Source organism: Miniopterus natalensis, chromosome 13 (genome assembly GCF_054644295.1).
Source record: "Miniopterus natalensis isolate mMinNat1 chromosome 13, mMinNat1.hap1, whole genome shotgun sequence".
Classification (NCBI taxonomy): domain Eukaryota; kingdom Metazoa; phylum Chordata; class Mammalia; order Chiroptera; family Miniopteridae; genus Miniopterus; species Miniopterus natalensis.
Genome location: NC_142093.1, coordinates 35,100,516 through 35,172,604, shown reverse-complemented (window position 1 = coordinate 35,172,604; position 72,089 = coordinate 35,100,516). Strand labels below are relative to the sequence as shown.

At 43.9% G+C, this 72,089-nt stretch overlaps 1 protein-coding gene and 2 pseudogenes across 1 annotated transcript; 1 reads left to right on the top strand and 2 right to left on the bottom strand.

Moving 5' to 3' along the window:
* Positions 1–15,746: 15,746 nt before the first annotated feature.
* SLC1A4 (solute carrier family 1 member 4) lies at positions 15,747–43,752 on the bottom strand. The gene is made up of 8 exons (XM_087823601.1): positions 42,975–43,752; positions 32,003–32,045; positions 29,835–29,897; positions 27,809–27,975; positions 22,856–23,089; positions 21,452–21,646; positions 21,019–21,153; positions 15,747–18,676 (listed from the first exon to the last, which is right to left on the bottom strand). The coding sequence occupies exons 1-8, from the start codon at positions 43,499–43,501 to the stop codon at positions 18,439–18,441; spliced, it is 1,602 nt and encodes a 533-aa protein (XP_087679727.1). The 5' UTR covers positions 43,502–43,752; the 3' UTR covers positions 15,747–18,438.
* LOC107545988 (large ribosomal subunit protein eL30 pseudogene) lies at positions 37,351–37,698 on the top strand (annotated as a pseudogene).
* A 10,236-nt stretch (positions 43,753–53,988) lies between the features above and the next one.
* On the bottom strand, positions 53,989–54,989 carry LOC148091648 (small ribosomal subunit protein eS24 pseudogene; annotated as a pseudogene).
* Positions 54,990–72,089: the final 17,100 nt, after the last annotated feature.

Here is a 72,089-nt window from a genome sequence, read left to right as displayed (position 1 = left end):
CTAGGGAGCATCTCTTCTGTGCTGGACTCTGCCTTCCAGAAGCTCCCTAACTTGAGTGACGGGGGCTGTAGTTTATGGAGGGCAGTTTCTCTTTCCCAGCATAGGGATTTAGGCTTTGACCTGGCCAGGGAAGTTTTCCTTCCAGGATGGTCACTGATGTATCTGACCAGATACAGAGTCAACTGCACACTGGGTTTCCAAAGAGCTAGAAATACTTTCCTATTTCTGAAAGTGGACTTAGAAAAAGGAACATTTAACAGAATTCAAGAGATTTCTTGGGGATGTATTATAAAACCTCTTCTCCACCCCACCCCACCCCCACTTAAACAAAAATGAGGACATTGTAACAGTTGAAAAGGGAATATCTGACCAAAAGCACAGGTCTTCCCTGCAGAGTGTGTTGGGGCATAATAAATCTCTCTTATTTAGAGAAAACAAAATTTCTTATTAACAGGAATTACACTGTTATCAGCATTACACTGGTATAAACTGAATGCATGTGTGTCCCCCTCCCCAAATACGTATGCTGAGACCCTAACCCCCAGTTTGGTTGTCTTTGGAGTAAGAAAGTAGTGATGGTTTTAAATGAGGTCACAGTCTTTTAAAAAAAGGTGAAAATAAGCATACAAGTAACTAGAATGCAAAATACTATAAGGCCTGGGATAGATATCATTTGGGGTGTCATCCCAGCCCACTAGCCATTCATTCCCCTTTCTCTAGAACCTGCCCCACCTGCCCTGGGATAGGGGCAAGCAGCAGCTGATGGCAGAAAGAGACTCTTATGAGAAAAACAAAGAGCAACAACACAACAAAATGGAGAGAGAGATGGAGCATGTCAGTGGACACATCCCTGCTTTTGTGTCCAAAGAATTTATAATCCCCAAAGGACTTTTGGGAAGTTACACCTACTTGGATTTCTCACTGATTCTAAATTACCATTTCTGTCATTTATATAGTTAGTCTAAACTGTGTATTTTTTTTCACATGCTAGAACAGCTTTTAGAAAAGGGTTTCAAGTTACTTTATGTGTGTATTTTAATTTTCTGCCTGCTTAATAAGCTCTCTGCATCATGGAGACTTCTCCACGAATCCTTGTTTACAAACCGGACAGGGATTCTGCGTATTCTGGGATACTGATGTCTACTAATAAACTGGTATAAATGGTTTCTCTAGTTCTATGTCTAGCTGGAGATAAAGAAATATATGGGTAATGCAGATATAAAATGTACCCATTCCTTCTTTCTATCTCCAAAGATTATTCACTGCTTTTCAGCTGTGTGAACTTGGACAAATTACCTAACCTTCGCTTCTCATTTGTAAGATGGCAATTACAATAATGCCAACCTCACTGGGTTGTTCTGAGGATTAAAGGGGATTATCTGTGTAAAGCGCTTAGCACAGTGCCTGGCACATCAGTAAACCCAATACTCAATCACAGTCGGCAGCCACCCAGGTAAAAGGAATGAAGAGTGTCTCTAAATGCTGCCATAGAGTGATCTCTAGTATGTTCTATGGAGTGAGAAAAGCAAGGTAGAGAAAGGTATCTAGAGTATGCAACCATACTAAATATAAATATTTAATTTATACATTTATAAATATAAATATTTACAATGAGGACAGGGATGGAAGCCAGACTTCTTTGAACATAACTTCATTTGTAGATTTGACCATGGAAGTAATTTACATAACTATAAAATAACAGAAAATTTTAAGGCCATCCCTAAAAATAAAATAAAACAAACCAGTTTTGGGGATAACCACCCAGAGAAGGAGCTCTTATAAGTGACTATAAAACAGAGTCACTTAAGTATACATTCCTGGTGGTTACACTATGGCCCTGGCCAGTGTGGTTTAGTGATTAGAGCATTGGACCATGCATCAAAAGGTCTCAGGTTCAATTCCCGGTCAAGAGCACATATCCGGGTTACAGGTTCAATCCCCGGCCCCTGTTGGGGCCTATGTGGGAGGCAGCCAATCGATGTGTCTCTCTCACTCCCTCCCTTCCTTCCACTCTCTCTTCACATCTCCCTCCCTCCCTCCCTCCCTCCCTCTCTCTCTAAAAATCAATGGAAAAACTATTCTTGGGTGAGGATTAACGAAATAATAAAGTATTACAGTGTGTAAAATCATAATTGTGCTAGTAGAATTGATATTCTGGCATTGTTGTGTGTCATGATATGATAAAGCAATACAATATGTGACGTTATAATTTTGTCATTCCCAGAGTAAAGGAGAACCAGGATTCTCAGTGTGGGAGAAAGGAGATATGGAAGTAAGATAGAAGAGGTCAAGTAAAATTCCCATAGTCCTGATTTTGAATGTGAGCTTTCAGTTTGAATTCAGAATGTACTTCTTGGCTCTGCCCATGGAAAAGACCTAGAAATAATGACTAACCCTGTAGCAATGAGCACTCCTAACCTCCAGATTGTGGCCTCGTGTATTAAAGTGTACCCACGGGATATTAATTATGGAAGTGACTGAGTGATGACATGGAGAGATAATGCCATAGAAAGAAGACTTATTACCTACATTTCCTACGAGAAGGAGAATGCCACACCATGCAGGGCCATGTGGGGAAGCACCAGATTTAGTCAGGATGCAAAAAGAGTGGAGAGAAAGCCTGGTGCAGAGATTTTTAATGTGTTTTCTGTGAGAAAGACATGGCTGGGCAGGGTGAACAGTTCAGGACTGGATGGTCTGAATAATGTCTGTGGGCTCTAGAAGTAGGTTCTAGTTGTCTGGTATCTGGCCCTGGGTTGATTTAGGGCAGGGGGAATATTGGCTTGATGTGTGAGAGTTAGATAAAGGAGATGGTTGGGAGTACGAACTCAGGATTGGTTAGTTTGTATCTGAAAGGCGTATTGGCAGGTAAATTATTACTTTAGGAATTAGCTAACCCAGTGAGGGACAGTCTCATCCCAGTCAGCAAGGCTCTGAAAGATGTCAAAACATAAAATTACAACATGATTAATACATCTCAAAATACCATTTCCCACTAAAAGGAGTCAGTAGTCCTTAGAAATATTGTTGGCTCCAGGAAATATATGAGATGAGCTTAGATCTTGTCCTATTAGAGATTAAGGAAGCTTTCAGAGATGGCTTGGGTGATACCAAGAGGGCTCAGGAGCCAACTTGAGGAGCCAAAAATGGGATCATTTCAGCATCAATAAGAATAAAAACTGCAGTGGATTAAACCACATAAAATATATTTAAAGTCAACTCGGTGTTTTGAAAACTAGTAAACAAAGAAAAAGAATCAAGTACTTATCCTATTTTTCCATAAAAACTGTACCACCTAGTAACCAAATAGTAAATGAAAGGCATCTTCTTTGTTTAATGCTGTATGAGGAATGTGAAATTAGACTATCACCATTTGATAAGCCCTAATGTATTAAAGGATCTAGGTATGGGATATCAACACCTGTTGTCATAGCAAAAAGAGAAACAACCAGACATGAAAAGCCTCCTGCTAAAAGAACATACCACTCCCCAGGAAGTACTCTTGCAAAGACATTGGACCCAAATCTGAATGAGCCTCTTGTTCCAACAACCAAATTATAAGAAATTCAAAGGAGAGGGCAGCACATGAAGTGATGCCACCATAGAGTTTTGTGTTTTTGTGTTTTTTTTAAATATATATCTTTATTGATTTCAGAGAGAGGAAAGGAGAGGGGGAGAGAGATAGATAGAAACATCAGTGATGAGAGAGCCATTGATTGAGCCCACAACCTGGGCATGTGCCCTGACCGGGAATCGAACCCCGATTGCCTGGATCCTAGGTCGACACTCAACCACTGAGCCATGCCTAGCCAGGCACCATAGAGTTTTAATCATCAAAATCCAGACTGGGAAACTCTCCAGGCCAAATGTTCTGCTGTTTTCAACAAATCAATTTCAATGAAAAAATTTTAAATGGGGCAGGGTATAGGGGTGGGGGACATAGGGACTAAGAGACATGTCAGTCAATTGCAGTGTCGACTTGATATAGATCCTAATTCAGATAAGCCTTTTAAAAGTTATAACTTTGAGCCCTTATCTGTTAGATATATACTAAAATATTTATGGATAAAATCCTATGCTGTCTGGGGTATGCTTCAGAGTAATACAGGAGTGGGATGTGGGTGGGTATAGAAGAAATGGGATTGGTCAGTGTGTGATGAACACATAAAGGTTCTTTATGCTATTCTGTTTAGTGTGTATTTAAGGTTTTCCATAATTAAAAGGTTAAAAAGGAATGTGAAGTTGATAGAGTATGCAATTAGACAGGCATGAGCAGAGCAGAAACAATGGGCCAGGTATGGAATGTCACCAGGACGGAAATTCCCAGGTGCCTGCAATGAGCAAAACTAGAGAAAACAACTATTTTCTCACCCCCACAGTGACCTTTCCTCTCCTAGCATGTTGCTAGTCCTGCAATATAGACCCCATTAGAGGAGAATAGCCTCATACAACTCCCATACAAACCCTTGCACGACCACTCCCTTAATTAAGCATTAAGCCAATAAGGTTCTGATCAGCATTAAATAATCTTAGGAACAATGTCTCAGGTCTGTTGACCACAGAGACAGAGTTTTTGTCAAACTAGAGATAATATCTAGGCCTCAGTTGTGTTTAAACTACATTCCCAGACACTATAGCTGACATTAGGACCAGAAGCAATGACTAATGACCACCCTGAAAGGACACTCTTGAAAAGCTGATGAATATTCTATTGCGATCCTCTCCTGAGACCTCCCCTAAAAATCCCTGCCTTTGGAAAACAGATAAAAACCCTTAAGACAAAGGACCCAGTGCATACTCTCTCTGGAGCACACTGTGCCTTTCTTCCCTTAGATGTGTTATCTTTGCTTGCTTTCTCCTAATCTCCAAGGGCCCTTCCTTTGCCTCTGTAACTTATTTCCTGAGTCCACACAACCCAGCTGGCTCACTTCTACCTATGTGATTTTGTAAATAAACATCTTATGCCAGAGTTCTTGGCTGTGAATTATTTCTTAACCAAACTGAAGAACTAAGGTCTAACTCTGCCATTAACAAAGTAACAACAATAACATTTCAGCAATTATTCCCTCTCTGCCCAGCCCCACATCTCCAGCATAGCCCATTAATATAAAAAGACCAAAGACTAGCAGTCTACTTGGGTGGTCATGACTCAGTTTTCAAATTCTTTATTAATAGAGCTTTCCAGGCACATTTATAATAATAGATTAATTCTTATGGAAATTAGGTAGCCTAGATTAATTCATTCAGAAAACCAAAAATGACCCTTTTAAGTTAAATGCTAATGATTTTGATTAAGCTTTTTCTAAATGTCTTATATCATTCCCTGTCATCGGAAATTGTTACAGTTTAATTTTTTTAATTTTAATTTTTGTAATTTTATGACTTCAAGTCATTGTTGAGAAACCTCAGGCATTGTGTTGGCTGTAATCCAGCCTGGGGGGGGGCAATTTAATTATCTGGTGTTATTAGTGTAATTCACAGCTCTGAGACTTTAATTCTTTTATTTTATTTGGTGGCCTACCTATTTCCTCCTTTTTGCCATCCAAATATCAGCTCCTCCTACAAAATATATGTAATTGTAATGTGCTCATCACTATCCCTTTTTTAATCTTCGTTACAATCTAACAGGGTACCCTGTACACAGTAAGCACTCAATAACCAGTTAGTGAATTGGATTAAACCTGGGAAGAATGGAAGGTAGCCAGAGGAAATAAAATAATTAAGCCTATTAAATCATTAGCCTTAATTTTAGACACATCACTTAAGCTTCTGAGTATAGTTTGGTAATTCATACCTGAGTTCCAAATGGTTGAGGTTGCCAGGAGTCTGGCTGCTAAATTAAATGGGGGTTGTGACTCTATTATATATTAAAAGGTATGTTTGCAGGCACACATAATTACTGCTAATTATACCACAGGAAGAACAAAAGTAGCAAATTGATAAAGGAGTTCTATTACTACTTCTAATATGAAGAATAGCCCTTGATTACCTTAAGTACAACCCTTACCTTCATTGTAGATATCAGTATATGAAAGTATTATTTACAAAATTCCAAGGTACTTGTTGAAATTAAAACACTTTTTAAAAAGTCCTCACCTGAGGATATGTTCACTGATTTTCTTTAGAGAAAGGAAGAGTCAGTTGCCTCCCATACATGCCCTACTGGGCACTGAACCTGCAACCTAGGCATCTGCCGGAACTGTAAATCAAACCCACAACCTTTTTGGTGTACAGGATGATGCTCCAAGCTGAGCTACCTGGCAAGGCTAAAACACATTTTTTAGGGGAAAAAAAAAGTTTTGGTTTCAGAGAGAGGAAGGGAGAGGGAGAGAGAAACATCAATGAGAGAGACAGAAATATCAATTGCTGAGCCACTCTGTCCTAGCTAAAATACATATTTATAAAAGCAGATAAAATATTTTTACTAGGCCTGGCCGTTGTGGCTCAGCAGTTGAGCATCAACCTATGATCTAGGAGATTGAGGTTCAATTCCTGGTTGGGGCACATGCCTGGGTTGTGGCCTCAACCCCCTGTAGGAGGCATGTAGGAGGCAGCCAGTCAGTTGACTCTCTCATCATTGATATTTCTATCTCTCTCTCTCCCTCTCCTTTCCTCTCTCTGAAATCAGTAAAGACATATTTAAAGATATATCATTTTACTAAAACAAAGAAGGAAAAAAGAATCTATAATCTTCATTTAATTGGTCTTTCCCACTAAAACATTTGCTCTTTACCTATGAGATAACATCTTAAGTGTATCTTTGGTAGGCACTCAATTATTTCTCACTAACTATAGTTTTGCTCAGGCATTAAAAACTTGGAGTCAACCTAGATTCTTCTTGGTATCCAATCTCATCCATCTCATTTTGTGGCATTCAATCCATTCATAAATCCCACTGATTACCTTTGAATTACCTTCAAAATCCATCTGGGATCCAGCCATCTCAGCACATCCACTGCTACACCCAATCCAAATCACCGTGCTCCCTCTTCTGAGCTTTGTTTTAGCTTTTTATCTGGTCTCCTACTTCCACCACTGTTTGTTCTCTATCAATTAGCTGTCGTGATTGTAGGAAGACAGTCTTATCATATCTCTTCCCTCAGTACCCTCCAGTAGCTCCCAGGACACACCAATCCTCATCACTGTCTACTTGTCTACACAACCTGGCCCCTGCCTGCCTCTTGGAACTCATTTCATCCACTCTCCCCCACAGCTACTTTGCTCAAATCACATGTTTTCTTGCTGCTCTTTAAACACACACTAAATATTTGTTGAATAAATGAAATACAATAGTTTCTGAATGAATGAGTTCTATAATAATTATAATCAATAACAATTAGTATAAACTATTATATTATCCCAGCCCAGGGAGATGTTATTTTACCCAATTGGTCTAAACTGGTGGTTCTCAGCCTTTACCTGTGATCAGAACCACTTGGAGGGCTGGTTAAAACTCAGGTGGTTAATCCCATTGTTAGAGTTTCTGATCCAGTAGGTCAGAAATGGGCCTAAATATTTTCATTTTTGGCCTAAATATTCCAGCCTTAAAGGCCAATTGACCATTCTGAGCAGAAATTCAGCAAATTTTGTCCTGTTGTTCCTATCTGCTCTTTGGATGAAAAAGATTAAGTGCAGAAATGTATAGGGAAAACATCCTGGACCTCATTTTTGGACACTTAGCCACAGGGTGGCCCCCTAGTTCCAGTAATGACTCCCTTGGTCCCCAATTAGAACAGCTTTTGTTGTTTGGAGAAGTTCTACCCCCCCCCCCCCCCTTAAGTGAATTTAGCTGCAGGACCAGTAGTTTGCTGTTCACAAGAGGCTGTCATGGGACATGTGGGTGGCTTTGTTAGCAATGTAAAATTCTATGCTCTATTGGAAGTCACTGCAGTCAGTCAGATGGAAATGACACAGGGAAAGGAAGTTTGAAAGTTGAAAGTTGAAAGATGAAAGGAGATTTTGTTAGGGCCAAGAAGGAAGAATGTACCCAGGACAAACATCCATATCTGTCCGTCATGCCATCCTGCATACACCACTCACACCCCTTCACAGCCCCCAAAGCCATCACTACTGTGTGAAGAGAAGGGGGCCTTTCATTCAGTTGCTAGTTGCCCTTCCCTGGCCTCTTCACCTCTCTCCCAAGCAGGCAAGGGGAGTCCTGGCCCAGCAAGTGTGGGAGAAAATGATAGGACTGAGGGCCTGGGCACTCCACCTTCCTGGGCATGCCACCTTCCTGGGCATACCACCTTCCTGGGCATGCCACCTTCCTGGGCATGATGCTGGAACCTGAGGAGGAGCTGGGCTAGCAGCTGATGGGCCAAAAGCATGAGCCCTGAGGAACTGGGAGGCAGGGAGGCAACATGTGTGGACTCTATGTAGGGCTCTTCCCTCTTCTCCCCTGCACACCTGTTCTCTTCCTTCTCTTTCTTTGTAGAGTGAACCCCAATTTTATACATTAATGGAGTTTGGAAAATGCATCCAAGTGAGACTGTGCAAAAGTTAAATGTAGCCTTCCATATTATAAGGGGGTTTCCACTCCCAGAAAGGTAAACAAGGCTTTAAAATTCCTAATGACACTTTGTCCATTAGACATATGTTTCAGTTAATATAGTTTTAGCAGTTTAAGTGTGTTCCTTACATGGGAACAGGCAGTTGTTCCTTTCCCCCCAATAAGGGTCTTGTTGAGGTGATAGATTGACTGCTTTGGGTACTACTGGTGATCTTTAATCTTTGTTTCATTTTTTATTAAATTTATGAGATGTATGCATCTCATCACAAATATCATTACTCTCATTTCTCTGTTTTCTTCTTATTTGAGAGGGAAAAAAGAACAAGGGTAAGTGCAATAAAATAAATAGCCATAAAACAAATATTGCTGAACTAAGATGCCGACACCACAGTAATGGATCCACTGGCTGGAGGGCAGCATTGTGAGAGGGTTTGAAGTACTCATTTATTCATGAAAGTCTGCATTTGTCACATGACAGGCATTTAGGGAAATCCAGCCCTTGTCTGGAATAGGGGGATGTGTCCTGTAAATGGGAGTTATGGCCCATCCTGCCTGTTGGCCCCTCATGGCCCATTCTAATTCCTCTACCTACCTGAGCTATTTGAAGCCTGAGCAACTAGAAACCACTTTCCTGGACTTCCTTGAAGCTCTGCCAAACAGAGGCACCTGTGTGAAACTCAGAAGGTGAGGCTGGGAAGGTGGAAGTGAGAAATATAGGATGGAGTTACACTGGGAGATCAGGTTGCAGTAGCTTGGCGGTGGGTTCCCACGGCCTGGTTCCTAGTGTCCCAGATGTGGGGTGGTGGGCAGTAGCAACAAAGGAACTTCTCTTAGTGCACTTTTAGAACTCAGAACTCCTAGCTGTGTTGTTCATGGCCACTAGCAGCCCACCTCTTCCCTTATCCCCAGAAATTCTGTATGCTCCTTACTAAATACCCTGTAATCAACACTTCTGCTCTTCATAACTTGAGTGGGTTCTGTTGTCTCCAACTTGCAATTCTTACCAATAGATTATCCAAATCAAAGCTCTTCAGCCTGGGCTCAAGGAGATCTGGCATAACATTATTGTCTTTAAATCCCCTGAAGTTGTGACCTGTCTCCCATTATACTCTCTTCTGGTTACCGTTCACAGGTTTGATCACTTTTTCCCATGTGCTCTGATGTTTATCAGTCAGAAGGGTTCCAGCACTCCCTACCTGATGGCTGATCTTTGCCCTGTTCCCTCATCAGGTTCCTTGAAGGTGTTCATTTGGATGTCCAGCCTCACATTCTTCCTTGGTACTTTTGTAGGGCCAGCAGTTCCTATTTACAAAAGGCTGCCTTAAGGCACTGTCACTTGGACGTTTTTTGACAGCTATCACCATGAGAACACAAACACCATGAGGAAGTAAACACATTTACTTGCATAACTCAAAACAGAAAAACAAAGCACAAGTACTCATTGATCCAGAGCTTACAGCATGGCATGCCATGAGAACTCCCATTGGCCAGGGGCATACAGTGATATTCCATCTACTGGCTAATGGGTATTGTAGAAAAAAACCCAACTATGTCAACTCTATTCTTTAATACTGTAACCCCTCATGTGAATGGCACTCTCAGCTTTAAATATAACAATACCAGGGGAGAATACTTCTATTGTACAATAAGGCAGATGGCAGGGAAGTTGAATGTAGGCACTGAAAGCCACCTAGAGGTTTATCCACTAGACAGTGACAGAAGGCACCTGTGCTAAGAAAGGACATAAAATGGCTGTGAGTCTAATACCAAATTCCAGTGTGTAGGGGAAACTTCCCACATGACTGAGCAATTCTTCAACACCAGCTGGGTGTCCTACAATTCAACTAAATTCTGACTCTATCTGGAGACAGCATCAGGTCCCACAGGTTAAGGGCTCAGTCCTACAACACTGCCTCCGCTTCAGATGCCAATTACAAACCCAGGTAGGTTAGCAGCTGTGCTTGTGACTAACTGGCTCTATATCAGGGGCTCTCATGACCCTCTCCTTAGGTTTGATTAATTTGCTGGAGTGGCTCACAGAACTCAGGAGACCTGTTTACGCACTAGATTACCAGTTTATTATAAGAGGATATATCTTAGGAACAGCCAGGTGGAAGGGATGCATAGGGCAAGGGCAAAGAGCTTTCATTCTCTCTCTGAAAGTGTCAGTCTCCCCACACCTCCACATGTTCACCAACCTGGTAACTCTCTGAGCCTCATCCTTTTGGGTTTCTATGGAGGCTTCATTACATAGCCATGATTGATTAGATTATGGCAATCAATTCAACCTCCAGCCCCTCTCCCAGGAGGTTAGGCAGTGAGACTGAAAGTTCCAACCTTCCAATCACATTGTTAGTTCTCCTGACAACAGCAAGCCCCTTCCTTAGCCACTTTCCACAAGTCATCTCATTAGCATAAACTCAGCTGTGGTTGAAAGGGTCTGGTTATAAATAACAAGACACCATCTTACCTTTATGGCTCTGAAGCAATTTTAGGAACTGAGAGGACAAGAGACAAAATATTGTAACAAAAGATGCTTCCACTGCTCTTATTGCTCAGGAAATTCCAAGGATTTGGGGACATGTGAGCCAGGAACTGTGGACAAAGACCAAACATATATGAGAAATATATTTTGGTCACCTGAATGACCAAATATATATTTCTTATAAATCACAATATTGTACTAGTTTAGTGGTTCACAGTCTTGGCTGCACCTTAAAAACACCTGGGCCTTTTTAAGGCTGATGGAATCAGAATCTCTGTGGGTAGGGCTCAGGCATTTTATTTAAGTTCCAGTGATTCTGATGAGCCCTTAAGGTTGAGAACTACTGGATGGGGCTTTCTACTTTGCCCTATTTATTCTTGTGAATATGGCTTTTTCTTCCTACAGGTGTTTCTAACAAGTAGCTTTTGAGGTTGGAGGCCAGCTTCCTGTTCAAAGGCTCTCTCCTACCCAGATCAGAACAAACACCTACTTGATGTTTGTTCCTCATTATGGAAAGAGGTTACCAACCCCTGCTCTAAGGAAAGTATGTCCCCATCCTCCTGCCCCATTTGCCACTGATATTGTTTGATGGAATTGGAAAGCCAGGTAAACTGTGCTGTAATGTTCAGCCCAGGAAAGAGGGTTTAGCCATCCCAACCCTAGGACAATGGCCTGAGGTTGGCTGGTTGGCTGGTTGGGATTTTTACCAGCTGGAAGACAAACTAAGATCATATCTGATGGACACTCACTCCAAGATGGCCCTCAGTGATCCTTGACTGCTAGTGTTTGTGGGGGTTCAAAACAAGCCACCCCAAGATGTGCTTCAGTGATAAGCAGATTACTTGGAAATAAAGGCAATTTTCACTTCAGGCTTAAAAAAAGATTTGGTTCCTCCCTTTAACTACTATTGACCGGACAGGGCAAATTCCTACTTACTAAAATCATCCTATGAGGATCCTTTGAAGCCCTCAAGGCACCTTACCTCCCCGCTAGCTCAGGGTGTCTTATATACCTCAATCCCCCTTTCTATCTCTGAACCTCTCCTGCTTGTGGGGTCTCTGACTCTCTCATGTATGCAGGGTTCCCATACATATTAAATACGGTTATTAAATGTGGTTAGTACCTAAAGAAGGGGCTTTTTGTTGACCTGTGGGCCATGGTTGGCCGACCACTGCTTTAGATGATCAAGATGAGATTAGCTGAGAGAAATTCCAATGGGGAATAGGAAACCTAAGAAAAGACATGGCCACCCAAAGTCACTGGTAACCACTACAGAGAGTTAGATCTCCTGCCAGGTCCTGTCCCCCAACCCCCACTTTTCTTCCTAAGAAAGTATTACTCACTTATGGAAAAGTACATAAAATATGTATTCACAACTTAATGAACTATCACAAAGCAAACACTCATCCAGATGAAGAAATAGAACTTGCCAGCACTTCTAGAGGTCCCTCTTGTCCCCCTCACCAACCACTGCCCCTGCTCTCTACTTGAAGAAGGCTACTAAACTGACTTCTAACCCTGTAGACCACTTTTATTGGTATAAATGAAATAATAGCATATAGAGTATTACACTCTGGTGTCTAGACTCTTTCGGTCATGGCCATTGTTGCTCTTGTGTTTCTAGAAGGATTGAATGTAGTGAACCACTACTCACAGATCCCAGGGCTGCCTTTTTGGCATGAGATTGGTTCTCTTAGAGGGCCTTGGCTGGAGGTGAGGAGGGCCTGTGAGCCATCCAACCACCCAGCCCAGGCTGCTCTGCGGACTAGAGAGACTGATGCTACAAAGTGCCTAGCAACAAACCCGGATATCTTGTGACAGACACGCTAACACTCAGAAAAACTACCTGAGCAGTGAAGTTGATTAAGGAGGTTCCTCTTGACCTCAGATCAGCCCTATTCCCTCTGAGACTCATTAGCCTCCATCTATTAAAAAGGAAAAATAATGCATAGGGCAGACATACGTGAGTGTGAGTCAAGCCTTTTAACTGCAGCCCGCCTCCAGAGTTCAGGGCTGGGTGTGTAGTGGTGGAGGCTGTGCACTGCACAGCTCCGGGAGCATTGCTTACACAGGACACAGCGTGGATGGTGCCACGTGGAAGTGCACAGGGCAGTTAGCAGGATGTGAGCAGAATCAGTTGCCTGGATCCAGACTACATTTCAACTTAACATGTGGTCTAGATACACAGACCGTCATTAGTTATACATGTTTGGGAGGAGGCTCTTCAAATTATTTAAGTGTTCTAATTAACCCTTCAATCAGAAATTCTTTTTTTTTTCTCCCCTCAACAGGCTAAAGTGATTGAGTCTGTATTTGAATGATTAAGATCTTATAGGATCTCCTTTGGGTGTGTGTGGGCAGAATGTGTAGTGAAGGTGGGTGGTGGTTGTTTTTTGAACATCAATTCTCTTTAGTTAGGATGTACCTATAAAAGGAAACAAATATACATATATATATATATATACACACATATACATACACACACACACATATAAAAGATGTCTAGAATAGGCAAGTCCGTAGAGACAGAGCATAGATTAGTGGTTGCTGGAGATCCTGAGATTCTTTCTGGGATGATGAAGCTCTTCTGGAATTAGATGGTGGTGGTGGTTGCACAACTCTGAATATACTAAAAACTACTGAATTATACATTTTAAAAGGGTGAATTTTATGGTGAGTGGATTACATATCAATAAAATTATTATCTAAAAAAAAAAAGTGAAGAGAATCTGAATCTTTACTGACCCCAGGACACCCCTGAAACTATCTTCTCAAAGAAGGAACACTTCTGAGCTTTAGGCACGATTGTCCTTCTCCCTAAAGGCAGAGCCTGGGGACAGTTGTGCCCTAGGACTTGAGGCAAGTTAGCCTGTTACAAACCACCCTAAGAATCCTGAAGCTATCATCTCAGTCTTGGCCCAAGTAATCCTAAAGCTGCTAAAACCCTGCCCAACACTGATCTATTGTTTCTAAAACAAAAATCAGATTTCAGACCCTGATTTGATAAATTTTAGGATACTCAGTTCCAACTCTCTGAAAAGATGAAAAACTAGTGAGGGCTCAGGGCTCTCACTCACTGAGAGCCCCAAGTAAAGGCGCCTGCAGGTGGAGGACCCTGAGGTTGGGAGTCACACCAGAGCCCCGGCACCCCAGCCTGCCTTTGCCTCCTGAGTACAATAAATAGGGGTTGAACGTGGGCCGGGAGAGCAATTCCTCTCCAGAAGGCAAGAGTGTTATTGCTGGGAGCTGCCTGCTTCCTGAGCTGCGACTTGGGAGGATACTGCTGGAGAGAGGAACGCTAGAGCGGTGGGCTTCTTTTGCAAGTAAGGGTGTTCAAGCGCATCTGACAATTGTTTATAAGGCTCGGTTCCATTCCTACTAAGCAGTTGTCCAAATAGATTTAGAACAAGTGTTCAGAATGGGCCCACTCCCACACTACATAGGCAAGGATCAGCAGAGGGGCCCAGGAGCTGAAGTACAAGTCTGTCTGTCTCTTCAAGGGGAAAAGGGATCAAGCACGAGCAGCCACTTGCAGGGCCCGAACGCAAAGGGACGCAGGCTGGCTGGGAAACTTTCCCGCCATCCTGTGTCTGATTCGAAAGCCAATGCTGACAGGGCATGCTCCACATACCGGGCCCCTTTCTGAGCCATTTTACATATATTATCTCCTCTACTCTTCACAATTGCCTATGCCATTGGTATGATTAGTATCCCCACTTTAAAGATGAGGAGACTGAGGCACAGAGAGGTTATTGTGCCCAGGTTCACAAGCAAGCAAGTGGCAAAGCTGGGACTGGACCCCAGACAGTGCATGCTCCTCCTTACTCCATGGTTTATCCCATTCAGAGATGTCATTGGAAGTTTCCCTGCACAGGCTCAGGTGACCCCACAGATCTGTTCTCTTACTGCGCATCTGGAAGAGGAGGCTTACAGAATTGCTCCTCTGGATATGGCTACGTGAAAGCGGAACCACTGAGCACTAATCTCAGCCTCCAAACACTCTCCATCCATAACAGAGAATCAGGGCAGCTGCACTCCAAGGTGGGAACCTAAATTTTGTTAGTAACAGGCCCCATCTGGCCCTTGATCTGGACAAACTCCCTCCCCATCCCTTTGGGCCTTGCCCAGAAATTAAAAGCAGTTTCTGTATAATATGAAGAGCTGGAAATGTCCAGGTCAGAACAGGGACTTGTTTCTTCAGAAGCCCCAGGGAGTGGAAACTACACCGCCAGTGTGAGCTTGTAGGGTAATATTATAAGAGGCTTCTAAATTCCCTGATCGTGCTGGAATGTGGTGTCGCTGAAAAGGAGATTATATAAAAGAATGGGCTGGGTGTGGTGGTGAGGATGGCAGAGGCTCGGGCAACTCCCTAATGCTGGGACTTTCTGAGCAATTCTATGGAGCTTAGTTCTTGGTTTACCGAAGGTACTCAATTAAGGCCTATTGACCTAGTTGTCCTAAAAAAACTTAACTTTATGGAGGTATGTGGCAAGACTGCTCACTTTTTGCAAGAGCCCTGCTAGTGTTGAATGGGACGCACCCAGAAGCAGCTGGTTACCATCAGCCGCAAGCCAAATCAGTGATGGCTCCACAGCAGCTTTGCTCACCCGAGCGGGGCCTACCCTGCCTCAGGGGTCATGCTGGCTAAAAGCTGGGGGGGGGGGGGAATCAATTCAGTCACCCACGGGCCATTTTCTAGTAAGAGCTCCATCAGCATGTGCCACTTCAAAACACAAGGAATAAAGGAACATGTAGATCCTAGTAGAAACACTGTATTCATTTTTTGAAGACTGCTATGTTTAAGGCAAATGTCAGGCATACAAAACAGTCACAGATGTACAGCACTTGAACAGTATTTACAACGTGTTACAAGAGAACGGTGGGGAAACATCTTCAGACTACGAGAAAGTAGGATTTCCCCAGCTGGGTCCCTCCTGGTCTGGTTCCTCTTGTGGACTGAGAAACAGGGAGAAAAACAGTACCTTCTCCCTCCCAGGGGAAGGTGAATTATCACCATAGGGAAGAACCCCCTTCAGGCCCTGGCACTGTCTGTACTGCATTTCCAGGTCCAGCATGAACGATGTGCAGTCACTGGGTCTTACTGTCCAGCTCCAATTCCCATGTTTTGTGAAATTCACCACTAGAAACAGGAAAATCAGGATGCCAAAGCCATGCAACCTGCAGTTAATTCACCTCTATCCAAACTCAAACTTGCTTGGATTGGAGCTCAAAGAACACACACACACACGTGTGCACATATGTATATGCACATATAGCCATATATATGTGGAAGAGGGAAAGATGAAATAGCCTGAAAAACAGTGAATGTTCATTTGTAGTTTGGAATCAATGTGATTGTCTCCCCCTTTGAAAACAGAAGGGTATCAGCAAACTCTTGCCAGTGGGTAAAGGTTTCCAGATACCTCTCAGCTCAGTTCCTGGTTTGGTCATTCCAGACTTTGCATGAGAGGCAAGTGGTTTAAAGATTTGGAGGGAGCTGGGTCAGCTCTGTGCCCTATGGCTCCTGCCCACCCCACCCCTTCTGTTCAGGCAAGGCCCTCTGATTTTATAACGGAGGAGCTTGACCGTCTCTGTCCTATCCACCCATACTCATTGCAGTGGGACGCACATCATAATGGTGTGTTCCCCTTCTGCAGGGCCTGGGTGACAGCAAAACCATAGCAACAGGGAAAACAAAGGAATGAATGAGGGTGAAAGTTGGGGAGCTTTGATGGTCTGTTGAGGTGTGGTAGAAACAGTGCCTGGGTCTGGGAGTCACGGGGAAGTTGGGTACCAGGAAATGCAATGAAAGGTGAGGTGGTTAATTCAGGAACACTTGGAGGACATTGGGAAGAGGCTGCCTTTGATGCCATCAAGGAACTACAAAGAGAATGAGCGGCGTGATAAACGGGGCTATGCACACAGAGAACAAAGCCCTGCTTGGAAAAGTTATCTTCACCCGAGACAGAGGTCTCCGTGGAAAGAGGTATCACTTAGGTGAAAAAAACATGAGTAGGGGTGTTAGCACTTGATATCCAAGAAGTGAAATGGTCGTTTTCACCGATTCACTCAGTTTACCTCACCAAATCCCATAGAGGTAGGTAAGAGGCAGGTGACATCAGCCCCATTTTACAAATGGGGTAAAGTGAGGCCCAGCACTCACTGCAGGTCACACCATGGATCCACACTAACAGCCACAGTACCATAGCAGTCTTGCACCTTTTAGGTCTTCCCTGTCACTGGCCATGCTGATCTTCTCTATAAAGGCCCTTCACCTGGATTCAAACCAAGTCAGTAGGTATCTGGAGGAACATGGAATCTGGCTTATACTTTAAACTCTGATGTACTGGCAGGAAAGGAAACCAAGTCTACGGAAATCAGCCAAAGCCAGGGGGTCTGGGGACCTGGGAATGGGGGTAGTCTACCCCAGTTAGTGAATAGGTTTGTATTGTTTAATTTTAACTTTATTTATTTATTTTTTTTGCAAGAATGTATTATTTTAGGGATGGTCTAGTTGAACTGAAATAATAGATTGATAAACCAATCAGGGTCCTGAATGTGATGACCACATCACACCTCCCTAGAAGAAGAGACATCTCTCTGTCCCATTGCCACATCAGAGTGGATGGGGATAGTGTTGTGAGGCCCAGGTGATAGAAGCTGAAAACTACCCCAAGGCTGGGAGGAGAATGGGGACATTTGTGTGTGCGCGTGCATGTGTGTGTTTGTGTCCCCTATCCTAGTTAGGTTGCTTCCCTTCCCTCTGTAGGCTGCATTCCCCCACCTTTCTTTGACCTCAGAATTTACACTGTTTACTCAGTGCCACTGACCAGAGAACACAGCAGTGCTAACACCATCTGGAGTATTCCTAACTTGACAATGTGCAGCACTACCAGCCCCCCAGCAACCCTTGAACCAGAAGCCAGCTGCACCCAGTTGTAGCACAGACTTTAACACCCAAAGTCCCAGCTCAGCGAATTCCAGCCAAGGCTAAGAATTTGGGAATATTTCCAACCACTGTGGCTCGCAAGGTAATATGACAGATGATTGCAAGCCCCCCTCGGTTTGCCCAGAAAGTACCCAATGCAGAGGGACTAGGTGCAATAAAGGGCACATCCGCATTTCCCCAAGCTTTGACCATCAGGTCCCTGCAAGCCTGTTATTTCCCTGAGCCTGGCAGCTCGAGGGCATGTTTCAAACAGAAGCTGGTGCTCACACAGTTGCATCTAGACAGGGATCAAGCTGAAGTCAGAGTGTCCTAGTCGTCAGGAACCAGCTCTGGCAGGGAAGCCCAACACCTGTGCTGAGAAGTGACCCTCAAACCGGTGATTGGGCCAACTCATTGCCCGGAGGCTAAAGTCAGTGAGGGCAGTGCCTGGTGTCCGGTGGCTGGACTGACAGGTCAGGCACTACCGCTGGCAGGCAAGCTGGAAGCCCAGCCCCATCACAGAACCGACTCCTTGGATTCCAGTTCTGTGGCACCGGCAGCGGGGCCGCCAGCGGGGTTCTGGTGCGTCACCAAAGGTGACGTCTCCTCCACTGACTTGCAGTTGGGGACGGCTTCCACTTTCACCTCGCTCAGTTCCTGCTCCCCTTTCTTCATCGCCCTCTGATTCAGGTGGTGGAGAATGCCCGCGCCCAGGGCGTCCCCTTCCACGTTCACCACGGTGGTGGTACGGTCCCTGGTGGGAAAAGAAAGGCAGGTGTTACAGCCAGTGCCACCTGGAGCTACTGAGGGTGGCCCCGTCACAGGAGGCTAAGGCCACAGAGAAGCCAAGATAGTGAGGGGTCCCGCTGTTTCCTGGACAGTACGCTACTAGGGCATACGACCTCACTCTACTCTCAATTGACTTTCTTTTAATGTGTTTTTTTCTTATGAAAGTACTCACTGTAGAAAACTTGGGGGGAAAAAGTATAAAGAAGAAAACAAAAGTCACTGGCCCACACTTCACAGTCCTGAGTGAGCCAGTACTACCATTTTGATCGTTTCCTTCCAGTTTTCTTTCTGTGCAGGTATTTCAGGTATAACAGAAACCATTATCTAAAAATCACACTCGGCCGGGTGTGGCTCAGCGGTTGAGCATCGGCCTAGGATCCAGGAGATCGCGGTTCAATTCCTGGTCAGGGCACATGCCTGGGTTGGGGGTTTGATCCCCGGTTGGGGGCGCTGCAGGAGGCAGCTGATCAATGACTCTCTCTCATCAACAATGTTTCTATCTCTCTCTCTCCCTCTCCCTTCCTCTCTCTGAAGTCAATAAAGATATAAGAAAGAAAGAAATAAAATAAAAACACAGAGCTGGTACGTGTGATAGTGTAGATACAGTTTTGTGTCCAACTTTTCTTCTATTCATTTTGACACTGCATCTCTGCTGAATATCAATCTTTTTTTTTTTTTTTTTAATATATCTTTATTGATTTCAGAGAGAGGAAAAGACAGGGAGAGATAGAAACATCATTGATGAGAGAGTCTTTGATCGGCTGCCTCAAGCCCACAACCTGGGCATGTGCTCTGACCGCGAATTGAACCCCGATCGCCTGGATCCTAGGTTAACGCTCAACCGCTGAGCCACGCCCGGCCGGGCGAACATCAATCTTCAGATGCATTCCATGTCCATTGGAACACCCCCTCACAGAAAACAGCACTGTCCTTTCCAGAAGCTTGTCTTCCCATGGATTAGCCCAGTAACCATCCTCTCTCCCTGGAGCTCAGAGGAAGTACTGCACCCATTTTTGAAGAGGTGGAAAAAAATATGAACTTGCCTGAGGGCACTGCTGTGGAATCAGAGGCCACAGGGAGGTGGAAGGCTCATGTGACTTCAGCTCTCTAGGGCGCAGCCCATCTGGTGCCCTATTTCCCTATTCCTGGCTGAGTGCATCTTAGATGCCTGCCTTTCCCATGCAGACAAGCAAGGAGATGGACTCTGACCCCTGACCCTCGGCTCTGATGCTGTCCAACTCACCAACTCAGGGACTGAGTTCCCCGTGATGAGCTGTCTGGACAATGCAGGTCTCTGCTGCACAGTTCACCCTTATCACTCTGAGGAGCCATAAGGATTGGGAGAAGCCTCTTCAGATTTCCAAGGCTTAAGAGAAAAAGTTGAAAGCCAACATTCCCAGCTGCAGTGGGCAGAGCGGCGCCCAGCACCGGCCTGTGTTTAGGTTTTCTCATGCGGAGCTCTGGCTAGCCTGGTCAGCAGTATCTTTCTTCACTGATGCTTTCTGAATGCTTTCCCACATGCCTGGGACTCTTCTATGTGCTGTGCATATGCGAACTCAATCTCCACAACTCTGGTATAGGTTCTATTATTCCCATTTCACAGGTGAGCAGACAAAGCACAGAACAGTCCTGCCACACAACTAGTAAACGGCAAAGCTGGGATATAAACCCAGGTCCCTGGGCTCTAGGGCTCATTTTCTTATCTACATGCTCTACTATCTAACACTAGTACCTCAGCCAACCTTCCCTGTAAAATAGGTATTGTTCATACCTGAAAAACGCATCACGCAACTCAATGAATCAGCACTCAGAAACTGTTCTGTGTCTTCACAGGAGCCCTGCAGTCTGAATCACGCCTCCTTCCTAACATCTCCTTCCCTGAGTCTAAGCCAGGGCACTCCCATCAGCTGGGTTCCTTTTCCCTCTCCTAACAGAAATCACTCTTTGGGCATTTCAGGCCAAGAACTATCATTCTCAAAGGCTCACTGCACCACTGGATATGACTCGTATGTAGCAAACAACTTCCCCAGATTTTAGTGCCCCCATGGGACTGCAACCCACACTTTCCTGGACACGCTAACCAAGTTCTTGGTAATATTTCGTGGTCATTCATGGGCCTCTGACTCATGTTGTTTAATTTTTCCTAGCTCTATATTTTGTCTTGCCAGTTCAACTGTGGGCTCCTTCACAAGGCAGGGAGCATGTCTGAAGTTTCTCCACATGCCTCAGGTCCAGCAGAGGGCCAAGCTCCTAAGGAGCTCAGTACAGACTTTCTTTTGTTTGATGCCCTTAGGACTTGCTACTTACACAATCCAGTCCACAGCCAGGATCAGAGAGAGATCATGAGTGGGCAGCCCAATGGCCTCCAGGATAATGGCGATGGTGAGGACCCCTCCAGCCGGCACGCCTGCTGCTCCAACACTGGACGCCGTAGCTGTCACTCTAGGGGATGGCACAGCAAGGTCAGCCATTGACACAGAGAATAGAGGGGGCACAGAGAAATGCAGAACATGGCAGCCATGGCTCAGAAACTGAAAATCACATAACCCCAGATTCTGCCAGATGAGCTTGTGAGAGACAATCCACTCTCTGCAAGTAATGAATTCATGCTGTGCTCATTTCATAAATTAGACACCCAAGTCCTGGCAAGATTGGTTTATGAGGTTGTTCAAAGGAAATCACAAGAAATATCTCAAGTTCTGGCCCAGGCCTAAAGAGGAAGGAAAGAATACAAACTTACAGAATCGTGAAAATCTGTCCTGCCTTCAGCTCTACGTTGTTGAGCTGGGCAATGAACACGGCGGCCACACACTGGAAGATGGCTGCTCCGTCCATGTTCACAGTGGCCCCGATGGGGAGAATGAACCTGCTGATCCTCTTGTCTACGCCATTGTTCTCTTCAATACACTTCATCATGGAGGGAAGGGTTGCTGAGCTAGGAATGGAAAAACAACCAGCCATGAGAACAGTCCTTCCCGGGGTAACACTTCACTCAGCTCAGACCTCCAAACAGAACCATGAGCACCACCCAAGTTTCTGACTTTCTCTCCATGAAATAAAAGGAAAATCAAACTTGTTTCAAAGTTTGTCACAACGTGGGGTTTTGTCAACTCCCAAAGTATTAAAAATCTGACTTCCTACATTTATCTGTTGTTATTTACCTGGATACACCTGTTCCAAATTTCTCTAGAACCACACACTGCCTTGTGGTACAAAATGTTCTCAAGAGAACAAAGAACTACTGACTCCATCTGTGCATCTCCTCTCTGTAACTCCTCCCTCCCCCGAAAAAAAGCACAAGGCAAACTATGATTTTTTTTTTTTCTTTTAGGCTAAGAAGCAGAAATTGCTCTGAGAATTTGGAAAGAGTAACTGTTCACAGATAACGGGATAAACAAGACCTGTTCTCTCCAGTGGCCTCTGTGGGCTTCGCAGAGAGTGGCTGGAGCAGCTGAGAAGTAGGTTTGTTCTGTTTACGCCAGAGAAACTGACCTCCCCAATCCTTTTAACCACCACTCCCTTGTCATATGAACAGTCCTTCTGGATGGGAGGAAACATGGGGTAGAAAGGCCAAATCTAAATGTGAGAATGAAACAATGTGCTGCCATCCTTTGAAAGTTTTCTTTAATGTATTTGGAAAGCCCATTTTTTGGGAAAGATTTCGCATAATGACAAAGTGCATCTTTTGTGCTAAATTAGATAATCCTAGAAAACTGAGCATGCATCCCTCACCATGATGCCTTGGTCTTATTTTCTAAGTCATGCATCCAGAGGGAGAATTGGACAAGTATTCTAGAAACTTCCGTACAATGCATTTTGAGTTTAGTGGTTGCTTTCTTTTACTCAGGCAAAGGCCTTACTAATTAGGGTGAGGATCCACAGTTCCTATGACTTATACAATGATCAGGTTGACCACCAAGGAGCCAGAAGAAGGAGAAGAAATGAGGTAATTCCTCATTCTGGCAATCCCAGGAATCCGTTTCCATAAGAGTTGTGAGGCTGATAATACAAAAAATGATAAGACCAATTTAGAGTTTTTGAAGAATTAAATATGTTAAGATGCCAGTTGTGCATCTACCACTGGGCTCACCTGGTTTCATATTAACATGGCTCAGAGCCATCAGGGCACCCGAAACCCACTCACCTGGAGCAGGTGGCAAATGCTGTTGCAAATGGTGTGAGGAGGCCCAGGAGGAACCTGAATGGGTTTTTTCGTGTGAAAACAAAATAAATAAGTGGCAGAACAATTCCTCCATGAATCAGATGGCCTAATATAGACGTAAAGATATATTTCCCAAGGCTGGTCACCAGCGTGATGATGTCCTTCATTTCTACAATCTTGCTTCCAACCAGGAACGTGATGCCCACAGGTACATACCTAGGGCATGAGCACAGGGCACTTGTCAGAAAAAGTGATGTGATGAAGGGGCTGGGAGATGCAGACCTTTCCTGACACAACACAGGGACTTTCAACTAGGCGGTCTTCATCTCCCTCAAGGAGGACCCTGAGGAATAGAAAGGGATGGGCCCATTTTACAGGCTGTGAAACAGTTAACATGATACAGCACCACCATGGGTAATGGAATTAGGACCACAACCCAGTCTTCTTTCCCCTTGGATATAGTATATTCCTTTTTTAAAAAAAATCCTCAGCAGAGGATATTTTTTCCATTGCTTTTCAGAGAGAGTGGGAGAGGAGAGAAAGAGAAACATCAATGTGAGAGAAACGCATTGATTGGTTGCTCCCACGCTCAGCCCAGGTGCTGGGGACGAAGCCTGCAACCAAGGTGCATGCCCTTAACTGGAATTGAACCCGAGACCCTCTAGTCCGCAGGCCGATGCTCTAACCACTGAGCCAAACCAGCTTGGGCGGATTTTCATGTTCTTAACAGATGGGTGCCACCAACCACATGGGCTCCCAAGTGAAAGGACACGGAACTGTTCAAGATCAAAGCCCCTGGGAATGTAGTTTGACTTTCAGCTCTGCCCAGGCTTGTTCTGAAAACTTCGAACCACATAGAACTGAGACAAAGCTGGGACTTTTGTGAGGTTTAAAAATCTTTTTTGATTTGGAAAACATGATTCCGTGGGAAAAAGGCATTAACAATGACCCTCTGGGAACACCCCTGGAGCGTGAAGGTTTTTTAAATTGCAGGATGAGAAGGAAGGAAGGGAGTAATTTAGGGGAGCTACGAAGAACAGAAGTCAGTTGTTTTGAATTGAATATAAATTGAGGAAGAATTTTATACTCATTGACTTTTTTGGTAAATTTTAATTATATAGATAATAACGTCATATAATTCAAATTTCAAAGGGTACACAGGGCGAGTAGTGTCAAGTCTCCCTTCCACCTCTGTCCCCCAAGCACTGGAGAAAGCCAGTATCACTGGTTCTTGAGCTTTCTTTCCAGAGATATTTTAAGCAGTATTATTAATTTTAAATTCCATTGTAACACATGAACATATTCTTTCAAAAAATTAAAACATTATAGATTAGGCCAAAATCCTCTGTAGGCACCATCCTCAGCCAGACCCCTCCTCAGATAACCAGCCACTCCTATTTCCTATGTATTTAGATACACAGGCGTGTATTTAAATCTGTATGTCTAGTTTTAATCCCACATTCTGTCTTTTGAGACCTTTTCATACTAATACATAGACATCTACATCAGTATGTTTCTTTTTATCGTGGTAAAATAGGTATAGCGTAACATTTACCATTTTGATCATTTTAAGTGTACAGCTTCGTGGCATTAAGCACACTCATTTTGTTGTGCAATATCACCACTCTCCACCTCCAGGGCTTTTTCATCAGCCCAAACTGAAACTTTGTACTCAGTAAACAATAATCCCGGATCCCCTCCTCACTCTGTCCTGTAACCACTGTCCCACTTTCTGTCTCTATGAATTTGACTATTGTAGGTACCTCTTATAAATGAGATCATACAATACGTGTCCTTTTGTGTCTGGCATATTTCATTCAGCCAGTCTTTAAGGTTCATCCCCGTGGTAGCATGTGCCAAAGTCATTCCTCCTTATAGCTGAGTAAGATTCCATTGTATGGATACACCGCATTTTGTTTCTCCATTAGTCAATGGACACTTGGCTGTTTCTACCTTTACCTCATTATTTAAAATATTATCCCCAGAACCTGAACACTGTAGAGTATTTTGCTGTTGCCTTGCTGATGGACATTTAAAATGATTCCAGATTTTCATCATTAAAAACAACACTGCAGACAGGCCTCTTCGTGCCCTACAGGCCTGTGTGCTCTAGGTAGAGACACCGAAAAGTGGAAGTAATGAGTTATGAGGGGTGCATATTTTAAATTTTAGCAGATACCAACAAATGGTTCTCCAAAGTGGCTGTTCCAATTCACGTGCCACTTAGCCTCCAGAAGAATAATCCTTCCCTACACCAGTGGTTCCCACCCTGGCATGATTTTGCCCCAGGGGATATGTGGCAAAGTCTGGAGACAGTTTTGATTGTCACAATTTTGGGGAGCGCGTGCTACTGGCATCTAGTGATTTGGAGGTCAGGGATGCTGCTAAATATTCTACAGGGACCAAGACAGCCCTCTTCCCAACAAAGAATGATCCATCCCAAAATGTCAGTAGTGTTGTGGTTGAGAAACTCTATCTTCACCTTTCCCAATGCCGGATAAAACCTAACTGTTCATGTCCCTGATTTCTAATGTTTACTGGTCATTCAGGTTTCCTCTTCTATAAATTGCCTGCTCAAATACTTTTTTCATTTTCTAACAGTTCATTCAGTCTTTGACCTTTTTCAGTAATCAGAACTCTATATTAGTGTTTCCCAAACTATCTTTGGTGAAAGACTGGTTAATTTCTATCCAGTCGGTCATGGACCAAGATCCTTATACAAGACAATAAAAATAAAATGTTAGAAAAATGAAAACATGCTTGGGTGTTGCAGCAATATAAAATTGCTATAAAAGTTTCTGAATTGAGAATTCTTATTCTCAGTTTCCCTATAAATCTCATCACAGATGGAAAAACAGTTTGTGAACTAGTACTTGTCCTTTGGATACTAACGCTTTGAGATTGTGTATATGTGTATATACACATACAAACAATATGCAGATACATATCAATTTTTTTCAAGTGTCTTGTCTTTTAACTATGTTCAAGGTATCTTTTGCATGCAAATATTTTATATTTTGATGTAGTCAAATTTAGCCGTTTTCTATGTCTTTCATGTTTTGCATTTTGGTTAGGAAGACTTTCCCTACCCATATAATTTCTTTTTTAAAATATATTTTTATTGATTTCAGAGAGAGGAAAGGAAAGGGGGAGAGAGAGATAGAAACATCAATGATGAGAGAGTCATTGATCGGCTGCCTCCTACATGCCCAACTGGGGATTGAGCCTATAACCCAGGCATGTGCCCTGACAGGGAATCGAACTGCAATCTCCTGGATCTTAGGTCAATGCTCAACTGCTGAGCCATGCTTGGCCGGGCTACCCATATATTTTCTTATAATACTTTCTCCTGCCTCCCTGGATAGTTTAATGCATGGGTTGGCACTCTTGAGTTTTATTGGAACATAGCCACACTCATTCAATTACAAATTGTCTACGGTTGCTCTGTCCTACAGTGGCAGAGTTGGGTAGTTGCGAGACCATATGGCCTGCAAAGTTTGCTGACCCTGTATTTAATCCACCAAGGAGTTAATTCTGTGACTAGTGCAGGTGGGGCAGGTAATTTGATATTGGAGTAGGTAATTAGTGAAGGAACGAGCTCCTGCTGAAGATCCCTCCCACACTGGTTGAGATCCTTTGACTAGAAGGCATTTTAAACCCCAGTCTGTGTGAAGTGCACTTTCTGGGCAGCAGATCACCCACTGCAGTCAGACACTCAGCAGGGGCTGCCTTACCAAATACCTGCTTATGTAACTAGTAAATTGAATTGAAGGAATGACTATAAATAATTGGTTTCCATATTGAAAACAAATGTCTTAACACAGAAACATTACTTTCTTGCAGCTTCTTTCCATCCAAACTTTGGGAGGATTTTAGACTAAAAACATTAGCTAGGAAAAGAGCCTGACCTGTGATGAAAACACTTTTTCCTTTCTGGAACTATTTCTCCCCTGAGAACAATAGTCATACAAATGAAGTGTCATGTTTGCAATGACGAGTCAGACTCTGGAATGTCGATTGAGCAAGAAAATTTGGTTGAGCAAAACAAACACCAGTGGGGGCTTTGTACTTGGCCTCCCACTCAATTCCAAACGCTCCTACCAAATTCTAGGCTTCTCCCCTAAAATCAGTTGAGGCCCCACCCTGGTGCCATCGAGAGAGAGAGAAGTTCTGGGATATTTAAAGGTTGAAAATTAGAAAAACGCTTTGTGCATGAAAAGATAAACTAGTTTCTTAACAACAAATGGGCAGAAGCTAAAACCCACAGAAGCCTGGCTTGAGTAAAACAGCAGGGTGAAGCTGATGAGGATGGCACTGGAATTAGCATGATTTTTGAGGGATCAGGTCAAATTTTTACCTTTTAGCCAAAAATAAATTTAATAAATTTTTATTAAATAATTACACTTTCATTGATACTACATACAGGAACATTTAGGTAAAAAAACAAAACAAAACATCACCATTCCAAGTTTATAAATGCACAGGGTGCAGACGAATCTGTCCTCCATGTTGTAAAATATGATATTAAGGGGCCCCTTTGAAGCTTGAAGTCTATCGTTTTAAGATAAATAGGCCTTATATTACACAGCAGATAGCAAACTTACGGAATTCAATTCTCCACAAGATGATATGGGTATCATATAATATGGGATGATGGTGGGGAGCCAGAAATAGATCACTGATGATAGAACCATAAGGGGTCACTGTGGGTGCTGAGGAAGTAACCGGCAACTATGGTGCATGCCTGACTCTCTGAGGTCCTGGAGAGGAGGAGAAATGGCCTCCATCTCCATCACAGCCTGTTCCAGGACCCACCGTGGTGCATCAACCACATACAGAGCCCTGGGCCAGGTGTGCCCCAGCGGTGACCTAGAACAGCAGAATCGGGTTCTTTTCTGGATGGATGAGTAGGCAGGGGCAGGGGGCAATACTCACCACATAATCCACGACACCAGCACCATCGTCGCCTCGTTGAAGGCATTGAAGAAACGAATGAGCTCTTCTCCTTCGGAGCCTAGTTTCTTTAGGGCCACTCCTAACACCAGGGCAAAAAGGACCAATCCTAAAATGTTCATCCCTTCGATCTCGGTGCCAATGGGGATCTGCAGGATCAGAGTAGACACAGGGTACAAGTTTACAACGTATGATTGTGAACTAAAGATGCATTTGCTTCATGTCTCCACCAGACTGAAACACTATGCCCAGAATGAGAAAAGGTTCATATTTTCTTTCGTAAATCAAGGGGCAGGATGGTCAAGGGGAGATGAAGTCAAAGGATACAAAAAGTCAACAAAATTTCCACCTAGTTGTTAACTTTAAAAGCTGTTCAAAACTGGCATAGTTTGAAGCAGAAAGCAGTGAGCTCTCTGTTACTGGATATATTCAGGTACAGGCTGGCCAATCACTTCAAAGGGTTGCTTTTAAAAGAAGAGCTAGTTGCTGAAAAGTTCCCTCACACCAAGAGTCAATGATTGTAACTTCACCTCTTAAATCACAACAATTCTTTGTTGTTAGGCTGTTAGGGTGGTCTCCTAGCTAACAAATTTCCCAAAAGATTTTTCAGGACTGACATGGATATTTCAGGATATTTGTTCCTAAATCCCTGATTTTAAATGTGTAGGTAAAATGTATTCTTTATTCTTTCCAGTAATGCTGAATCTCACTACTGCAAACATAGATTGGATAGGCATTTTATTCCATCAAAACTCATGAAATTCTGAACAGGAAACATATGTCAGCATGGTAAAAACACAAAGAGCATTTTTAGCAGAGTTCTAGTCCCAGCTCTGATATTAAATAACTTCTTTGAACATCAGGTTCTTCATCTGCAAGATGAATGAATTGGACTAAATCAGTAGCTTTCGACTTAATTTTATTTTTTTATTTTAAAAAATATATATCTTTATTGACTTCAGAGAGAGGAAAGGAGAGGGAGAGAGGGAGAGAGAGAAACATTAATGATGAGAGTCACTGATCAGCTGCCTCCTGCACGCCCCCAACCAGGGATCGAGCCCGCAATCCGGGCATGTGCCCTGACCGGGAATCGAACCCCAATTGCCTGGATCCTAGGTCGACGCTCAACCGCTGAGCCACGCCCGGCCAGACTCAACTTTTTTTTAAAGTGGAACTTTTCCTTCCATCTAAGAAAGGTTGGTGGCACTCGGAGCCCCTCAGCCCTGGGGAGGTATACGTGTGGGGGTGGGAAAGGGGTAAAGCACCCCCATTTTCCCATGACAGTTTTGTGACTGGACTGAATAATCCCTGAAGTCCCTTGTCCCTTCTTGCTCTATCATGACCTCGCCCAGTGTCTGGCAAACAATAGGTACCCCAAAAATATGTGTGAATGAATAATAGCTAGAGTAAGTTAAGCCCCTAGGACAAGTTCTATGTGTAGGGGTAGGTAAAATCACATATTAAATATATTTCAGGGTAGCAGAAGGGTGTCATAAAATATTATTGAAGAATGGGGAGAAAAAGGGACATCTGTAATATTTTGAACAATAAAAAAAATGTAGTGCATTCACTGTATATAATAAAATGTAACTATTATAAATAAATAATGTTTATAAAATGAGCTAATAGTGTGAGAAAAGCTTTCCTATAACATTAAGTAAAAAAATGTACTATAACAAAATTATATAAATGGTGTGATTTATAACAACGTAAAACAATCAAATTCAAAATAAACAATGCATAGGAAAGAAAAAAAATATATTATTGGAGAAAGGAGACATCAGTTCCAATTCGATGAAATAGATTTGCTAAAGATTCCAAAGCTACAGACACTGGCCTTTGGCCATGTTGGTAAATAACCAAAGAAGCAAACTCAGCCTGTGTGCTTTGAACAGTCCACGGAAACCCCAAAGTTTTCAGAGAAACAGATGCATGGTGTAGGCCCCTGCAGTTAAGAGAATTCTGCTTTATGAGTATTTGTCATGAGTGATCTTGCAAAGAGGTTTACCTTTTCGAGGGTTATGTTCCCGGAGCTCGTGTTGCGGGCCACCTGGCTGTAGTCAGTCGCATGCTGTGAGAGAAGGAAAAATCCCCTGTCAGTTCACAGGGAAGGATGGGACAGAAGAGCCAGGCCTCTTGCTATTCTGTCATTACCCACTTCGCTCAACTGGCTGGCCTGACAAGGGACACTGAGAACTGAACAAAAGTACCTTAAGACCAAGGCAGCACATACTCCAACAGGTCTCTGGGTTATTTAGGGACCCGAGGACACAGACAACGGTTGGCAGGTCTGCCCAATTTCATGCCTATAGTCTGGTATTTCAAACAGCCGATAGTTCACAGTCCGTAACGCCCAAGTTCACTTTTCAACGTGTCCATTTATTTTTATTCATTTATTTAGGCTCCACTTCGTCTCAGAACTTATTTGATGACGACTGCTTTTCGGAATCTGTTTCTAATGGGCCTGAGCCTCCATTCTCCAAAGCGAAGGACTTTAGGCAAGGCGGGGCTTCCTGGGTGAGTGTTCAGGGAGACCCACTTCTCAGAAGTGAAACACTCTCCAGCTTCGGCCTACAGTGGACTTCACACCCATTTCTGCACAACAGGCACCTCCCTGTGGCAGCGCGCTGTCAAGTGGAATCTGTTATGAAACACCCTTCCTGACCTGTTCTAAGGACACCTGGCTTCTGAACTGTCCGGAGCAGCGCATTAGGAGGTACAGGCCTGCTCTGTGCCAGCCTTTGAGCAGCTCTGGTCTCTCTTTGATTCATCAAGCTTTCAGACAGGCAGAGGTGCTCAGTGTTCCTGGCATCAAGGGTGGGAGGAAAAACAAAACCCACCCCACATGTGACAGGCACTGAAACGCCATATACTTTTTCTTTTTCTCTCACATCATGTTATATATAGAAGCCACAGCTGTGCTTACATGCAGATTTATTTACTTTTTTAAAGAGAGAGGCTGTAAGCAGAAACAGAAAAGTCTTTACTTAGAAAGGGCAATCAGGTTAGTCCATCTAATCTAGACATTTATATTTCTTCTCTGTGTAAAGCATGGCCACTGGGATGTTGCTTACAGTATTGCTAAAATTAGGAAAAAACCTAGAAACAACCTGAATGTACATCAATAAGAAACCAATGGAGTAAAATTATGGTACATTTATACAGTAGAATATAGCCAATAACATTGTGCAGAAGGATATTTACTGACATGAGAAAATCTTCACAATATACTGCTTTAAGAAAGAGTTTAGAGCCCTGGTCAGGTAGCTCATTTGGTTAGAGCATCATCCCAATACACCAGAGTTGCAGGTTCTACACTAGTCAGGGCACATACAAGAATCAAACAATGAATGCATAAATAAGTGGAGCAACGAATCAATGTTCTGTCTACCTGTCTGTCTCTGTCTCTCTCTCTCTCACTAAAATCAATAATTTTTCTAAAATCTTAAAAATAAAATTTAGAAGTTTATAATGTGTGGTATGATCATTTAAAAAATATATCTTTATTGATTTCAGGGAGAGGAAGGGAGAGGGAGGGAAAGAGATAGAAACATCAATGATGAGAGAGTCATTGATTGGCTGCCTCCTGCATGCCCCCGACTGGGGATGGAGCCTGCAACCTGGGCATGTGCCCTGACCGGGACTCAAACCACAATCTCCTGGGTCATAGGTCGATGCTCAACCATTGAGCCACGCTGACTGAGGCTAGTATGATTATTTTTAAAACATGTGGGCATGCATAGAAAAAACAGAAGGATGTATACCAAAATGTTCATGGGTAGCTCTAGGTGGTGAATATGAGTGATTTTTACTTCATTTTCTTCTACTTTTTTGTACTGTTTAAAATTTTTTTTTGCAATGAGTATATATTACTTTTATAAGAAAAAAGATAAAATTGTACTTAATTCTAAAATAGTTAAGAGAGCCCCAAAATGTGATCTGAGGGTATTTCTCAAGTGATGTGAAAAGATGTTGGAACCAGTGGAATATTTTAGAAAAATGTTGAGTTTTTTTGTTTTAGTCCAGGGGCCCTTCTATAAAACTTAGACCAATGTTACCAAGTTTTGTTAACAACACTCTTTCTCTCTGTTCCACCTTACCTAATTCTATAGCAGTAATTTATATACCCCCATCCCCATCAAAGGTTCATATTTTTAGCAAAGCATCAAGCCTTACCGTTCGAAAAGTTGCAACCACAAGGTTTGAAGGAAACAGGTTTCTGTTGGAAAAGGAAGCATTTCATCAGTATTCTTAAAATTCAGCATTCAAAGTATCCACTTTAAGATGCCCATTCCTGACAGCCTCACCTACAGTATTCCTCCTCCCTCCACCTCCAGCAATTACTGTGGTCTTCTGCTTGTTCAAACATCCACCTATGCCTCAGCTGCTGGGCCACAACAGATACTTGAGCTCACCAGTTTTTATCTGTCTCCCTCGTGGGACTCCTTGATATTTAGGTTCAACCAAGCCAGGCTAACTGCACCACTTTCCTTTCCACAAGGTTAAGCCCCGTTGTAGTGGTTTTCAGTGGGAAGTGGTGCTGCCCATTAGTGAAATTCACGGGAGTGTTTTGTTGTGGCAATAATTGGGGGGCATTCCTGGAATTGGGTGAGTGTGCGCAGGGGAAAATGCCACGTCCTAGCCATTCATTCTGCTCAGTGCGGTGAAGTCCTATACAATAAATGGTCTCGTGCTTTCCAATATTTTGCATGACACACCTGCAGATGAAACCTTATAATTATCTGAGCCTAACCTAACCCCCAAACAAGGCAGTTTGCATAATCTGAACATACACTGAATTTTCTAGGAATGCAACTACTGTGTAAAATGTGGGATAATTATTCTTTTGTTCAGAGTGTTTCCAAGAATTGTTCATATTTCTGGAAAAATCACATCGCCCATGGCAAATGGTAAGTCCTTAATTGTACACATGGTATCAGGTATCAGTCTGTATTTATACTTGTGTCACTAATGGTGAATCCAAATTAGGAAGCAAGCACCTAACCACTTTGTTTTAGAGCATTTACATGTTAAAACACATTATTTTTATTATAAGTTACTCTTTTGACTTTTATATTACAGTTAAGTCATATTAGTGTTTTGAATTATGCATACAGGTAAATTCTATTTATGAATTTCATTTCAAGGTGAAGAATATAAAATATTTGTTACAAAAACAGAGCAATAGAGCTGATGGAGTTCAGCTGTGTTTTGAAACCAAAGTCTATTCATACAAACAGTTTTTACTGAGGGGCTCCTTTGGGTCAGGCTCTGTGCAGGATTCTGGCCTTGATATATGAGAAAATAAGAATAGTCTAGAAGAGTAAATGACTCTGGGTCATTCTTTACAATTTGTGCCAAATTTATGCACGAACTCTTACTTCTGTGGTTGAATTGTTTATCTAACACTAGAATCTCCAGGCAACTGTTTGCAGTATGTTTGGTTTCAGAGGGAGGCAGGTCTGACCACAAGCAGAGCCTAAGATGGCCTCATGGAAGCCACGCCTTTGAGTAATACCCTCCCCTTGAGCGTGGGTGGGTCTATGACTTGCTTTTAGTTAAAAGAAGAGAGCAAAGGTTAATTCGATGTCACCTTTGTGATGTGGTTACATAAAATTGTGGCTTCCATCTTGTGAGAAGACGCTTAACTGCTTTCTGGGCTTGCATGTTTGATGAAACAAGCCACCATGTTGGAGAGAAAAACTGAGGGTGGCCTCTGGCCAGCAGCCAACTAGGAACAGAGGCTCCCAGTCTAAACTTCAAGGACCCGAATTCTGCCAACAACTACGTGACCTCAGAAGTGAATCCTTCCCCGGTCGAGCCTTTGGAGGAGACCCTAGCTATGGTTCATGCCTTGATTGCAGCTCTGTAGGAGGCTGATGCAGAAGACTCAGCTAGGCCATGCCTGGATTCCTACCCTGCAGACACCATGAGATAATTAAGGTGTGATTTTAAGCTGCTAAATTGTTGGTAACTTATTAAATTTGTGCATTGGATAACTCATATACTAGCCAACAGGGTTAATGAGATAAAAAATAACTTCATTACACGCAGGGTGCTTCCATAAGACAGGCAGCATGTAGTGACTGCAACACAGCATTTTCCAAACCTAGTCGTCTGTGAAACCAGCATTGCTTTTAACATATTTAGAGAATATCGGCTAGTACATGACTACATTTAAGCAGACAAAATGTGATCTTCAGTTGAATTAATTGTTACAAAATGGTGATCAGAAATTTGAGTCCTATCACAAACATATTTACTTAAAACAAAAAAGGTAGAAAAAAACTAGCAATGTGTATTGACTATCCCTTAGTGTATATAAATAGCAACTTATGTTTGCCTATTATTTCCATTACAAAGCACCTTTCTTACATATTTCAAACTTGTGGGGTAGGTTTGGTATCTTATTTCCATTTGCTATATTAGTTAGAAGCAGAAATAGGTCCTGAGCCAAGGTTTTCCTATTCTACAGGCACCACATGACAAGTCTCAATAGTTCCAGGACTGAGCTGGCCACTGGGTTCTCTCCCTAAAAGGGCAGGGAAGTTAAGGAATGAGCTGGGTTAGAAGCCCTCCATCAGTCCCTATGAGGAACAGTTTCCCCTGGAAGTACTTTGCATCCTTCAGGGATTAGCAGCTTCCTCAGTTGGTGCAAGCACAGCCTTTCCCACAGCCTTGAAACACACTCTGCATGCTATTTTGTTCCAAAGAGCACATGCTATTTGTTTAAACCCCGCTAGCTGGCCTGCCTGGTCTCTTTAGTGTGAGCAACAACCTAATACTGTCTTACCCAGAATGGACCCTGACCCTAACCCAGAACCTCTAGACCAAACAGCCATTGACACACCAACCTGTTTTCAGACAGTCTACAGTATCTAGTCTACAAAATCCAATGGAAACAGAGAGGTACAGACAATACTAGAAGCAAAATAACTCCTGCCAAAAAAAATCAATTTCTTAAGAAGAAAATGATGTGTTCTGGCAGTTTCTTATAAAGTTAAACATATACTTACCATATGACCCAGCAATTCCATTCCTGGATATTTACCCAAGAGAAATAAAATTATATGTCTGCAAAAAGGGTCTGTACAGTTAACAGTCTTATTCACAATAGCCCCAAACTCAAATGTCCATCAACAGATGAATGCACAGGTTATGATAAATCTGCACAATTGAATCCTACCTGGCAATCAAAACTACTGATATATGCAACCTGGATAATCTCAACAACACTGTGCTGAGCAAAAGAAGCCAGACAAAGAAAAATACATGCTGAATGATTCCATTAATATGATACTCTATGAAAAGCAAAACTAACCTACAGTGATAGAAACCAAAACTTTCTAACCAAAACTTCCTGGGGCCAGGGTGGAAAGTGAGGATTGCTGAGAAGGGTTATGGGGGACAGAAATGTTCAGTGTCTGGATTGTGGTGATAGTCAAATGAGTTCTCTGTTTGTCAAAAAACTCACTGAACTGTACACCTAAAATGGGTGCATTTCATTGTATGTAAATCATGTCAAAATACTTTAAAAGTAAAAAAATAAAATAAAAATACAGTACTAACTGCAAAGGGGATTTTACAACCAAAAAAAAAAAATTGCATTCAATGAGATGACTGAACTTTCTTTAGGTTTTATAGCTTAGCTCTCAGATATTGGGAAGGGATTGCCTGGGGGCAGTGAGCCGAAGCTCATGTGCCCACAAAATCACATTCCTTTTCCTTAGTCTCTCTGGTTGCCATAGACCAGGAATAGGAGCAATCCCCTCCCGCCCATACCAAGGGGCAAGGAGCCAAGGCTGTGGGAGTAAAGCAAAACATCTAACAGATTGTGTCTTTGGTATTGTATTTAAAAAGTCATAGCCATGCTCAAAGCCAACTAGGTTTTCTCCTTTGCTATCTTCTAGGAGTTTTATACTTTTGCATTTTACATTTAGGTCTGGGACCCATTTTGAGTTGATTTTTATAAAGGGTGCTGGGTCTGTGTCCAGATTCATTTTTTTGCATGTGGATGTCTAGCTGTTCTGGCACCATTTATTCAAAAGGTTATTCTTTGTGCCATTGTATCGCCTTTACTCCTTTGTCAAAGATCAGTTGACTATATTTATGAGAGTCTATTTCTGGCTCTCTATTCTGTTCCATTGATCTATTTGCCCATTCTTTCACCAGCACTACACTGTCTTGATTACAGTAGCTTTACCATAAGTCTTATAGTCGGGTAGTGTCAGTCCTACAACTCCGTTCTCTCTGCATGCTTTATTTATTTATTTATTTATTTATTTATTTAACAATATATCTTTATTGATTTCAGAGAGAGGAAGGGAGAGATATAGAAACTTCAATGATGAGAGTCATTGATCGGCTGCCTCCTGCATGCCCCCTGCTAGGGATCCATTCCGAAACCAGGCATGTGCCCTGACCGGGAATCTAACTGAGATCTCCTGGATCATAGGTCGATGCTCAACTGCTGAGCCACACAAGCTGGGCTCTCTGCACTCTTCTTACCCCTCTCTCCTTTTAAATACATATGCTGCTGTGAGCTCTGGATTTTTCTTATTCCTGAGCTTTCCTGTACGCAGGATCAGCTGCTCATGATGCAAGAAGTTTTGCTCCCCAGAGCTCTGTTTTCAGGCATTTCCCCCCAATTCCTCACATTCACACAATAACTTTGTGGGCTTTTAAAATAAGGAACATTTGAACTAGAAGGAATTTTAGTGGTGACCAAGTTCAACCCCCTCATTTAGTACATGGTGACACCAGGCTCAGAGACAGTAAGCTGATACATCTGCCATTCATGCTCCACTTAGACCAAGACTGTCTAACAGAACTTTCTATATTTGTGCTGTCTAAAATGGTAGTCATGTGGCTACTGAGTACTTGAAATATGGCTAGTGCTATAGGCATATTTTTGAATTTTATCTTTTTTTTTCTTTTTGGTGCCCTGACCAAGAATCAAAATGGCAACCTTTCGGTACATGGGACGACACTCAACCAATTGAGCCACACTGTCCAGGGCAAGGATCTGAATTTTAAATTTTGTTTACATGGAAAACTTAAATGACATGTTTAAATTTAAATAGCCACTCGGGCTAGTGTCTATCATATCAGACAGTGCAGACCTGGAGTGCTGAGATCCAGTCTAGAGATCAGAAGGCCCAAATGCTGACTGCCATGCAGCACTCAGTTTCACAGGCTGTTTCGGTGCTTCTAACTACTGAGATCTTCACATACATTAAACCAAAGTTTCTCAGGCATTAATAGTACAGGAAATCAAATGTATGGGCTCTAACCAGGACTTTATAAAAGATGTAATACCTTAGACAAAATGAAAAATATCAGCATGTACCACACTTAAAGTGTTGTTTTATGAAACTGATGTTTCAGGGTGTGTATGTGGGGTGGGGGAGCATATGTGCATATGTATGGATGCCATAATTTTAAACGTATTTTTTCTTTCTTGCGTCCCTTCCATCTCTGTGGCTGCTCTTGGTTGGGGGCTGTCCCGAACCTAAGACAAGAAGATGGTCGCTGCAAAGAAGATGAAAGCGTTGCTGGAGTCGATCAACTCTAGGCTCCACCTTGTTATGAAAAGTGGAAAGTACGTGCCGGGGTACAAGCACAGTCTGAAGATGATCAGACCAGGCAAAGCAAAACTGGTCATCCTCGCCAACACCCGCCCAGCCTTGAGGAAATCTGAACTAGAGTATTACACCATGTTGGCCAGGACTGGTGTCCATCACTACAGGGGCAATAATATTGAATTGGGCACCGCGTGTGGAAAATTCTACAGAGTATGCACACTGACTATCATTGATCCAGGTGATTCTGACATCATCAGAAGCATGCCAGAACAGACTGGTGAGAAATAAATCATGCAAAATTTTTCTTTAATAAAACTGGCCAGAGCTTGTTTAAAAAAAAAAAGAAAGTATTTCTTATAGTGGGTTCAAGTAAAAAACATTTGCAAAAATGCCAAGACCATACTGCTAAATCCAGAGACGCAAGTCAGACCAAATTGGGAGAGAATGAATGGATACGCTTTTCCAGAGCTATAGGAATCTCTGGATACATTACTTAAAACAAACAGAAAAACTGGTATGAGCCAAGGCTGAACTGGTGACGGCAGAAACTTAGTGGTACTGTACAAGCTCCTACAGCTCTCAGGATGAAAAACTTCACAGTGTTCCTTCTTTACACATCTGTTACTGTTAATTCTTCTGATCCTATTGTCAAGGGTGGTATGCATTTCCCTATTCTGTGTGAGAAGACTGTAAAACAATTTACTTTTGCTTGGGTATATTTTTTGCTCCTTTAAGTTCAAAAATTCTTTCCTGAACTTATGAAAATTTCAAAGACTCTTCAGAACAGGATAGGGCTCATGATATATACATCTGATATTTATTATCCTGGTGTTTATGGTTACAGCCAGTTAACAAGGGTGTGCTCCTTCTGATCCTGGTACTCCCGACAAGGCTGGGAGCAGAGGAAGGGCTGGGTGGTGGGGTCACACTACTGTGACAGTGGGGGGTGGGAGAGTAATCTAGCCTTTTTTTAAGGCCCACATCCAGTTTTAAATTCCAGCTGGAAAGGCTAATGCAGGGCCCCTTGGGTGGGGGACATTTTAGGAAATGAGGCAAGGAACAGCACTGTATCATTCTCTGTATCAGGTAGCCTGAGAGGCTGGGACATACTAGTATATTAGCAAGACACTCAAATATTAGCTCATTTATTCCTCATAACAAGTCTAGGTAGTAGATACTATTATTAGCCTCATTTTACAGGTAAGGAAACTGAGGTGCCAAGAGGCTAAATGATTTGTCCACACAGCTAGTAAGTGGTAGAGCGGGATTCAAACCCAGGTAACTGACTTCAGTGTCTGCTCTTAATTGCTACTCACGCTGCCTCTCTGGGTACATGTTCTTTTCAGTACCTGAACTATTCAGGTAGTCTCCTGGGTAGAAGGAATAGTGTTAAAAGCATTTCTTTTTTTAATTACAAGCTACCATTTTAGTGACTAGTTTGGCTGAGAAACCTCCATTAATTTGGATCCTTGTTAGATTTGCTAAGAGTCTTCATCTTGCCTATGGAAGAGAAAGAGATGCATAGGCATAGATTGAACAACCTGCCATGGCCAACATCAAAATAAATTATTCACTATTCATTCTTTTAACTGTGATCTAGGGGCCAACATTAGATATCTGTCTCCAATAGGTTTCTTTGTACCTATTGAGAAAAGTGTTCTTTGCAACTGAGAGGCATCAAATTCACACCAGTCCTTGGGAAGGAAAGTAAGTCACTCACGCTTCCCTTGCTGAAGGGAGAGGTTCATAGCACAGTCAGCTGTTGATAAAATGAGCACAAGAGAAAACATAACTCCTAGAAAAAAGGGCAACAGGCAAAATCTCAATTGTGCTTACCAGGCACCTGTAGCTCCTGGCTATACTTCTGCAAAAGACACAAGCCCGGGGCCATTCTTCTGGCTGCCAGTGCAGATAGAACCTCCGATCTGGAGCTGTCCCTACCTGCCTCCTCTGCAGATATGTCTTTGGTTTTCCATTTGAAAACTACAAAGTTTAGCATCCAGATGAATGTTTAGAAGCCAGCTGCCTCAATCCTTTCCATTTATAGCTGAGGTCAGTTTTGGAGACCATACAGGTAAGGCAGGGAGAAAAGAAAATGGAATGTCAAGGAGCACATGTGAGGATTTCTGCCCCATTTCAGAATGGAAGGCTCTTCTGTGTTTAGTTTTGACTTTTCTCCACTTTCCAAATTTCTCATAGTGTTGATTCTATTAGTCCAAAACAGTCAGTCACTGTTCGCTTCTTTTTCTCCAGGCTCCACGTGGTTCCCAATATATCTAAAGACTGCGTTAGTTTCTAGTCATCTTGAGTTCCCCCCAACATTCTTTTTCCCCTCACTTACTCTCATTTATTTCAAACTATAAAAAGAGAGCCATCCCCATTGGTTGTGAATGGGGAAAACCCCAATCTCTGTAATACTGCTCCATTTATAACAAGAGCAAGCATATATTGGGCTAGTCTGCCCTGTTCTAAGAGCTTTATAGACATAACTCATTTAACCCTCAAAATAATTCTGTGAGGTAGGTACTATCATGATCCTCATTAGGAAATGAGGAAGCCAGGGCACAGGAAGCTATGGAAGTGCCCTAGGATCCATAATCAAGAAGCATTGTTAGGGACGAAGAACTTCACAATGAGTGGGTTCCTGATTAAGCTGTTTCTGTCTCTTTGGTGCCCAAACCATTGCATTTCAGATGAAAAGTCATGGCTCAGTCCCTTGGGTTACACTCAGTTTTGAGAGTCCCGTACTGTTCCAGGACCTCACGATAAAAGCTCCAGGCTGCTCAGGAGGAGACGGTCTGTGACTCTGCCACCTGACAGTTGCTATCTACTGTCAAATCTCAGCTCTCAAAGGGCCCGCTCCTAGTGACAGCACCTCACACCCACTCCACAGTCTACTTTGTTATTTCTAATCCATTGCATGGTAGGAAATCAAACCATTTGGTAATGGCATTCTGAATTTTCTAAAAGGCATAATGAATATCTATTGGCTTCATTTCTTCCTGACTTGTAGTTAGATCTTGAAAAAACAAATTAGAAATTATGGCAGAAAGACTCCGTGGGATTTTGGGGCACACCACGACCAGGAAAGGTCATGGTCTAAAGCAAAGCCTGCACTGCATGAAGTCATCAGAGGCCTTTCCCACTTCTTCCCGGTGTTTACGTTGTGGGCAGTTACCAGGTGAGGGCCTGCTGGATAACTGAGGTGTTTACTGGCAGATTCTCATTTCATTCATGGGCCCACAGGCAGAAAGGACTGTGTCCTGCCTTTGCTAAAGAACATGCCCAGAATCACATAAAATCAACATCTGTGAGGTTTCTCTGAAGGAAGCAATTTTAAAATTTTTACCTAGAATCTTCCCAGACCCAGGAAATATTTCTACGTGGCTCAGGGCTGTTTACTTTCACAAGTTGCTCAACGTGAAAGCCGAGTCTTAGCAGCTCCATGCATGCTTTCCTTCACCGAAAGGGCCCATCTCGTCTTTTTAGAGGAAGTGAGCACCTGCTGTAACTCAGTCAAGCCCTTACCTGGTTCCTCTTTTGACTCAGAGCAAACATTTCTGACTGTGGACTAGGCTGGCAGCATGTTGTCATCACTATTGCATGTTGACGTGGGGAAAGGGAGAGTGGGAGAAAGAGAGCCCTGAACTGTGGGGCACTGAGACCCATGGTTCTTCCAATCCCTCTTTTGATAAATTAATCTGTGACCTTGAACAAATCACTTAATCCCTCTGTGGCTCAATTTCCTCATTTGTAAAATAGGATCACACCACCTACACTACCTTTATCCGTGAGCTGCTGGATTAAATGAGGTTGGCTGTTGGAAGCGTTATGAAACACTACTTATCCCCAACAAGCCATGACAACGGTTCTTTTAGTCTTTGCCTGTATCTGCAGCCCAAGTCACTGAAAAGTCCGCGCCTGCACTGACAGCTATGCCACGATGCTCGCTCACTGTTCATTTCAGAAGCAGGAGCTAAAAGGGGCTTGGATCTAAAACTAGCATGCCACGATCAGGAAATAAGAAATGCCTTCAGGGGCTGGTGGTAATAAGGTAACCCCTCATATCACCCCTCCCCACTGTTTTTTGGCCACTACCCCTCTCTTGGAGGTGAGAATGCTACTGAGCCTCCCTGTAGGGGTATAACCAGCATGTCAGAGCTGTGCATCCACATTCCCTCCCTGGGCCACTGCTCCCTGCAAAAAAAGAATTCTTTAGCCCCCATACCTGCTTTTTCTCCCAGAACAGGGGACAGATACACCGAAGAGCCAAAGGCACTCTCAACCTCATTAGACTGTTTTCAACACCCACCTAAAAGTAAGTCCCCAAACTTTAAGGATCTCTAAAGACTTCAAATATCAAGCTGCCAGACACTAAACAAAGGCTGTGATGTCATCAAAGCCCTAGTAGACACCTCTACCTGGCGTTTTGGTAAGAAGTTTCGGTACTAACTTTCTGGTCCGCCTCATCAGAGATTTTTATTTTTCACTGTAATAGCTTGGACTTTTTTTTTTGGTTGTTATTGCCATAGTTTCAAACGAACACTCTCTTAAGCGGTAGACAGTCATCACATTTTCCAGAGAGAGAAATAGAAACAGCAGTAAGTCAAGTCATTTTGCCCACAGTTTGCTGTTTTTCACAGCCTTAGCAATGAGCTTTGCCTCAGTGACTAAGACAAAACAGATTTCTCCAAGATTTCCAATTGGAAACCTGGAGCAGGAGCCAGCTGAACTCCTCAGCTGCACTTAGCCAGGTTAGTAAGTGACTCCAGGCTGCAATTTTCCCATCTGTGAACTCTGGGCTAATGGAGAAAGCAGGAGAGACTGATCTGGCTGGATACTACATCTCAAGGGATGAAAGGCAACTTGTAAGTCACAGAAAACAGGCAAAGCTAAGTGAAGATGTTTTTCTTTCCCTCTCGTCTCGAACTCACACCTTCCCACAAAGCCCCTTGAAACTCACAACACTCTACAGTGGTCCCGACTATGGGGTGGAGGGCAACCTGTCCCAAGCCCCCAGGAGAGGCTTGTCTGGGCAACGGGCCCCACACAACTAAACCCAGCCTTGTTATCCTCGGGTCCTCTGACAACTCCTCAAAAAATCGCCAGCTTCCTCCCAGCCAAAGGGCTGAAACAGAAAAAGCCACAGATTACAGGCAAGGATGGTCCAACGGGCAAAATTTACCCAAAGCTCCCAGAAGCTTTCGGGCGCTGTGTGGGAGAAAATGAGGTGAAGAGAGCCAAGAGTGGTTAGAATGTAGCCAGAGAGTATAGGAGTAAAGTGCGGGTGAGGCTGCCGCTTCTGCCCTCACGCCCACTCACACCTAACGGGACTGGCTCTTGCTAAAAGACGTGACCCTGCTCCTTCGGATTGCACGGTGCACCAAGGCTGATGTTTGCAACGGTGTAGTCAGCACGCAAAGCCTCCAGACATTACTTGGATATTTTAAAAATAGCAGCAGCCAATTATGAATTAACTCAGGAGTATACGAAGGTGTGTGTTTATGAATGAACCGGAGTGTATTAAAGAGCTGGCGTCTCCACTGAGGGGTGGGGGTCGTTACCTGGCCAGGTCGAGGAAAGAATCCACTGTCTCTTTGGGGATTGGAGGGGGCCCCGAATCCTCTAGCCCAAGGTCGCTGGACTTTAGGGTCTGCGCGCCAGACCCAGGCTTGATGATGAACGCCAAGGCGACGGCAAGGGCCGAGGCGCCGAGCGTGGTGAGGCCGAAATAGGCGATGGCGATACCGCCCAGGCGTCCGAGGGAGCTGGCGTCGAGGGAGGCGGCGCCCGACACGAGACTGCAGACCACTAGCGGCAGGATGATCATGCGCAGCATCCGGAGCAGCATCTCGCCGGGGAAGGCCAGGTAGGTGATCTGCGTGCGGGAAAGCCCGAGCCCGCGCAGCGCGGCGCCGAGGCCCGCGCCCGCCGCCACGCCGGACACGGTGAGCAGCACCAGCGCGTGGCGCTTCAGGAAGCGGGCGCCGCGCCGCGCGCGTCCCGCGCCCGTCCCGGGGGCCCCGCGCCCCGCCGCAGGCCCAGCCTGCACGCCGTCTAGGTAGCCGTTGGTTTCGCTGCTCTTCTCCATGGCGTCGCCCGCGGCGGAGCTGAAGGAGGCGGGGGCCTCGGGTTCTAGTAAAAGACGGAGCGCTCAATGAATGGCTCGGGAGGAGCTTGGCGGGATGCGCTCGTGGTGTCGGGCGGGTTCTGGAGCCAGGCCTCGGGAGACGAGGGGTCTGAGAGCAGGAGCAGGTGCGGAGAGGGGCAGGAGAGGCGCGGGAGAGGCGCTGGGAGCGGGGGCAGCTCCGGGCTAAGCGGATCGCGCCGCGCCGGCCCTTCCCGCAGCAGTCGCTGGCAGAAGATGATGCAAGAGCGGGTGCCCGCGGACACAAATAAAAGGAGGGATCGACCTGGGGCCCGCCCCCTCCACAACGGGCCAGGCCTCTCTGCGGCTCTAGCCAATCGACGCCCTGGAGCCGCCCCTCAACTCCAGGCAGCTCGCGTGGTGGGGTGCGGCGCGGGGCTGGGGGCGCTGCGGGAGGCAGCGGGGCGCTGCCCGCGGCCGCGAGGCGCAGGTGGAGCCGACCAATCCGCGTGCCCGCAGCCGCCTCCAGACCCCTGTGATGCGGGCGGGCTCCGGCTGCCGCGGGAGGCTCGGGCCCCTGGCGGAGCCTCCCGGCCTGCGGAGGCCTGGTTCTCCGGGTCAGAGGGCGGGCAGAGTGTGCGGAGCGGCTGCGTTCTTGGTCCTGATTGGGGGAGGGAGGGGTTTCCTCCAGGGTCGGTGCTTTTGCCCCGCGCGGCCCGCAGGTAGCCCGAGAACTTGCCGGCCTCTTTTGCTAAGGGGCCGCGCGCGTGAGGGGCCCCGGGGTCGCCTTCCCGCCGCGTCCTCCTGCGTAAAATCCCCCCCTCCCAAGAAGCCCTGTGCGGTTGCGTGCGGGAAAGCACACCGGGTGCCCAGCGCAGGCCCTGGCCCCGAGACAGGGTGGGTGGGTGAGAGAGAAAAGCCTTATCCGCAGGCTCACTACGGGCTTTGACACCCCGAAGTGAAACCCGAGTCCCCAAACCCAGAGCCCGCCCCGCCACCGCGCGCTCGGAGGAGCGTAGCTTGGGCTCCCCTGCAGAATTTTGCGGTAAAGACGCAAAATTCTGGAAGAAACAGCTCTCACGCCACTACTTCCAGCTGCTGCCTCTCTACCACGCAGCCTCAGCTGGAACACGCAAGCCACCGGCTTTTAACCTCTTGCATCCCCCGGCCGTCCCGCAAACACAGTGCAGATGGCTGTTTAGCCCGCCCGCGAAGATGGTTCCTTACTGTTCACATTCAGTTCATTTCCTCTTTATTTCAACTTTTATTTAACATTTGCTCTGGTCACAGCCGATATAGGAGAAAGCTCTGTAGAGTCGTTTTACTCTGTCACATTTATTAGATTTTTTTCATTCTCCTTTTGAAAAAAATTGTTCTTTCAAACTTTTGTGGAAGGGAAGTCTTCTTACACGTGCTTAGCCTGAATTAAGGAGGAAGGTGATTTACTATAGATCTCTTGCTAAAAAGGAGTCATCTTAAAACATGTCATGGTAGATATTTGTGCAAATCAAGCAAAAGGCCTTCCTAAGGAACTTTAAGGAGCTGTCCAAGTTTTGAGACAGTGAGATTTGCCAGCCAGCCAGCCAGTCATTGGCTGGAGCTTGTGGGGTTTTATTTTATTTTTATTTTATTTTATTTTGAGGGAGGGAGGGGGGTACATGTCAGGTGAAGAGCTGTACATATTTTTATCTGATTTTGCATAACTCGGTTTATCTTTGTGCACAGACCCTGAAAGAGGAATTTCTAGAGAAACACTGTATTTCGCCAACCAGTAACTCCCTTTGTTTTGACTATCTTTTTTTATGCAAGGACTCTCAAATCATGCTCCAGAAATGAATTTCCAGTTGCCTGCTTTACATATGCACCTGGACATGCTGCAGGCATTCCAACTTAGCATGTCAAAAACTGACCTCATGGCTTCCTTCCTCAAGCCTGCACATCCTTCTGACTCACTGGTTTCTGTTGCTAACATTGTTGACTGCCAGTTACTCTGCTTGAAATCTCAAAGTCACCTATGATTCTTCCTTCTCTGGTGTCTCCTCTCATCTTATCACTTGCCAAATCCTGCAGACACCCTTTTCACAGTATTTATCACATCCACCCCTCCCATCCATTTCCACTGCTACTGTACTTGGCTCAGTTTTTATTTTCTCACTTCTTATCTTGACTATGGAATTGTCTCCTAATTAACCCTCACACCTCCAATGCTCCTTTTGTTCCAACCACCTTATATTTTGCCTTGCCTCAGGCCGATCTTCCTAATAAATAATTTACATGTTAGGATTAGTTTCAGCTTCTATCCAACAGGAAACAAGAAAAAAAGGAACAATTCCCTCTCTCCTTAAGAACACTTTCTAAAAGTTGTATATGCTATTTCCTTTATACTTCATTAGCCAGAATTTAGTCACATGACCACACCTAGCTGCAAGAGACATTAGGAAATAATAATCTTTATTTTTCACAGGCATATACCCAGTTAAAAATTGTGGCTTCTGTTATTAGAAGCAGGAAAGAATGATACTGGAGGACAACTCCTTCTTGTCACTTTTTGTTCAAAAGCTTCCAGTGGCTCCCACTGAATTAAGAAGATGCTCTTTATCCTGGCATTCGAGACCTGCCCTGATCTGGCCTCAGCTTACTCTCTGGCCCTCTATGTTTGCATCAAAAATGGGACTGTGTGCTGCTTCCACATTGTCTTGCCTCTGCGTCCAACCCCAGTTCAGACACCACTTCTCTCCCAAGGCCTTTCTTAATCCCCCCTTGCTCCAACTCTACTTGCTGCCCGCAGCTTTGTGTGCTGTTCTCTGCACCCCAGAGCTGTGTTAATAGTTAACCCTCAGCTGGGAGTGGGGCACTCTCTGCATTATTGACACTTTCATTGGACATGGGAAAGTGGTGTTTGAGGACGCCTTATGCCATGCTGAATGTATATGTTATTGAACTAGCAAAACCTCTCCTTATGGAGGAGCTGGTCCCTTGGGACATCCTTCAGGGGCTGACTGCCTAGAAGCAGCTCTGCCTACATGTGAGACAAACCAAGAAACAGGTGAGTGCCCCTGGCCTCCCCAACAATTGGTGAAGGGTTTCATTTTCTTTATTTTCCTCTCCTTTTAAAAAAACTCCTCTCTCTTTGCTCTTCTATTATATTTCTTTTGTCTTTTTATAATTTTACATGCCTCCTGCTTGTAGGTATTTAGTACAAAAATTGTTGATTCCTGTAGTTAGACACCTCCCCCCACAAAACTTATATGTGTTTTCTTTGGGTTCTACATGTATAAGTACCAAATTATAGAAATACCTTAAAAATGGTCCAGCTTGACACCACTCACTATCACTACCACCGTTACCTGATGCTTGAAGCTCTCAGTAGGCTGGGGTATTGTTCAAGCCTGTCTTCTCTCCTTCCTCTCACTTGGATGGGGGTGTACTTACCCCTTTGACTTTGAGCTTGACCATATGGCCTACTTGGCCAATGGAACAAGCAGATAATGTTTTCCACTTATTTCCAATGGAATAAATGGAATAATGTTTTCACAGACTTGCACTTGGGCTCCTGCATACATGTGACCCAGCATGCCCCAAATAGATGCTCCCCCTTCAGCCTGGCACCAGAACAAAGACAGAGTCCACACTGCATCCTTAAGCAAGCCCAGCTCCCTCCCAGCCTAAAGAAGGGCATCCCAAGCAAAACAAAGACCCATGAGTGAGAAAAATAAAGCTGTTGAAACTCACCAAGTTTTGGAGTCAAGTATTATGCTGCATTATTGTGGCAATAGCTAAGTAGTAAAAATCCTCTCTTTAACACCTGTTCCAGTTATCTATTACTACATAACAAACCACTCTAAAACATAGTGGCATAAAACAACAACCATTTTCTTACTTATGATTTTGTAGACCAGAAACTCAAAGAGGGCGCAGCAGGGGTCCTCATCTGTTTCATGACTTCAGCTGGGTTTAATGGTTTAATGGCTGGCGTAGCTGAACTGGGGTCATATGCCTGTGGCCTCTGTTCCGGCTGGCTATCCTCTGGGATCTACTGAGGATGCAGTGTCCAACATGGCTCTTCCATTTGCAGAGCTGGCAGCTGGTCTAGTATGGCTGGAATAACTGGGGCCAGCTGGCCTCCCTTCCCCCCTCCCCCCCCTCCTTCTGTCCCTCAATGTGGCTACCTTGGGTTCCTCACAGCATGGTGATCTCAGTGTAGTCGTCGGACTTCCTACCTAGTGGTTGACTTCCCTCAGAGCGAGTGTCCTAAGAAATCTAGGTAGAAGCTGCAAGACTTCTTCTGACCTGGTTTCAGAAGTTCCAGAACATCACTTCTTTCACACTCTGTTAGTCAAGCAAGTCACTAAAGTCAGCCCAGATTCAAGGTGGGAGAATTAGAGTCCACCTCTAACAGGGGGACTAGCAAAGGATGTGCAGCCACCTTTGATCCACAACAACATCCTTAAGGCCTACATGTGCACACGTTCAAGACCAGGGTGGCGCGTGGACGTCACTACTTCCACAGGTGCCCTTGCTCTGGTGTCTCTTTGGATGACTCTGTTACAAAGTTCTTTGGGCATCATTTAGACATGTTCTTAAAACCATGACTGCACCGTCCATCATAGAGAAGACTCAGTTTCCCTCATTAAAGCTGTGCTATGGATTTCTTACTTATGAAGTAATAAGAATGGTGTTTTTCCTACCTTGTCAGAGTGACTGTTTATCACTCCCAATATACTTATGTATTGATGGATAGTCTTTATTATACACACATGCTGGCTTCTGCTAGTAAAGAGGTTATCTCAGTTCTAACTTCACATGTGGTGACAGTGTGATATCTCCCACATTATTTCACTAGAACTGCTAGGGGCATCCCTAAAATCCCACAGCAGGAATTATTTCTTGCCATGAATGGACTGAAAGGGAAAATTGTATCCTTCATCACAGGTAAATTTGGGTTCTAAAGTACTTCTTTACCTTTACTGAGAGACACCAGGTGGTTTAACAATTGTATTTAAAAGATTAAACTTTAGTTTAATTCTTTCCATGTCAGCAAAACACAGCTTTGTAGAAAATGCAATGTAATTTTAAAAAAAGAATATTTGCTTTTCAAATAGATCAGATAGCAAACAAAGCAAGTAAAGTGAAAATCCAAAGTAATAAGTACTTTTTCTACTGTGGTGGATGACTTAGTGTGCAATGACGCACTGGAAGCAAAGTGCTGGTGACTTTGTAATCTGTATTTCTCCCTCTGGCTCTCCTCAGTATCATCTCTACCCACGATATAGAAAAAAAAAAGGGTTATAGTCAAGTGCACACTTGGAAAAACAATTTGAGTCAATACTAAAAGGGATTTTGGTCAGAGTGGGAGTAAAAGGCAGGATGACACAGAAAAAAGATGTCTGTCTCTATGGTTTTAGAGAGGAGCTAAAGCTCTGTTAACTGACATTTTCTCCTAAGAGAGGACTGGTAAAATAGGAACATCAAAAGACATGAGCTGAAAGATGGGAATATAAGTTAGTTTGGTATCTGTGTTTTGTGGGCAAAGGTTCCAAGAGTAGGGATTTAATTCAATGACACAACCGCATGCTTACTGAGTTGCTTTGTAAGAGTAAATCATTTTGCAAGGCCCATGGAGTAAAATACAGAAAAGGGGAGTATGGATTACCTGAGGAGCTGATTAAAATGCATATTCTGAACCTGGGTAGAATGTAGGAACCTGCATTTCAACAAGTCAATCCTCTCCTCTCGCCTCCCCCCCACCACAGATTACTCAATCAAAAAGCATTTACAAGGGCATTGAATAAACAGAGTTTAGAATTAAAGAGAAGTCCAAGAGAAGTTCTAAAGCTAGTCCTTCTAAACCTTTCAACCAAGTCCTTCTTACTGAATACAGTGCTAAAAGGTGAGAAGCAGCTGGGATTAGAAAAGAGAGAGATTGGATAGGGTAGAGAAGAAGTGGCTATTAATTATAATGAGTTATAGTTCTCCCCCAAATTTATTATGTCTGGCACAAAAATTTGCTGAAGTCTGTTTGGGAAACAACCCGGCACTCCCAAAAAGATAATTAACCTTTCAAGAACTCAGTGGGACTGTTTTCTTAGTTTCCCTTTCTGATGGTTTATTATTGGTGTATAAAAATGCAACTGATTTCTGGATATTTATTTTGTATCCTACTTTATTGAATTCACTTATCAGTCCTAGTAGTTTTTTGGTGGAATCTTTAGGGTTCTCTATATGCAGTGTCATGCCATCTGCAAATAACGATGGTTTTACTTCCTCCTTTCCCATTTGTATGCCTTCTATTTTTGCCTCTGCTGTGGCCAGGACTTCCAGTACTGTGTTGAATCAGAGTGGTGAAAGCAGACATCCCTGTCTTGTTCCTGATATTAAGGGGAACGCTTGTAGTTTTTGCCCATTGAGTACGATGTTGGCTGTAGGTTTGTCATATTGCCTTTATTACGTTGAGGTATGGTCCCTCTATTCCCAATTTGCTGAGATTTTTAAAAATCAAAAATGGGTGCTGGATTTTATCAAATGCCATTTCTGCATCTATTGATATGACTGTGGTTTTTGTTTTTCATTTTGTTTATGTTTTGTATCACGTCCCTTGATTTGTGGATATTGTACCAACCTTGTATCCCCGGAAGAAATCCCACTTGGTCACTGTACCTTGCATCCCAGGGAGCGCCAGTCTGTCCTTTGCTAATCCAACACCCACCCCTCTCCCGGGGTGGGGGGGACCAGAGGAGAAAGACATAGCCTTTATTACTTACATCTGGGGAAGCCCCAGTGGTGGCCAGTAGGGTGAGTTTCCGCCCGGGCAGGGTTGTGCAAGGGATTATCTAGCAGCTGGCAGAGGGGAGGAAGAGGGAGCTGTGCTGGGAACGGCCTTCATGCAGCCCAAGGACAAAAGATAGTCTGGTGAGGCTTGTTAGCTGAAAGGATGAGGGAGACAGCCGGGTGTGAACTGTTCTCTCCTTGTGGCCGCTGACCAGGTGGACACCTTTCCACTGACTGGGAGGGGGAATTGGGCTATATCCTCGCTTGACACTACCATCATCATGTATTATCTTTTTAATGTACTGCTGCATCCAGTTTGCTATATTTTGTTGAGAATTTTGATATTGGCCTATAATTTTCTTTTGTTGTAGTGTCTTTATCTGGCTTTAGAATTAGGATAATGTTGGCCCTGTAAAATGAGCTTGGGAGTCTTCCATCCTCTTGAAATTTTTGGAATACTTTGAGAAAGATAAGTGTTAGTTCTTCTTTGCCTGTTTGATAAAATTCACCTGTGAAGCCATCCGGTCCAGGACTTACGTTTGTTGGGAGTTTTTGATTACTGCCTCAGTTTCACTTAGTTGTAATCTGTCTGTTCATATTCTCTGATTCTTCCTGATTTGGAAGATTATATGTTTCTAGGAATTTATCCATTTCTTCCAGATTGTCCAATTTGTTGGCATATAGTTATTCATAATGTTTTTCTTCAATCATTTGTATTTCTTTGATGTCAGTTGTTACTTCTGTTTCATTTCTAATTTTATTTATTTGGGTCCTCTCTCTTTGTTTCTTGGTGAGTCTGGTTAAAGGTTTGTCAATATTGTTTATCTTTTCAAAGAACCAGCTCTTGGTTTCATTGATCTTTTGTATTGTTTTTTTAAGTCTATTTTGCTTATTTCTGCTCTGATCTTTATTCTTTTCTCCCTACTACTCACTTTAAGCTGTGCTTGTTCTTTTTCAAGTTCCCTTAACTGTGAAGTTATTTCTCTCTATTAATAAGTTTGATTCTACAATGTTGTGATTATAGAAAAATGTAAAAGAAGTTAAAATTTTTTAAAACAGTGAGAGTGGTGCTTCACTAATAAGAAAAATACATGGACATGTGACTGATTATGAAAACAGTCCCCTACTTCATCTGTCCTTATATCCGGAATCTTTGTCATGTTACTTTTTAGAGCCCTCCAACTCCTTGTGGGCTCAGTCACATGATCTTCTTTAACCAATGGGTATAACTTGCCTGAGGCAATTAGAGGTTTTATATAGGCTTATACATTGATTGAGCTTTTCTCCTGTGCCCGTTCCATTGCCCTTAGAACATGCCTGGATTAACCTGCTGGCTGATGAGCGACACATGCGGTACAACTGAATCCTTAGTCATCACAGCAGAGGTCATCCCAGATCAACTCAGCCAGTCAGCCCCAGATATGGGAGCAAGTCCAACAAAGATAAACATAGCTATCTAGTCACGCCCCCAAATCCCCTCTCCAAAATGTGAGCAATAAAAAGTTGTTGCTGTGTGCCATGGAGGTTTCATGGTTCTTTGTTACTGTGTTAGTCCAAGTCCTTTAAGAAGCAGATGCCAAGATGGGATAGAACATACAAGGATTTTATTTGGGCAACACCTATGTAAGCTTGCAGAGTTGTTGGAAGGCAATGCAATCTTACCCCAAGTGAAGAAGAGAGGGCAGGAAGATTGGGTAGATATGTCCTAGACTGTTGTGCAGTCTAAGGAAGGTTCATTAAAGTTACCTGGAACCTCAAGCCAAGGTCAGCTTTCAGAGGAGTCTCAAGTCTTCCACAAATAGGTCTGATGAAGTAAGCCCATTGGCTGGGAGCAACCTGTGGGAAGCATGGCCTTGGCACAGACTTGGCAGTGGATTTCAGAACACACTAATTGGCCAAATAGATTAATAAGGCTGTGAAGGTGTTTTTTTTTGTTGGTTTGTTTTTTTCTCATAAGGTCACAGTTACACAGCATTATTGTGGTAATACTTAACTGGTAGAGGTACAGACCCTCTACTTAATATGAGTAGAACATATTAAGCGCTTAATATGGACAGTACTGCCTCCTAGAGGACATTTTGGAAATATCTAGGGACATTTCTTGGCTGTCATAATGATTGAGGGGGTGCCACTCACATTAGTGGGCATGGGCCAAAGATTCTAGGCCCATCCTACCCAGCAAATCATCCTCTGTTCTTCACAAATTTTCAATGTCCTATATGATGTCCACAAGGGGAATCATCTGTTTAAAATTACATGAGTCAAGACTTAATTCTGTTTACACAGAAGCATCTTTTTTTTTTTTTTTTTTTTGCCCAAAATAAATATGCAGTGCATTTATAAGATTATAATTGTTGTGGACATTGAAGAAAGATTGCTTTGTTTCAAACTTTACTAAGTGTTGGTTACCCATACTAGGAAATCATGTCATCAAGCAACACTACTTAGGGTATTTGAACCACCAATACCATGCTCCTGAGGTCATCTACATTTGTGGCTGAGGCCACCATGTACAATGTGCAAATACTTGATTATTTCATTATATCCCTAGGTGATCATTTCCAAATACTTACAATAAAACATATATTATTTTATTATATTGATTTTACTGAAATTATGTGTTAGGTAGGCTATATTATTTATGAACTTCATTTAAGGGTGAAAGAAGGTGCTATATCTGACATGGTTAAGAACACAGCTGCCCTGGTTGGTGTGGCTCAGTCAGTCGGAGCATCATCCCATACACCAAGAGGTGGCAGGTTCAATTCCTGGTCGGAGCACATACCCAGGTTGTCAGGTCGGTGTGGGAGGCAACGATCGATATTTCTCTCTCACATTGATGTCTCTTTCTCTCTCTCTAAAAAAAATCAATTAAAAAAATTAAAACACACACACTCCTGTGGAATGAAGACTAAAAAGCTACAGAAAGATTATGAAAAAGAATAAAAATGTTCACCCATGTTCATAGCATCATTTACAATAGCCAAAAGGCGGAGGTACCACAAGACTATACTGGCAGATGAAAGGATAACCAAATTTGGTATATATGTATACATAGGAGGGTATTGAAAAGCCTTAAGAAGGAAGGAAATTCTGGCACATGCTGCAACGTGGAGGAACCCTGAAGACATTATGATAAGTGAAATAAGCCATTCACAGTGACAGGTGTTGTATGATTCCACAAATTTATCTAAAGTAGGCAAATTCGTAGAGACCTAATACAGAATGGTGGTTGCTGGAAGCTGGAGGAAGGATAGTGAGTTGTTGGTCAGTGGGTATAGATTTTCAATTTTGCAAGATGAAAAGAGTTCTGAAGATACAGGTTGCACAACAATGTGAATATATTTAACACCACTGAACTGTATGCTTAGAAATGGTTACCATGGTAAATTTTATGTTATGCATATGTTACCACACTAAAAGAAAGAGAGAGTGAGACAATGTAATTCCAATCCAGGTCAGGCTCTGAGTAAAATATGAATGGATATTAGTGTTTAGCAGCGCCCGTTAATGTTATGTTATTTAAATACATAGGTTTATATGAATGTGTAGACATATATATTGATATATTAAAATTGATAAGAAATGATATGGTGCATGAAGAATCTGGTAACTCAAGCAATATTTTGTAACAGAGCAAGATTTTTTTTTAAAGACTTAAAGAAGCTAGAGTTTGATTGGAAAGTCTAGGTGCCCTTATGACCTTCGTGATGGTTACCCACCTACCGTGGCCCCACTCCGGGCCCACCCTTCTCCACGCTGGTGCTGGAGCTGAGCGGCGTTTCCCTCATTCCCTGGCCAGGGGCTTCCTTGGTTCCGGGAGGCACTGGTGGGAAACGTGAGGGTGGGAGAAAGGAAAGTAGAGCTCCTATCCTGCTTCTGCCTCCTGTTGGGAGATGGTTAGCAGAAGCAGACAGCTCTAGCTCCAGCTTCTAGCTTCTGCCTGCAGTCCCAACAGCAGCCTCACACAGCCCCTTGGGGGTGCCCGCCTCAGTGGCACCGCACCTTCCTCAGCAGCCAGAGCACAGCCCAGACGGAGCTGGAGCCGTGGCGAGAGGTCCGGAGTCAGCTCTGCTGAGCCCTCCTCTGAAGTCCTGGTTTCTAGTCACACCGTCCGTGTCTTCCTTTCTGCTCCCCAACCCCGTGGTAGCTGCTGGGTTATTACTGTCTCGGTTATTAATCTCTGGTTTGCCTCAGCATTCCTTATTTTGTTCCCACCCCAGCTAACACGTTTTTAAAAAGTCCTTAGTTTATTAATTCTCTCTTGCACAATCACCACAGATAAAGCCCCTGAAGAATCTTGACTCCTGCTGTCTCATCCCCAGCTCACTTCTGCCAGCGCCAGCGTTGGCCTCTGCCGTCCCCCTGACTTGCTTCATTCAGTTCCTGTGTTCCTCTTGCTGTTTTCCTGAGGTCGCCTTTCTCCTCATACAGGCCATGTCTTGTAGGTCTATGTTTGGGTTCATTTTTCTTCGTGTAATCCAAGCTGTCATAAATTGTGCCAATGCCAATTGTCTTTCCACCACCAAAATGGGCTCTGAATCCAAATACAAAAATGACATCCGGTGTGGTCTTGTACATTTGGGCTAGTTTTCCCGATATTTCTGTTTTAGGTACTGTTGCCTTCCCAGGGTGAAGGACTTCAATGACCATTTGTTTTTGCTGACGTCGTCTGTTGCTCACGTCGTAACTTCCCGTCCCGGATAGTTACTGTGTCATTCATGACGGCAGCTGATCTTCAATGAGCCAGGAAGGAAAAGAGCCAATTGATTAACACTTTTGTAATCAATTGCCTGTACTATCTCTCTTCCAGCGGAAATTCCTTGTGTGATTTCTGTTTTCCTGACTGGACCCTGACTAATGAAACCTTTTAAAGACATCATACCTACCTGTCAGCAATGATGCTTCCTCCACCAGTGTTCCCAGGGCACAATCTAGTGTGGACTCCTATAGCTCTTAGATTTTTGGTCTCTAATATTATTTTCTGCTAAAAGGAACCAGGGCTCCTTGGAGAGTAACTGACTTTATGGTTCTATGTTTGGGGCAGAGAAAGTAGAAATGGTTTAGAAAATCTTATTTTAAAAAAGCAAAAATACTTGTAAAGATCTCTGGGACTCCCATTGGCCAGATTGGGACAACTTGAGCACTGAAGACAAAAAAACATTCAGTGGAAAACATGAATACATGATGATACTCAAGCAACTAAAACACAGTACATTCAAGGAAAGACCATTATGAGTTTCTAATAACGTTTGTAGAAAATGCTCTTTATGCTAATGCAAACATATACACGCTGTAGGCAGAGTTCAGTTAGCACCTAAGTACCATCAGCAAAAACCAAGCAGGAAGAATTCAGCTTGGCCCAACAAATGCTTCCTTGGGACAGGATCTGCTAGAAAGGGAACGCTAATCCTCTGTTCCAGTCCCAAATAGTAATTCGTGTATTCAATAATTCAACCAATTATTTTGATGAGTATTTACTGGGTGCCTATTATGTGTACTATTTCAGGCACCTGGGGTCCAATAGTGAGTAAAAAGACACACAAAGAGCTGTTCTTATTGAGCTTACATTTTAGGCAGGAGAGGTCAGTGCCCAATAAGCCTACTAAAGAAGTAGATTATATAATAGGTTAGAGGGTGGTAAATGCTATGGAAAAAAAGAAAAGGTAGGACAGAGTAAAAAGCGTGAGGAGATGCAGAGGTGGTCAGTTTGCAGCTTTAAGTTGGCAGGCCTCATTGTCAGAGTGAGGTTTGAGCGAAAACGTGGAGGAGATGAAGAAGTTATCTGGGTAAAGAATATTCCAGGCACAGACAATAGCCACAGCAGAAGCCTAAACTTGGAAACATTCCTGGTGTGGTCAAGAATTAGGAGGCCAGTGTGGCTGGAGCGAAGCAAATAAAGGGGAGAGTTATAGGAGCCATGGTGAGAGAGGTATGGAGAGAGCCACATCGTGCAGAGCCTTGTAGGTCATTATAAAGACTTTGGCTTTTATTGTGAGTGAAATAGAGAGGTGCTGCAGGGTTTGGGGTATGATTTGGCTGGCATAAAATGACCTGTGTGTTAAGAATAAGCCTGTAAAGGGGATACTAGGGTAGAAGCAGTCAGACCTGTTGGGAGGGCTATTGTAAGGATCCAAGTCAGAGATGATGTTGACTTAGGTCAGGGTGGTGGCACAAGAAGGGGTGAATCGTCCAATTCTGAATGTATTTGAAAAGAGCCAAAGGTATTTGTTAATTGATTGAATATAGGATGTGAGAGAAAGAGAAGAGACAAGGGTGAAGCTGAGGTTTCTGGCCTACGCAGTGAGAAGGATGGAATTGATATCCAAATGAGGTGTGGAAGGTTGGGCGCCACAGGGTCTTGGGGGGGAGATAAGAAATTAAGTTGTGTGCCTGTTAGGTTTGAAATGTTTATCTAGATACCCCAGTGGAGCTGTTGAGTTAGTATCTGGGACCTGTATCTGGGACCTGTGTTCAGAAGAGAGTTGTAGGCTGATAAATATTAGACAGCATGGACAGGGCGAGGCTGCAGTAACAAACAACTGAAAAATCTCACTGGATTAGCACAACAAAAGTTGATTTCTTCCACCTAGGTCTCTGTTCCATGTCATTTTCTCTCTGGAATTCAGCCTAATAGAAGCTCCACTATCTGGACTATTGCTGTGAAGGGAAAAAAGAAAGAGCTGGAGAGTCTCACCCCCCCTCAACAAAATGCTTCCACCTTGAAGTGGCCTACGATTTTCACTCACATTTCCTTGGCTGAGGTAAGTCCATGACCACAGTTAACCTCAGGAGGTGAGGAAATACAATTCTCCTGTGTTCCTAGAAAGAGAAGAACCAGAGTCCATGACTTCAGTTGATATAATAAGCTAGAGGTGGCAATTCTGTTACCCTTGGTTGCATGAATAATTTTTAAACTCTAGGAAGAAGTAGTGAATCAACAGCATTGATATTTTAGTGTAAATTGTGCTTAAGGAAGTACAATAGCAAGTTTTAAAAATTTTGTGCTGCTTGGGGATGGTTTCTAAGGATGGGGAATGCTTTGTAATTCTTTCCAGGAGTGGGGAACCCTTTTTTCTGCCAAGAGCCATTTGGTATTTATAACATCATTCAAAGGCCATACAAAATTATCATCTTAAAAATTAGCCTACTATATTTGGTAAAACATTTAATTGACTCACCAAATGGGCCAGACCAAATGATTTCTCGGGTCTTATACGGAAAACGGGCCCGGATGTTCCCCACCCCTGAAGTTATGAAGCTAATCTGATTTTTTATTTTTTTTATTTTTTTTACAATTCCAGCTATTTGTTTTTGTTGTTGTTGTTTTAAATTTACCTTTCTTGTTGAAAGTATTACAGATGTCCCCTTTGTTCCCCATTGATCTCTTCTACCACACACCCACCCAGGCCTTCACCACACTATTGTCTGTGTCCATGGGTTATGCATATATGCATATAAATTCAAATTTGTAAATCTGCTTTGATTTGTAAGAGTCACTTGAGTGATTAGGAAGATTGTACTTTTTTGATTTATAAGTTTATGGTTTAATATTTGATGTTCTAGGGAAAATCATATGTTATATTTGTGACTATGGTTTGAAATCTCTAAAGGAATTTAATTAATCACTGTGTTCAGTGTTTAGGGAGATAATAATCTGTCAAATGTATAGGCTTAGGGAGAATAAATAAAAAAGAAAGTGAAAGTATTTTCATTTTAACACAAAAATTACTAGACTTATAAGTAAACCAAATCTGTATGTTAAGCTTAGAGGGTTTAGAAAAATAGGTTTATAGGTTCATAATCTAATACAATACTAATGAAAACATGAGTAACACCTGGTATTTGTTTTTCACATACAATAACACCCATGAATGCTGAAAACCCAGCCAACTGTCCTTCTCCTCCTGGTGCTGTCAAGATGACCTGCAGGGGCACAGAGGTGATCCTGTGGTAATGCAGGGGCCCCTCGGGCACTCGCTGCCCTACCTTGGAGGGCTGCCTCGGGGCTAATGTTCAGCCTCCCCGAGTTGTTCATAGCTGCCACAGTTCTGCTTGGCCTATGATCCATCTTGATGTCTTTTCTGATGGATTGGGACTGAATTAGTTGTTCAACATTTTGAATATTGTTAGTTATTTTGAATCATGGTCACGTTCTATGCCATTTCTTTTGGTCTAAAGTCACCACATGCTGAAGTTCTTTTTCCTGACTTGAGGTCTCCTTTAAACAGCCAACTCTCCCAGTATCCCCGAGTCTTCTCCTGGGCATGTGGCAACTTCTGGGAATGAGTGAACCAACGGTGAGATCCTCCTGGCCAGGACCCTGCTTTATTCATCTCCCCACTCCCAGCGCCTTGTAAGTTGCTGGGAGCATTGCAGACGCTGCTGTATAGCATAGGGACGTGTTGAACAGTGCAGAGCATGGGGTGCAGCTTGTTCAATGGTGTAGCGGCATGGGGTGCTGGTTTGCTGACGAGCGGCTGTATAATGTAGTGGTTTGATGAACTGTGTAGCCGTATGGAGCTGCGGTCTGCTGAATGGTACAGCATACAGAGTGAGGAGTCAGGCTGTGTTTATACCCCTCCTGGCCACTTATTAGCTATGTGATCTTACGCAAGTTACCTAACCTTTCTGTGCCTCATTTTATCTTCTAGAAAATGGAGCTAACAACCTTATCATATTGCCGAGAACTGCATGTACTGTGAACATAAAATAATTAACACAGCTCCTGATACATTGTAGAATGTCTAATAAATATTAACTAAAATAATAATTAGAGCCCTGGCTGGGTGACTCAGATGGTTGAAGCGTTGTCCTGTACACCGAAAAGTGCCGGGTTCGATTCCTGGTCACACCCAGATTTCAGGTTTGAACCCTGGTTGGGGCACGTACTGGAGGCAACTGACCGATGTTTCACTCTCACATCGATGTTCCCCCTCCCTCTCTTTCTCCCTTCTTATCTCTAAAATCAATTAAATTTAAAAAAAATCTTCAGGTGAGGATTAAACTAATTATATCACATATTTTTATTATTATTTTATGTGGTCTAGTTCAGTTACTGGAATGAGTTCATGTGTCAGAATAAAGGTGGGAGAAGGGGGAACACTCTAAATCCTAATTCTACCCAAGGAAATAGAATTTAAATTCTTGTTTGAATACTACAAAGAAGAATCCAGCAAAACCTTGCTGTAACAGAGAGGAAGGTTAAACATTTTCTGGTGGATTTGTCAGATGTAACCCATTATTTTCTCTTTCCCTCGCCTCCTATTCTGGGCTGGCTTTCCTGGACCCTTACTGCCTCTGGCAGTGCTGAGGAGTGAGACTCACCACCCACAGAAAGGCACTTTCAGAAGAGAGGGGGTTGGAAAATCCAAGCTGCACATGAAAGACCATCACCAGTGAACAGGAAGAAAACTGGGCAGTTGGCCCTGCTTGGCAGCTGAACTTGGTCCTTGGCAAGCCTTCCCCGCCAGTTTGGCACATTGGAAGAGTGCGCAGGTCATCTCGTCTCCTCTGCCCTGCACCCCCCTCCCACTCCCAGGGCCACTGTGAAGGTCATATGTCTTCCTTTTGAATATTCTCCATGTTTAGGCTGCCCAGATCCAAGTTAACTGGGGGAGGGATGCCTGTCGTGAACTGGAACCAGATCCCTGTCTTGATGTGAAAGGCGGAGGGATTATAGTTGGCAATAAACGAGGAATGGTTAAATCTGCGTAGGAGCCAAGGTCAACATCAACAGCGATAAGTCATATTGACAATATATACCCTTCAAATGTTTTGTGTCTTTTATATATTTGTGTTTAGCCCAGCCAGGAGTGGCTCGGCGGTTGAGCGTCGACCTAGGATCCAGGCGATCAGGGTTCGATTCCCTGTCAGGGCACATGCCCAGGTTGCGGGCTGCAGCCGATCAATGACTCTCTCATCATTGATGTTTCTATCTCTCTCTCTTCCTCTCTCTGAAATCAATAAAGATATATAAATAAATAAATAAATAAATATTTCTTGCCTTTTAAAATCACTGATTTCTCTCTTGGAAACAGCCTTGTTGTGGCCGGAAGGTATGTCAGACACACCCTCCAGCCTATCCTTTGCGTGCAGTGTGCTGCGAAGTCACACCTGGCCCAGATACAGTAAAGCAAAGGGGCAAAGGATGTGAGCTCTGTGCTGAGTGATGTGTGTGTCCTCTTAAGTTAGGCTACTCCAAATAGTGTTCATTGTTTCATCTTGGGCAATATGCATCTAGATTTTTTTTTCTTTTAGAAAGTTCAAGCTCAGGTTGCTCATCTTTAGTTTAAAGTATTTCTAAATTTGTGTTTGATTCAGATACCATTTAGAACCCCAAGGCCCTTCTTTTTATTTAAAGCTTTTTTATTTTGACCATAGATCAAAGTTCAACATGTTAGTGTTGTATTATTTTTAATATTGAATAAACATTGCCTAATATCATGAACATATGCTAACATCATGTGACAAGGTATGTGACATTTATGGTAATTAATCATTAGATGATGTATATGGGTATGTAATAAGATTGCATTTAGCTGTTTGAAACAGGAATCTGGCACTATATGGTTTAACTAAACAGATTTTATTTCCCCAAAGCAAGGAATTTAGGGATGAGCAGACCAGGGCTGGGAGTGGGACACTATGATGTCATCAAGGACCTCAACTTTGTCTGGCTCCTTGGGTTACCATCCTTAGCATGTGACTTTTTTCCATTGATTTTTTTTTTAGAGAGAATGGAAGGGAGGGGGAGAGACAGAGAGAGAGAGAGAAACATCAACGTGAAACAGACATTGATCGGTCTCCCACACACGCCCTGACTGGGGTGGGGCTCGAGCCTACAACCCAGGTACATGCCCTTGACTGGAATTGAACCCAAGACCCTTCAGTCTGCAGGCCGGCACTCTAACCACTGAGCCAAACTGGCTAGGGCCATATATATTTTTAATATGTAAAAATGCACATATAAAAGATGTGGTTGAGCCCTGGCCGGTTTGGCTCAATGGTTAGAGCGTGGGCCCAAGGACTGAAGGGTCCCTGGTTCGATTCTGGCCAAGGGCATGTACCTCAGATGTAGGCTCAGCACCAGCTGGGGTGTGAGCAGGAGGCAACTACTCAATGTGTCTCTCTCACATCGGTGTTTCTCTCTCTCTCTCCCTCTCTCTCCCTTCCAATCTCTCTGAAAAAGCAATGGAAAAAATATCCTTGGATGCGCATTAAAATTTAAAAAAAGATGTGGTTGACTGTGTACACAATACCCACGCTTGTTCTCTTCTGAACAGCCCCATTTTGTTGAAGAAATTCAAGCTATTATTTAAGCCCTTCAATTCAGAAAGAGCACTTGATGAAATTCTGGCTAACAAGACTGGGGAAGTCAACTGGGGGTTACCAGGCAGAAGCAGCGTCTCTCCCTCCGCTGGATGTTGCCTTATCTGAATGGACACCCAGAAGCACTGCCACCATTGTGTCCATGATGGACCAGTGAGCCAGAGGACCAAGGCAACATGTCAAATATGGACCTCTTGTAAGGGCATGATCGTGAATGTTCTTGTGTAAGTCACATAACCAGGGTTTTCTGTATTTTGCGGCTGAATGCACCGTAACTGTTAGACCACATATTTTTGTTATTATTATAGAAATGGAATCTCATTATCTAGATTGATCATCTTGTCCTCATTTGCGGCTTTCCAGGTCTTAAAACAGAAAGTCCCGAATCCCAGGAACCCCTTCAGTCCCTGAAAAACCTGGAACATTGGTCAGCCTACACTATGGGCACTTCTGCAACTTTTTCCCACTTAATATACCTTACATATCTTTCCATATTGGTAGATAAACACTTATAGTTTTAACTTGGGGGCGTTTTAGAGTTCCTCTGGATGGATCCTTTCGCTAATTTGTAGGGCGGCCTGGAAACGATGCATGAAAGTGCTTAGAACAGCTCCTGGCACTGAGTGAGCGTTGCATAAATATTTGTTATTCTCATTTTTGATACAATTCCAGAATAAACTGTCTGGTTTCCTAAGCTGCATCAAATTAGATAAAAACAGTAAATAAGAAAGTGTGTAATGGCTTACAGTCACCTTGTTATTTTAAGTTCATTCTAAAATATGCCCCATGGGAATCAAAACTACTTCACAACTGCCTCAAAGAATGAGAGCATCTGGGGTCCAATGAGTTGCATTATTGTTTCCCTCCACTTTGCCCTCACTATGTGTTCTAGGTTGTTTTTTTTAAAATATATCTTTATTGATTTCGGAGAGAGAGGAACGGAGAGGGAGAGAGAGAGAAACATCAGTGATGAGAGAGTCATTGACTGGCTGCCTCCTGCCCGCCCCCCACTGGGGATCGAGCCCGCAACCCGGGCATGTGCCCTGACCGGAATCAAGCCACGATTGCCTGGATCCTAGGTCGACGCTCAACCGCTGACTCATACCCTGCCGGTCAAGACTGGTATTTTAATTTCCATCTGCCAGACCCCTGTGTCTGCATCTCAAATAGTTCCAGGCTCAGGAGGGAGAAAAGAAAAGGGTATTATTTCTTTGACTTCCTAAAACCCCACTAATCTCTATCTATGCATCAAAAATTTCCCCATCCCATAAGTCCCAGATCAGATGCCGTGCCCAGAATTTTATCCCTTGAAATCAGACCTGATCTGTCCTTGCTCCAGGCCCTTGCTGTCCTGTCGCCTTCCTTTCAGTCACTTGTCAGATTTGGCTTTAGAGTTAGGTGTATACTTATACTTCACTGCTGCATGACTTAGGTTATTCTCAACTTTAATGGTTGGGTTTTAAAACCACCTAGACTTTCTTTTACATTCTAACCGACACTCCCAAACTGAAGGTTATATGCCAAATCCAGACTCTCACACCCCAGCTGACAAAATGAACGTTGCCAGCTATCACACAGAGGAGTTGTTTGCCAGCCAACTGCTCTGCTGTTTCATCATTTTAGTCAGCATGTCAGTTTGGGGACAATTTCTTAAATATCGTATTATATTTGCAGTGGTTATTTTATAAAACAAATGTAAAGTGGAAAAATGAAAATGCTCATGCTGGTGATAAAAAAGCTTGATTCAGTTGAGGCAAAGATGGAAATTGTCAGCCATGCCGAATGTTGGGAATAGTTAACCTCAGTTTGGATTTGTTTTTCTCATGGTGGTTGGCTTTTGGGTTTAACTGTGAAGGAAAGAAGCAAAATGAACCAAAATAGTATGACGTGGTATATTAGTCAGGGTTCTGCAGAGTGACAGAACTAATCGGATGTGTGTATATATATATACACACACAGAGAGATTTATTTCAAGGAATTAGCTCATGAGATTATGGAGATAGCCTAGTCCCAAATCTGCAGTTCATGTCTGAAGGCTGTCAGGCTGGAGACTGAGGAAAAAGCCAATGTTGCAGGTCAAGCCTGAAGGCCATCTGCTGGCAGAATACCTTCTTGCTCGGGGAAGACCAGTCATTTGTTCTATTCAGGCCTTCAACTGATTAGATGAAGCCCACCCACATTATGGAGGGCAATCTGCTTTACTTAAAGTTCACAAATTTCAGTGTTAATCTCGTCCAACCATACCCTCACAAAAACATCCAGAATAATATTTGGCTCTATATCTGGGCACTGTGGCCCAACCAAGTCAACACAAAATTAATCATCACACGTGGTAGAAATATATCTTCAGAATTATGTTCAAAAGGCAGGGATATTATAATTTTTAAACCCCTGGGAATATTTAAATATTATTTTTGTAAATTATTTTGCTGCAGGATGCAGCTGCCAAGCTGGCCCCACCACTTGCTGTCCTGAGTGGACTCAGAGAAACGCTTCATGACTTGGGCTCACAAGGAACTTCTCACAGGTATCAAGGCCCCCAGAGCTTTTCAGGGGTACACACAGGCCTTGCTACCGTGGCACCCCCTCTTCCCCAGGGCCTCCATCTCCAGAGTTCCTGTCTCCCTCAGGGCAGGGCAGATTTGTCCTTCAGTCTTTAGCCTCACCTCACCCCTCTGCAACCTGAGCCTGAGCTTTAGAAAAACGAAGGTCTATTAATTGTCCCCTGAGGCAAGAGAAGCTCCTACTTCCAGGACATAGGCCTGGGGGTGGGAGCAGGTGGGGTGGGTACCATTTGTTCCTCAATGAACCTAGAAAACTGGGCACCATTGATTTTGTCATCAGGAGAAACTGCCAAAGCCACCCGTTTGCACAGCCCCTCACAGTTTTCCCACCCTAGAAATGACAGGGGGGTGTCTACGCAGATCACAGACCACAGACTTGGAATGGAACCCCCTCCAGAGTACTTCACCCCCAGAGGTCACCTGAGAGCAGCAGTGTCAAGGTGAGGACGTGTCACTACGCAACTTCCTATGGGAAGTGGTCAGCACAGGAGTTTTTTGGACAAAGAGTGCGACGCAGTCTTTATAATGATTATTCTTCATAATTATGTGTTAAACCACAGTTATTTGTTTTAATACATAATAACTGAGAGGCATTATGTGTTGAGTGCATCCTTCCCCAGGAGGCAAAGAGTTGAGTTTTCAAAATTTCTATTACAACTCCTCTAAATTATAAGAGCACAGAAGTCAGCGTCCCCAGTCTTAATCATCTATGTCTCCCCTCTCCCTGCCAGACACTATAGGCCCCCATCACAATTCAGTGAATTAACTTCTCTCTACTCCTGATTCTTCATTTAAGCACCCAAGTAAAGATGAAATCTTTGCCCAACATTTCGTGGTGGACCTGTGGAGGAAGTCCTTGTGAAGTTTGCATCTGAAGTGAGGCCAGGGAGATACAACTGCCTGAAGAATTTTGTGAACAAATAAATTTTTTAATCCTTCCAGGTAATGGGCATTAGCTCCTGAAATGGGCCCGCTAGACATAGCCAGGTCCAGGATCGAGGCCAGCATCCATCTATTCAATTGTTCTAGAAGGTTTCCTCAAAGCGGGAGGCCTATTGTTTTTCCCCGTGGTTAGATGTCCCTCACCATCTGAACTCTAACTCTCTAGATGTTTGCTATAAAGACTTGGCAACAGTTTTACTCAAAATTCACATGTGAATCAAAAATCATTCCATTACAGAATTGTTGTTGCTCCAACAAGAATGTTGAGGTTTCTGGAATCCCCAGATGGAGGGCGAACCATAGACACATCTCAGTTCTTCCCCTGGAAGAAGTACCACTCATGCTTACAGTGTTCGTACGTGCTGTGAAGATGTCTTGTAAGAAAGTTGAAAAGCTTATGAATTAAGTAGGTGGTCCTAAGAGACCTGAAAAGCCCATAACTTAAAAGAAGAAAGTTGAGAAGTGATAGTCTATTGTAAGAGGTGACCATGAAGGTACCTCCCATCTACCACATGTGTAACTCATTTCTGTCCATTCTATGCATTAATTGTGGATCTTTACATATAATCCATTATTTATTTATTTATATTACATTATTGTAATAGAGAAGGAAAATGCGGTTCATATCCAATAATTCAATCCAGTACTATGTCTTACATACAAAGGTACGTACCCACCAGTGGGTTCATTAAATGTTAAATAATTAGGGAATTGCTTTACGTCAGTGGTTCCTAGACCTCAGCAGGCATCAGAATCCCCTGCAGGCCTTGCTAAAATTCAGAACTGCTAGCCCCCATCCCAGAGTTTCTGATTCAGTAGGTTTAGGATGGGGTCTGAAAACTGGCATTTTCAGTTCCCATGAGATGCTGATGTTTGCTGGTCCAGGACCACACGCTGGGAACCACTGATTTGTATTATTTAGATCTCCCTGGTGGATTGTTTATAAGTGTTTGGGTGTTTAGTGATTGTGAGGGTACTGGTTGGGGTTTTTGGTCAGGTCGGGAACCATTATCATTGTCTCCATTTTAACTAATGAACCAGACCCCTGCTAACCTAAATCTCCAGGATATCTTCAGGGACAGATTAGATTCGGGCAACCCATTCTGGCCGTGCTGCCAACTTGAAGCTGCCTGGGAAGTCTGTTGAGAGCCACCTTCTCACCCAGCAGGCTGCATTCAGGACTGGAAGACTTTTGATGGGTGGGCTGTGCTGGAACAGAAAACAGCAGCCTGAAAGGGACATCACAGCCCTGCAAGGAAAGAGAAAAACCCCCTGCATTCTGCTGCAAGACTAAAAGCCCTTTCATTGCCGATGAAAACGATTTGGAGAACTTGGCCAGGAGCCTGGAGCTGGGGGAACCAGAACCATGGGTAAGCTATTAAGCATCCTGTAAAAGCCCTAGTGGGCAGTTTAGGGAGTTCCCGGCTTGCTATTGGATGCCATCCACGGAGGGCACTGAATAGCCACCAGGTCCTTTGTGGAGCCTGAGGAGGTATCAGTATGCAGCCTGGGTGAGGGCTGTAGGTCGGCCTCATTGGGGCCAACACCAGGCCAGGGAAAAAAGAGAGGCAGAAAAAGTGAAGCGAGAGCGCCACTTCCAGCTTTTAGGGTGCCAAATGGAGATTCCAACATTTTGGAAAAATGGAGCAGGGCAGGGAACACTTACTTGCCAGAGGATTCAGGTATCCTCGCCTCTCTTACCTCAGTATCATTTTTCAGAATTCATCACCTGATTCCTGAGTCAGGTCTGGAAACTAAGGTTTCTTCTTGGTATTAAATCAGATGAAGTGCATACTCACATTTTCCCAGCCTGCGAGAGGAGCTGGATAGAGGCTCTGGGACGTGAGAGCTGGTTCTCACCCTGGTTTGTGTTCCCTTAAAGGCCACAGCATTCGTGTTGGTGCTCCTCTCTCATATGTATGTGTTCCTGGTCTGCCCATCTGGAAAATGGGGCTAGGAATACCTGTCTCATTCATAAGCATGAGGGTGTTGGGGAGATCAATTCACTTTGAAAGATGAATGAATGAATTATTGGAATATTGGCAAAACACAAAGTGGAAGTCTTTGTGTTTTGAGATTGTTTGTAAGGAGTTCTGAGCTCCATGAGGGTGAGAGTTTGTCTGATTTTTGCACTGATATCCCTAGCTCTTAGAAAAATGTCTTACACATTGTAGGTACACAGAAAAAGAAGTTGAATGAATAAATTGGAGGGGAGGAGCATAGAACTACAGAATTTAACATCTGGAGGTCCTTAAGGTCCATCTCAAGTCTCGATTTCTAAGCCTCAACAACCTTTATACTTCTCTCCAAGCTATTGCAGCCTCGAGGGTGAAAAAGCTGAGCTTCACGATGGAACGCCACCAGGTTTCACATTCTCTTACAGCTTTGCAGTGCCATGAAACTTTTTGGGAAAAAAAAAAAAGAAACTTAAGCTCTAATTATTGACTCTATTTATTTGGCAAGAAAAAATTCCAGTCCAACTCTGAGCATAACATGTCTGGTCCTATTTACTTTTTAAAAGTTTTTTTAAAACCCCACAAAAAACAGCTTGGAAACTTTCTTGGCATTCTGTGTCCTCACTCCAGGTTCATGGAGCAGTCAGAAAACAACTCATCTGTGAACCCCTCTCGGCCACAGCTCAAGACAGCTTCGTCTCTCAAAGGCTTCTTCAATGTATCAGACCCCCGGCAGGTCAGCCCTTGGCTAGTACAATCAGAGAGACAATCGTCAATCAGAAAGGACTCCAGAGGTCTTGTAGTCCCTTCATTAAAGAGGTTACATGGCCTGCCCTTCTGACAGTGGCAGACCCTTCCCATGTCCCAGACCAAAGACACTTAATAGAAGGGACACTGCTTATCAACTAACCCTCGGTGCCTTTCAGACCACAGGGTGTGTTATGAGAGGGGTGTGGGTGGCGAAACATGAAGCTGTGGCTTAACAGCCAGGGAAGTTGCACACACGTCCCTCTACAGCCTCTGACCGTCCTTCCTCTAACTCCGCAACACAGGCCAGGCAACATCTGTGAGTGTGGCCACTTTGCTTTTCCAGCCCATCTGAGCCTTCTCTGGCCTTTGCCTCAGCATTGGAGCTCTGATGGTGGGGTCCCTGTGTGTGTTTGTGCGAGCTGAAGGAAAGGTGCAGAAAGACATTTGTCACCCGTTAGCAGTGGCTGCCTTGGGTGGTGGGATTGGAGGAGGCAAAGAGAGATGATTCAGTTTTCCTTTATCCATGTCTGTGTTGCTTGACTTGTTACAACCAGTAACAATTACACATGCAATTTTAAAAGATCAAATAAAATTAAAAAGCAAGCTGTAGAAGGATGTATGTGATATGATATCATGTACATAAAATCCAATACTATAATAAAAAGAATGCTCTGTACTGTTTATGGGGCTATAGCTTTCAGGTAGTAAAAGCCCCAAACCTGCCCAAACACTACCCACTAGCTGGGGAGAGCTGCTAGAGAAGGGAGGTGCAAGGGTCAAGGGCGGCAACTTCAGCTTCAACTGGATCTGTAACATCTTGTTTCAAAGAAAAAAGAAAATCAAACAAAAAAACCCTCAAAGCAAATACGGCAAAAGGCTAATGTCCGCTGGAGAGAGTGATGGTTATTTGGGTGACTGTTATGCTATTCTTCATAATTTTTCATGTTTGAAGTATTTCATAAACTCATTAACTACAATAGAGGTAAAAATAAGGGCTGAGTTTACCTTATTTGTAATTTATCATCTTAAAGCAACTCCCTATACATCCCAGGTATAAAAACGGAGGGGGGAAAGCCCTGGCCGGTGTGGCTCAGCTGGTTGAGCGCCGTCCCATGCACAGGGAGGTCACTGTTTGATCCCTGGCGTGTGCCCGGGTCGTGGGCTCCATCTCTCTGAGACTCAGTTTCCACTTCTTAAAAACAGTGGGGCTGGATGCAGCTTCTCCCGCTGCATCCACTCTGGGTCTTTGGTACCAGGGCCTAGTGCCTGGCATGGCCAGCAGCACTAGAGAAACTGCCAAGGTGGCAGGGAGTGGTGGGCACACAGGAGCCAGTTGGCAAGGCAGCAAACAGAATGACAGTGCTTAAGGCAAAAACCAAACAGGCGCTGCCAGGGTTGCCAGTATGGCCAGGATGCTGACATCACCAAGGCAGGGCTCCAGCAGGGTGTGGGCTGTGCTGGGTCATGAACCGCATCCTTTCTTTACATAACTATCCTCATAGCAACATGTGTTCGCAGTCGGGTGGTGCCAGGCCTCTGATCAAATGACTTTTGCAATCCTCACTGTCAAGTTTAAGCTTGGGCTTGGGCTAGGGAGTGGGAAAGGACAAATAGTGAGGCGGCCTCAACATCATCCCGGCCTCCGGCTCAGTCTCCCTGTGTGCCGGGGATGGGGTGATCTCCTGACGTTCCCTCCTAGCTTGGGTTCTAGGAGCCTCTGGTTAGATCCCCGCCTTGGAAATCATACCAAGCATTCTGGACAGCAGGAGGGAGGTTGCTGGGCTGACAGTCCCAATTCTGGATGCTCCCTGTGTCTGCTGTGGGCACTTATTGAATGCCGGACACTGTGCCAGTCTCAGGGAATACAGTGCTAACCTGTTAGTCTGGCAAGCAGGGCCCGCACCCTCAGTTACCGTTGGAGGAGAGGCAGATGAGTTAACTAGTACATCTGCACTCTGCTGGGGACGCAGGAGGTGCTGTGGGAGCACATACGAGGGGTACCGCCCCAGGGTTGGGGTTGTCAGCCCAGCAGCTTCCTCCTGCTGTCCAAATGCTCTCTGCTGGCTGGAAATATCTTCCTCCAGTTTTCTGCATGACTCACTCCCTCCTCTTACTCAGGACGCTGCTCAAATGTCACCTCCTTCCCAGGAGCCTTCCCTGATCTTTTTGATTAAAATTAGCCTTCCCAGCCCACCCCCTTCAATATTCTATACCTTATCCTGCTTAATTTTCTTTATAGTTCTTACACTCTCTGCCATTATACTCTGGCCTGTTTTGGAAAATATGTACATTGGCATGTACCTAATATGAAGTGAGCTCAATGAGAGCAGGAACCTGATCTACCCTTCTTTATCCTTACTGTGTCCCCAGAGCACAGAACGATGCCTGGGCCACAGTGAGCCATCGGTAAATGTCTCTGATGAACGAAGTGACCTCTAAGCTGGATCCTGAAGGAAGACTAGGGGTTGGCTAAGGACAGGGTCAGAAGAGAAGAGAAGTCTGCTGGATGGAGGAAAAAGCATGTGCAAAAGGAGAGCAGAACATTATGGGAAGTAATTTGATATGGGCGAGTGTGTTAGTTTGGGTCCTCTGAACAACAGAAGCCAAAAAGGAATTAGACATACAAGAGACTCCTGGGGAGAACATTCCTGTGAAAGATAAAGAAGAGGAGGAGGCATGGAGCTTTCGAGCCATGATATAGGTCTGACACCTATGAACGAACTGGGAAAGGAAGGAGGAATGGGGGGGGGGGGGTAGTTTCAGACTGCAGAACAGTTTTAAAAAATTTCATCCAGGCTGATGGGAAGTCCCTGAGCCAAAGTTGTTCCTCAGAGGAATCTGGCACAGGGAGAAATGGGTCTGATCTAGAACCTGCTGGGCTCAGTCTTTGGCTGGGAGTAGCTCAGGGGATGTGTGGCCTTGGTGTGAACGCAGTGAAGCATCCGGAACAGTGGAAGCTGAGGCTGTCAGTCATCTCTGCTCCCTGAAGCAGGAGATCACAGTAGCGCAATTCCATGACTGCCCAACAGACAGAGAGGGCGAGAGGAAGTGGGGAGGGAGAGGAGTCTGGGGAGCCAAGCAGGGGCCAGATCATGGAGGGTCTTCCAGGCCCTGTCAATGATCTGGGCATTATCCTGAGGATGCCAGAGTATGGTTTTGGGCAGGGGTAGTAAATGACTGGATTTGCATGCCAGAGGATCATTTTGGCCACAGTGTAGTCAAAGGAAATCAAAACCTATTAGAAGTCTGGAGCAGTGCTCCTTACTATTGGAGTTCAGGGGGTCAAAGCCTGTCACCCACTTTCCCCCATCCTCATTCTGAAGCACTTTGAGAAACAGACACAGGAGGCCTCCTGGTGAAGGTCAGACATCACGTTCACTCCTGATGAAGCTTTTGGAAGATGTGCCTTGGTTGTGAGGCCAAATGGGTTTCCTAGCACTCCCTGCCCGATCGCTCCCCCCAGCCTGGGCCTTGAGACGGCTGCCAGCCACCACGTTGGGTCTCCTCTGCAAAAGCACTGCCTCACTCTGATCTAGCACGAGGAGGGAGAGAAGAGGCTGAATCCCCAGCACTTACTGTGCTCTTTTCACGGTTTAGGTCCACCCAACAGAAACATGGACACTTATCACCCAAGGGGGAGGGAAGAGAGTGGAGGAGGCCACGAGTGTTAGTCTTTGAAGCATGAGGATGGGAAATCAGTGTTCTCAACTGTCACAGGTGAGAGATGATGGTGGCCTGGGCCAGGACTTAGTAACTGATTAGATCGTGGGAGGTGACAGTTCTGTGCGCTCACAGAAAGGTCAACGATGAGGACCAGGTTTTCAGTGGGGGAGTGGTGGGGCATTCATGGGTCACTGCTAACCCACATTTTATGTGTCAACTTTATTGGGCCATGGGGTGTCCAGATGTTTGGTCAAATGCTACTCCGGGTGTGTCTGTGAGGGTCTTTTTGGATGAGATTGACATACAGATGGGTTGACTGAGTAAAGCAGATTGTTCTCCCTAATATGGATGGGCCTTATTCAATCAGATGAAGGCCTGAATGGAACAAAAAGGCGAACCCTCTCACAAGTAAGCGGGAACTCCCTCTGTCCATTTGAGCTGGGACATAGGTCTTTTCTTGCCTTTGAACTCCAATGGAAACGTCAGCTCTTCTTGGGTCTCAAGGCTGTTTGCTTTCAGACTGGAACTGACACCATCAACTCTCCTGTTTGTTAAGCCTTCAGACGTGGATGGAACCACACCATCAGCTTTCCTGGGTTTCCAGCTTGCCAAATGCAG

Coding starts and splice junctions, on each gene's coding strand:
- SLC1A4 (XM_087823601.1), bottom strand. CDS start 43,501: ATGGAGAAGAGCAGCGAAACCAACGGCTACCTAGACGGCGTGCAGGCT. Junction 27,976..29,834: donor GGAACATAACCCTCGAAAAG/GTAAACCTCTTT, acceptor CTGATCCTGCAG/ATCCCCATTGGCACCGAGAT. Junction 18,677..21,018: donor CTGGCTGTGGACTGGATTGT/GTAAGTAGCAAG, acceptor TTTTCCCACCAG/GGACCGTACCACCACCGTGG.